Below are 72,089 nucleotides of genomic sequence, written 5' to 3'. Positions count from 1 at the left end.
AAATTACATTTTAAAATATGTTCACATAGAAAACACTTACAATATTACTATTTTTACTGCTTTTTAATCACAAACATCAATTACACACCCAATTGTATATCTGTTTTCTCTTTATATTCTCTAAAAATGCTTCCAGTAAAATCAAATTCACACCAAGAGCGACAGTATAAAGATAACTATGACGATAACTAACAGACAATATCACTCTGTTTTTTTCTAAGCGAGTACTGCAGTTATGTCAACTTTAAAGTTGGGTGGATTCTGATTGGCTGTCAATGTTTTTATTGTTCATCAGCTAGAAAAAAAAGTGATTCCAACAATATTGTTTCTCTGTGCCATTATTGTTATAGGTGTGGTGTGGACTCAGCTATTTTTACAATTTTAACAATTTTTAAAACTATATCTTTATCGTTATCCTTATAGTTTTCATACTTGGTGTAAACGGGCCTTAATTATGACATCCAAAATCATAAATAGGAAGTTCTCATTTGCACAAACGTATGGTTATTTGTATATATTCATTGTCACCATGACCAATTTTTCATTCAACAATTGTGTTTGAATACAGGTTGCCATATAAACAGTATTTTGGGGGTGTATCAGCAATGAGTAAACAGCAGTTTCAAAGGATTAATGGCTTTCCTAATAACTACTGGGGCTGGGGAGGAGAAGATGATGACATCTTTAACAGGTGAGGAAAATAACTGTTATTATTCATTACAAATTCTGTCCTATCATATATGAGATCATTTAGACAAACATGCAATGCTCTTGTTTTTTATAACCTATGATTTGCTTTCATTTCAATCATGACAACTCTCAAAATAGTTTTAGCACGTTATTGAATATGAAAATGTTAATGTTTTTGGACTTGGTGGAATAGAGTCAAGTCACCTTTATTTATACAGCACTTTATACAGCTTTACAGTGATAACAGGAAAATTCATTCATTTCGGCTGTACAATAACTTAAAATTAAAGTTTTATTGTTCAGCTGAAGTCAGTTCAGTGTTGATTCAGTTCCGTTATAAAAGATATTAAATGAGTTAATTTAATCTATAAAGCAGCTCTGCAGAAAACAGTGATGTCATCGTCCAGCTCAGTTCAGTTCTCATCCAATAGTGTCAGTGCCGTCAAATCAAGAATATTGTTGAACATTAACTGTCCCCAACTAAGCAAGCCAGAGGCGACACTAGCTCCATTTAATGGCACTTTTTGCTTCAATCTGAGTGAATAATTCAGATTGATGAATCCGAACGTAGAGTTTACATGAACGCTAAATAAAGTGATCGGGTTGATGTGCGTGTCTATATTTCACAAGCTTCTGATTGGATTTAAAGGGTACATAACACACACTGTTTCTGCCAGTCACATGTTAATCTTGAGTACCTATAGAGTACTATTGCATCCTTCATATCTCCGAAGAGTCTTTGGTTTTATCATATTTATAAAAGACATACGCTGTACCAATCCTTTCCGAAAACAGCCGAGCTCGTGCAGTGTGCAGAGCTAAAGAGACACGAGCACACACACAAAATACATCATGGCTTTATCCCTGGATAAGGTGGATAAGTTTCGACTCACTTTACATTTTTGTTGTTTACATTATATCACTTACGCACCAATTGCCAACAATACATTTGATGCAATTTCACTCACCCCTTGCGGTTTCGACTCGTGACTGAGAACAAACACACACACACTTGCAGAACTGCTGCTCCGGAAAAACAAACTGCATCCACTGTTTCCTTAACGCTGGGTTATTTGGGAAGCTGAACAAGGTTATCTTTCCCTCACAACTAAAAACACACTTCTTTAGTGACATTGTTGATTTTGTGTGGGCTAAAAACGAAATGACAGCGCTGGCAACGGCTTACGTAACTCGAACAAAGCTTGTTGATGATGGGCGTGCTCTTGCTCTCGCGCTGGTTGATGCACGCGCTCATCCGGAAGAAGCGCCCATACAAGGAATTCTGCCCTTAATGAAGTCATATAGGGCCATACTTGGAAAAAACCTCCCAAAACTTATTCGAATCCTGAAAGTGAATTTCAGAGTGACAGGACACTCATTTATGACACTTTATTCAACAGGAAGAACAACTCGTTCCACGCATCATACGTGACCTGAGTCACAGTGACCCAAATTTAAAAATGTCAAAGTACCAATGGAAAGAGGACCATAAGCTTTAAAATGGTACCCTAGTCAAAGTCATACCTTGAATGGTTTTAAAGATATACCCATTTGAATTATGGTCGTCCGGCCTCTTTTTCTAATTGAAAACCTGAGAAAAATTGCTTTTAAATGTTTTTTTGCCCGTTTTTTTGTTAATATCTTTCAAAATCCATTGCATTTAAAAGGGATAAACTATTTATTTTACAGCTTAATTTGACCAAAGACATTTGTATATATATAAATGCTATTAAACCAGGCTGAAGCTCAAATTATTTTAAAGTATTTTAAATAATATTTTAAAAGGCACTTTTACAAATATTTACTAACATCAGAAAGATTGAACAGAGGTGCTACATTTGTGTGTGTGTGTGAGAGAGAGACAGAGACAGACCGACCGACCGACCCCTAACTGATAAACACTTATTATTAAACATGTTAGACGCGAATTGAATTCCGTAATTTTGCATGGCCCAAACAGACGTTTAGTAAACAAAGCTAAACAGTATTGCACAATCTTTCTGAGGAGATCTGCTAGCTTGTTTACACAGAGCGCTGCTAGTCTGAAACGGGGCTTCCCATTGACAAACGTTCAGCGTTTGTGTCACTGTTTGTGTATGTTTCTAAGCTTTTTGATTGGTTCTATACAACTGTTGTTGTAACAGCTTAGGACCCAGGACCAGTTGTGAAAAATGAAGACCAAGAGTCAGGAGTTAAATTAATTAAAGAAACATTTACTGAAGAATAGTTTGCAGTTTCATCAGCAGAAGCCAGCTTCAAGTCTCACAAGAAGTTCGTAGGCCGCGCTCCCTCTACCAGTCTCTCTGCCTCCGCCTATCGTACATACAATTTCTGAACAGTTATACTGTTTTCAAGGTCTAACCACGTCATTACTGCAAGTTGAATTGGCTCAGAGAAAATGCACAGTCACGGTAAATTTCCACACAAGGAAAGACAGCAGAGCATATAACTAAACTAGGTAGACTAGTTGTCGCCCCATCACTAGAATTAGATCATTGTTGACCTCGGAGGTTGCAGAAAGGCGCAGAAAATGTCCATCTTCAATATTGGGCCTGCACAGATCATGCAACGCACACACACAAAAGCTCCCTAGAATCACAGCTCTCCCAAGGTTGGAGAGTCTTAACTACATATCAACAAAACACTTCACCAAAACATTCTGATAGTATGTGCTTCTCTCTCAGTGAGAGGTACAGACAGACCAATTCTTTAGTGTTTTAGTAAAAGGAAATATAAAATTAAATAAAAATAAAATGAAAGACAAATCCATATTTTATCTCTGGAAGCCGGGCTAAATGAGCAATCCCTGTTACTGCATTCCTGTCGAGTTGGAGGCGTGTGATGCCTCCAAAATCCAAACACACGACAACATGTTCTGAAATCAAGTGTTTCACACACCACCAGGACAGACCCTCAGTCACCACTCAGAGACCAAATACAAACTTTAGAAAATATAAAGGGAGAAACAATCATGGGTCCTATTGACTAATCAAAATCATAACTGGAAAGAATCATTAAAGTCATAATAATTATATAGGAGGATGAATATTGATTGAGGCTTTGATTATGAATTTAAGTAGGATATATATGTATATAGATTTAGATTTATTTATTTAGATTTATTTATTCTTTATTGTCCTCAGTAGAGGAAATTCATTTCCACAGACTGTACCAGAAACAACATTCAACACGTATAACATCAACATACCTACAGAATACACAGAACACATATTTTGGTCACATAAGTAAACAAACAAAGATAGCATCAGCAGCAAAGACTGTATAAACCTGAAATTATACATTATTTAAATTCAGTGCTCTTATAGCTGAGAGTACAAAACTCTTTCCTAGGCGTGATTTCTTATGAGGCAGCTGTCTGTATCTGCGGCCAGAGGGAAGAAGAGTGAAACATGAGTTGAGAGGGTGACTAGGATTTAGTATAATAGTATTTGCTCTACGAAGGATAGCAGTGTCAATAAGAGCTGACAAATTGGGAGTTGGGAGACAAATTATTTTTGAAGAGGTGATGGTAATTTTAAGTAACTTGTTTCTGTTGGTCAAAGAGAGCATGGTGAAATAACAAGTGGCACAGTAAAGAAGGATAGATTCAATGATACTATGATAAAGACGAAGCAAAAAGTGTGGTTTAACTGATAAAGTCCTAAGTTTACGTATGACAAAGAGTCTTTGTTGGCAGCGTCTATGAATGTCCATGATGTGTTGATCAAAGCTTAGTTTATTGTCCATGGTAATGCCAAGGTACTTAAAGCTGTCCACAATTTCTACCGCCTGGCCATTGATGGTAATAGGGCAGTGAGAGGTAGAACGTTTTTGACGTGTATCAATAATGAGTTCCTTAGTTTTAGCAACATTAAGGAGAAGATGGCTGTCCTCACACCATTTAATAAAGTGAGCAACAGATTGGTGGTATGATGTAACTGAATCGTTGCCAACTGAATATATACATAATTATATGGAAGCGGCGCTAGATTCCAGCATCTTTCACAACATTTAACTCCATATTCGGAGAGCAGAGATAGTGACATTTCAGGGGATACCTGGAGTATAGGGAAATCCTCCAAAGTGACGATAGGAGTTGAGAAAAGCAATGTTCATTTCCAGCGAATTTAGAAAAACTTTGTCAACTTTAATAGTCATTTAAATACCTTTACTCAATTATCTGGACTACGAAACTTTGGAGATTATTTTTGAATGTCTGTTCTTTGAAATTAGCTAAAAAAAAGAAAAATCTATTTTTTCATTGTTTTTCCACATTATCGGTCCGTATATCTTAAAATAGAACGTTGCGACTTCCGACTCATTTCGCCAGAACGTTGTCAACGTTCGTCACATACGTCAGTGCGCTATTTCTATGTCATTGCACATACGCAGCACTTCCCAGTTTCGGTTTTCAAATCGATCAAGTGTCGATCAAGTGTCCTCTCGATCGGATTACAAAAGGAATAAACCACCCCTTACAATCCGCATGAAGTTGTAATCAGATCTGGCCAATTCATTCCAATGGACGTGGTTACATGTGACTTTTTTACTCCGATTGTGCTACGAGTCAGATTACAATCGGATTATTTGGGTCCATGCAAATGCAGCGAGTGGCAAATATACTCCATCAGGTGACAGAATTGAGGGGGAAAAAAACCTTGGGAAAAACCAGGCTCAGTCGGGGGGCCAGTTCTCCTCTGGCCAACGAACAAGCATGCTGTCAAAGCAAGTATGGACTTGCTACTGCTAATCGATACACAGACAAGCTGCTGTGAGCATGTAAGATATGCTGCTACTGCATGGATACACATACATCCTATAGCAGATTTAGGTAGGTTGAGCTGGGGGAGGTGGAGGATTTCAGAGGAACTCTAAAGGCCAATTGACACTGCACAGACAAACGACAACAAACAAGTCTGTTGGCATTTGTTGAATAAGTGGTTGGATCGGCATCTGTTGCCGTTGGTCGGAGTTTTCCCAACTGAATATGTTCAATCTGCGTTTGTTGGGTCGTGGAAAGTCATTTGAAAGTGTGCGTCCAGTAAGTTTTGTGCTACTCGACCATTTCCGTGGGTGCTTGAGTTTGTCTGTGTCTGTTGGGGTAGTGTGAACAAATTTTTCATAAAATTTTAAATCCAACAGCCAACTTGTTTGTTGGTGTTTGTTTCCGTTTGTCTGGGCAGTGTCAATTGGCCTTAATAGCGCGCTGCAGGACTAGCCTACAGCAAACACTGGACCAGACTATTTAAATGTTGAGCAAGCAATCCCATTGGCTGCAGGATCAGCAGAGGCCAATCACATTGTGCCATGTGTTAATGATGTGATTGCTTGCAGATTGCATATAAATGAGTCTAGAGCTTCATGACCACTAGATATTTAATGATGGCTATTTTCTTTGAAGGCTGATGTTTAAAGGCATGAAAATATCAAGGCCGAGTGGAGACATCGGGAAATGCAGAATGATTCGTCATCGGGAAATGCAGAATGATTCGCTGGTTGATGCACGCGCTCATCCGGAAGAAGCGCCCATACAAGGAATTCTGCCCTTAATGAAGTCATATAGGGCCATACTTGGAAAAAACCTCCCAAAACTTATTCGAATCCTGAAAGTGAATTTCAGAGTGACAGGACACTCATTTATGACACTTTATTCAACAGGAAGAACAACTCGTTCCACGCATCATACGTGACCTGAGTCACAGTGACCCAAATTTAAAAATGTCAAAGTACCAATGGAAAGAGGACCATAAGCTTTAAAATGGTACCCTAGTCAAAGTCATACCTTGAATGGTTTTAAAGATATACCCATTTGAATTATGGTCGTCCGGCCTCTTTTTCTAATTGAAAACCTGAGAAAAATTGCTTTTAAATGTTTTTTTGCCCGTTTTTTTGTTAATATCTTTCAAAATCCATTGCATTTAAAAGGGATAAACTATTTATTTTACAGCTTAATTTGACCAAAGACATTTGTATATATATAAATGCTATTAAACCAGGCTGAAGCTCAAATTATTTTAAAGTATTTTAAATAATATTTTAAAAGGCACTTTTACAAATATTTACTAACATCAGAAAGATTGAACAGAGGTGCTACATTTGTGTGTGTGTGTGAGAGAGAGACAGAGACAGACCGACCGACCGACCCCTAACTGATAAACACTTATTATTAAACATGTTAGACGCGAATTTAATTCCGTAATTTTGCATGGCCCAAACAGACGTTTAGTAAACAAAGCTAAACAGTATTGCACAATCTTTCTGAGGAGATCTGCTAGCTTGTTTACACAGAGCGCTGCTAGTCTGAAACGGGGCTTCCCATTGACAAACGTTCAGCGTTTGTGTCACTGTTTGTGTATGTTTCTAAGCTTTTTGATTGGTTCTATACAACTGTTGTTGTAACAGCTTAGGACCCAGGACCAGTTGTGAAAAATGAAGACCAAGAGTCAGGAGTTAAATTAATTAAAGAAACATTTACTGAAGAATAGTTTGCAGTTTCATCAGCAGAAGCCAGCTTCAAGTCTCACAAGAAGTTCGTAGGCCGCGCTCCCTCTACCAGTCTCTCTGCCTCCGCCTATCGTACATACAATTTCTGAACAGTTATACTGTTTTCAAGGTCTAACCACGTCATTACTGCAAGTTGAATTATTCTGATTGGCTCAGAGAAAATGCACAGTCACGGTAAATTTCCACACAAGGAAAGACAGCAGAGCATATAACTAAACTAGGTAGACTAGTTGTCGCCCCATCACTAGAATTAGATCATTGTTGACCTCGGAGGTTGCAGAAAGGCGCAGAAAATGTCCATCTTCAATATTGGGCCTGCACAGATCATGCAACGCACACACACAAAAGATCCCTAGAATCACAGCTCTCCCAAGGTTGGAGAGTCTTAACTACATATCAACAAAACACTTCACCAAAACATTCTGATAGTATGTGCTTCTCTCTCAGTGAGAGGTACAGACAGGCCAATTCTTTAGTGTTTTAGTAAAAGGAAATATAAAATTAAATAAAAATAAAATGAAAGACAAATCCATATTTCATCTCTGGAAGCCGGGCTAAATGAGCAATCCCTGTTACTGCATTCCTGTCGAGTTGGAGGCGTGTGATGCCTCCAAAATCCAAACACACGACAACATGTTCTGAAATCAAGTGTTTCACACACCACCAGGACAGACCCTCAGTCACCACTCAGAGACCAAATACAAACTTTAGAAAATATAAAGGGAGAAACAATCATGGGTCCTATTGACTAATCAAAATCATAACTGGAAAGAATCATTAAAGTCATAATAATTATATAGGAGGATGAATATTGATTGAGGCTTTGATTATGAATTTAAGTAGGATATATATGTATATACATAATTATATGGAAGCGGCGCTAGATTCCAGCATCTTTCACAACATTTAACTCCATATTCGGAGAGCAGAGATAGTGACATTTCAGGGGATACCTGGAGTATAGGGAAATCCTCCAAAGTGACGATAGGAGTTGAGAAAAGCAATGTTCATTTCCAGCGAATTTAGAAAAACTTTGTCAACTTTAATAGTCATTTAAATACCTTTACTCAATTATCTGGACTACGAAACTTTGGAGATTATTTTTGAATGTCTGTTCTTTGAAATTAGCTAAAAAAAAGAAAAATCTATTTTTTCATTGTTTTTCCACATTATCGGTCCGTATATCTTAAAATAGAACGTTGCGACTTCCGACTCATTTCGCCAGAACGTTGTCAACGTTCGTCACATACGTCAGTGCGCTATTTCTATGTCATTGCACATACGCAGCACTTCCCAGTTTCGGTTTTCAAATCGATCAAGTGTCGATCAAGTGTCCTCTCGATCGGATTACAAAAGGAATAAACCACCCCTTACAATCCGCATGAAGTTGTAATCAGATCTGGCCAATTCATTCCAATGGACGTGGTTACATGTGACTTTTTTACTCCGATTGTGCTACGAGTCAGATTACAATCAGATTATTTGGGTCCATGCAAATGCAGCGAGTGGCAAATATACTCCATCAGGTGACAGAATTGAGGGGGAAAAAAACCTTGGGAAAAACCAGGCTCAGTCGGGGGGCCAGTTCTCCTCTGGCCAACGAACAAGCATGCTGTCAAAGCAAGTATGGACTTGCTACTGCTAATCGATACACAGACAAGCTGCTGTGAGCATGTAAGATATGCTGCTACTGCATGGATACACATACATCCTATAGCAGATTTAGGTAGGTTGAGCTGGGGGAGGTGGAGGATTTCAGAGGAACTCTAAAGGCCAATTGACACTGCACAGACAAACGACAACAAACAAGTCTGTTGGCATTTGTTGAATAAGTGGTTGGATCGGCATCTGTTGCCGTTGGTCGGAGTTTTCCCAACTGAATATGTTCAATCTGCGTTTGTTGGGTCGTGGAAAGTCATTTGAAAGTGTGCGTCCAGTAAGTTTTGTGCTACTCGACCATTTCCGTGGGTGCTTGAGTTTGTCTGTGTCTGTTGGGGTAGTGTGAACAAATTTTTCATAAAATTTTAAATCCAACAGCCAACTTGTTTGTTGGTGTTTGTTTCCGTTTGTCTGGGCAGTGTCAATTGGCCTTAATAGCGCGCTGCAGGACTAGCCTACAGCAAACACTGGACCAGACTATTTAAATGTTGAGCAAGCAATCCCATTGGCTGCAGGATCAGCAGAGGCCAATCACATTGTGCCATGTGTTAATGATGTGATTGCTTGCAGATTGCATATAAATGAGTCTAGAGCTTCATGACTACTAGATATTTAATGATGGCTATTTTCTTTGAAGGCTGATGTTTAAAGGCATGAAAATATCAAGGCCGAGTGGAGACATCGGGAAATGCAGAATGATTCGTCACTCGAGAGACAAGAAAAATGAGCCAAACCCACAGAGGTAATCTTCCGCACATACAGTACACACAGGGTGAATTCAGGTTGAATTGGACACTTTTTCCCAGTCATCTCAATGGCAAAAAGTGTCCCAATCAACCTGAATTCACCCTATATACACTCTTTAAAACAATGGTTCTTTAAATTGCATTGATGGTTCCGTGAAGAACCTTTAACATAAATGGAACGTTTCCAATGCACAAAAAGGTTATTTATGGTGGGAAAAAATATTATTTTGATTAGGGGTGGGAAGCACAAGGTACCTCACAATATGATACGATACACAATACATGGCTCACGATACGATAATATCACGATACAGCAATTCTGCTATAATCAATATATTGATGATACATCACGATATCTGTCTAACTAAGGAAACAAAATGCCCCTGAAAGGGTTAAGTGCAGGTTTTCCAGACTTTGGATTTAAACGTGGCTGGGGCGCCTCTTTCTTAGGATTTTTAGGCTAGTTAACTTATGTTCACGTTTCCCTCATTCATGTGTTGAGCGCTACCTTGAGGAGCCATGAAGTAGCAACTCTGGGAGCAGGGAAATATATTTAGAGTGCCTTATTTTATTAATTAAAATATTGATATTTGGCACCAGTGTTGTGATTCTCGTAACTCATGAAAAAGGACAACGATATATTTCCCTATCAGTATTTTGTCCCACCCCTGCGTTTGAGTATTAACATGTTCTTCATACTAATAAAACATTTGTTGAACTGTTTACTGAAAGGTTCTTTGGGGAACCCAAAATGGTTCTTCTATGGCATCTCTGTAGGCAACACTTATTTTTAAGATTGTAGACATGCATAAATACAAGACAGATTGAATGGTGTTCTAAAGCTGTATCTCTTTATTATAGATTTAAGAGAATTTCTCACACACGACAGACAATGAACACGGATGGCATCATATCAGTCAAATACGAAGTGATAAATACAGAGAAAGACCAACTCTACACCAAAATCAAAGTGGACATCGGCAAACCATGAAAAGAGCTCAGAAGAAACACTGCAATTCTTCAGGGATTTTAAGACTGCACAGCCATCTCCAAATCGTTTCAAACCTAGTGAACAACAAAGACAAAACAACACATTCTTCTAAGGAAAAGATGAATGGGTGTTCTTAGACTCACCTGTGTGCCTGCCTCATATGCATGCAAATCGTCTGTCTCAAACTTAAATGTAGCTCAACTTAAGTCTTGTAAATCTTCCATGCAAAGCAGCAGGTGAAGAATACGCCTCAGGGAACAACTGACTACTGTGAGTTTTTCAAAGACTTAACACAAACCTGCGCACTCCTTACAAAACCCTTTACAGAGCTTTTTATTTAAGACATAATTTGGTAGTAAATATGCATTGATCTTTCAAGTCTAACTTTACAATAGTGTCCATGCTACTATTTATTTGGCTATCACCAGACCAAGCTCAATCTTTTAAGATTGATCATTGGTCTGGGGAGTCTGCTCTGTATTTTCTACTGCACAAGAGGCGTGATCAATGGGCATAGTTCAAATGACCCTGTACGAAATTGGATAGTCCTTCAACCAATCAGACCAACGATCCATCGCTGCTCTATCTGTCATTATGTTAAACCCGTCAAGGTGGAGAAGCCGGTTTGTGATTGGTTCCCGCAAATTTGTTACAGAAGCAGGATAGAAATATGTACAGGTTTCCTGCCTGAGCTGCAGGGCGAAATCAAATTGCCGGCAGATAGACTGGGTAAACCCAGCCTGATGTTACTATGCTAAGTACTCAAACACTGAGTAATATTCATTAACAAAATGTATTCAATACACTGGTATTGTTTTGTTCCATTGTTTAACAATATTATATACATAACGGACGCTCTTGTTAAGTGTTATTTTTCCAATAGAACATAATTTTAATTGGTGGAGGTTGAGTGTTGTGTACTCCTTAGACAATGAAAAATATTTCACACTGGGCCAATGGGTCTTATTATTTGTAACTGATATAATTTTGGGGGGGAAATAGCTGTAGTTTAATAAATAAACAAATCATGAACAATGACAAATTTCAGGCTGTTTTCCTCTTTGCAACTATGAAAGGGAACTGAAAAGGGAAGCGCTACCATTGCTGATGGGAAAATATTAGTATAGTACACAGATATATACAGGCTGCACATCGCTGAAAATACTAAAAGCCCTCATACTGTACATTTGACCAAAAAGTGGAAATTGGTTATTTTTGCGTTTTTCTGAGCAATTTCATTCTTCCGGGTTGAAAAGCAACGTCACGGAATGTGAGGTAGAAGCGTGCCTTCAGAGTGTGTGACTTGCTGCGGGCACGATTCTACCTCAGCCTGCACTCTGCGTTTATTCATGAGAGTGAGCTCTTTTAACCCAATCACAGCACTGTACGCTCACCATGTGGATCAAATAGAATAGATCGTATACAGACTGGAGTGAGCGCGTTTCAAGTTTTTTTTATGGACATATTTCATACATTCTAGTGCTCTAAACATTGACCAGCACCGTGTATGCGCACACATTTAATCATGTCGTCTTCAAATGAAATATGTGTGCAAATAAGGACACTGATACAGCCGTACGTCTGATCATGAACGCAATGACACAATGGATTATTCTGATACACAGAAGACAATGACGTAGACAGAAAATTCAAAGAAGAATGGGCAAAAAAGTAACAATGCCTTTATTCTTTCTGTGTTAAACTGATGTGTGTCGTTTGTTCAGAGACTGTAGTGCTCTTTAATGTATTGAAAATATTATTAGAACTTTTAAATGTTCTTCCGTGTTTCTTTTATCTTCCCTGTTATAGGGTTAGATTTTTTAAATGCATCAAGGTACCCTCAACTCTCCGTGGTCATTTTTTTATATTCATGTGTCTGTATAATGAGTGTGTTGTAGTTTTATTGGTTGTTGTCTCCCCTCTTCCCCTTTCCACAGATTTACACGACTATTTTTAGAGCCTTTTTGCAACTACGAGGTGTGAACAACCAGGCTAAAACGGGGGGACATTTTAAGAAGTCTCTTATGCTCACAAAGGATGCATTTATTTGGTTAAAAACTGAAATATTGTGAAATATTATTACAATTTAAAAACAACTGTTTTCTATTTAAATATATTTAAAAAATTTAATTGATTCCTGTGATGTCAAAGCTGAATTTTCAGCATCATTACTCCAGTCTTCAGTGTCACATGATCCTTCAGAAAGATTTGCTGCTCAAGAAACATTTCCTATTATTATCAATGTTGAAATCAGCTCTGCTGCTTAATATTTTTGTGGACACTGATTTATTTTTATTTTTTTCAGGATACTTTGATGAATAGAACGTTTTTGTTTCTACAAAATCTTTTGTAACGTAAATGTTTTTACTGTCACTTTACAATTTTTAATGCATCCTTGCTGAATAAGAATCTACTACGAGTCATTAATAGTGCTTCTACTCTTTGCAAACATTAGAATGTTATTCTCAGAATCGTGAAAATTTAAAATAACCCCTTTTTGTCATTTTTCACTGCTTGTATAAACAGTTGCAATGCTGTTTCTTGTCTTGTACTGGTCTCTGTTAGAACCAGGGCAGTCATTGAACTTTCGGGCAGAGATGGGGATTCATTTGAGGAGTAGTTTATAATGCGTACATCTTATGAGATACTGGATTGCACAATCCAGAAAGAGTGCAATCTAAAAATATAAATAGAACAGTTTACTAGTTCACTCTGGTTGTAAAACTCCTCTACATCAAACTTGATCAAAGTGCATATATTGGTCTCTATGCCAAAGGTTTTTTTTATTGTTGCTTAATAGTGTTTACACGACAGTTTTCAACTAAAAACTGAGAACTTTTTTAATGCGTTTTTTGCTGTTCATTTACACGTCAACGTTTTGGGGGCCTGAAAATGTAAACATTTGAAAATGGGTTTCAAAGTACACGTTTTTGAAAATTATACCGTTATCGTTTCCGTGTAAACTACAAAAACGTGAATTTTTGAAAACGGTGATGTCCTGAACATGCAAATTACGTGTTCAGTCTATAGGCGCGTAGTGTTTCTTTACAAAGTAACATCGCCAGCTACCTGGCATGCAAAATACAGCATTTGTAGATGTTTTCATGGATCCATGTGGACGGGGATTGTTTTGATAATGTTGACGTCTGTACTCGAAAAAATTACTTTAAGGACTCAGTTTCATTGATCATTTACATTTTTTTTTAAAGACATTTTTAATTGTTCATCTTGGCCCCTATTTTTGCCAAAGAAGAACTGTTTCTTTTTTTAAAAAATGTGTATGTACATAAAAAAAGGCAGGAAAAAGGTCTGTGCTACCTTTATAGTCTTTATTCGAAAAGAGTTAAACCACTTTACAGTCTAAAAACATTAAATGATCAGATTACATGGCTCTGAAGGAAAGAAATTTCAGTTAGGCCTACATTTTGAAGTAACACCACAGACATAATATTGCATAAAAGGTTTGTGGAGTTACTATAGAGTCTGTGGTGGTACCAGGAAAGACAGTAACACCACAGACAAATTAGCCTAAATCCAGACTTTTCTAAAATGGAGGCTGCCATCATGATGATTTCAAGGTCAAGGGACATTTTGGAAATATTAATACAGTGAGGAAAAGAAGTATTCGAACACCCTGCTATTTTGCAAGTTCTCCCACTTACAAATCATGGAGGGGTCTGAAATTGTCATCGTAGGTGCATGTCCACTGTGAGAGACATAATCTAAAAAAAACAAAAAACAGAAATCACAATGTATGATTTTTTAACTATTTGTATGATACAGCTGCAAATAAGTATTTGAACACCTGAGAAAATCAATGTTAAAATTTGGTACAGTAGCCTTTGTTTGCAATTACAGAGGTCAAACGTTTCCTGTAGTTTTTTACCAGGTTTGCACACACTGCAGGAGGGATTTTGGCCCACTCCTCCACACAGATCTTCTCTAGATCAGTCAGGTTTCTGGCCTGTCGCTGAGAAACACAGAGTTTGAGCTCCCTCCAAAGATTCTCTATTGGTTTTATGTCTGGAGACTGGCTAGGCCACGCCAGAACCTTGAGATGCTTCTTACAGAGCCACTCCTTGGTTATCCTGGCTGTGTGCTTCGGGTCATTGTCATGTTGGAAGACCCAGCCTCGACCCATTTTTAATGCTCTAACTGAGGGAAGGAGGTTGTTCCCCAAAATCTCGCAATACATGGCCCCGGTGATCCTCTCCTTAATACAGTGCAGTAGCCCTGTCCCATGTGCTTCAAAGTAGGGATGGTGTTCTTGGGATGGTACTCATCATTATTCTTCCTCCAAACACGTTTAGTGGAATTATGACCATGGGATCTGACCACATGACTTTCTGCCATGACTCCTCTGGATCATCCAAATGGTCATTGGCAAACTTATGACGGGCCTGGACATGTGCTGGTTTAAGCAGGGGAACCTTCCGTGCCATGCATGATTTCAAACCATGACGTCTTAGTGTATTACCAACAGTAACCTTGGAAACGGTGGTCCCAGCTCTTTTCAGGTCATTGAGCAGCTCCTCCCGTGTAGTTCTGGGCTGATTTCTCACCTTTCTTAGGATCATTGAGACCCCCCGAGGTGAGATCTTGCATGGAGCCCCAGTCCGAGGGAGATTGACAGTCATGTTTAGCTGCTTCCATTTTCTAATGATTGCTCCAACAGTGGACCTTTTTTCACCAAGCTGCTTGGCAATTTCCCCGTAGCCCTTTCCAGCCTTGTGGAGGTGTACAATTTTGTCTCTAGTGTCTTTGGACAGCTCTTTGGTCTTGGCCATGTTAGTAGTTGGATTCTTACTGATTGTATGGGGTGGACAGGTGTCTTTATGCAGCTAACGACCTCAAACAGGTGCATCTAATTTAGGATAATAAATGGAGTGGAGGTGGACATTTTAAAGGCAGACTAACAGGTCTTTGAGGTTCAGAATTCTAGCTGATAGACAGGTGTTCAAATACTTATTTGCAGCTGTATCATACAAATAGATAGTTAAAAAATCATACATTGTGATTTCTGGATTTTTTTTTTTTGATTATGTCTCTCACAGTGGACATGCACCTACGATGACAATTTCAGACCCCTCCATGATTTCTAAGTGGGAGAACTTGCAAAATAGCAGGGTGTTCAAATACTTATTTTCCTCACTGTAAGTATGTATTTATAAAAATAAAAAAAATTTAAATATGTAAAATCTGCAAGTTATCCACATAACACCACAGACACTAATAAAGTGCGACACATGAAATTGTCCGAAATTTAGCCAATTTTAAGCAAATTAATAAGAAAGAATGTCCTCACCATGCACCTCTCAGATCAACCAGCATCTGCAATGACCTTTACACACAGGAAGTAGTCCAAATAGTTTTCCCCCTTTCTTAAAGGGGCAACATCCATTGATGTAACGTCTCGGTTACGTATGTAAACTTAGTTCGTAGAATAGGGAACGAGATGCTGCGTCACCGCTGTGGGAACGCCTCTGCGTGATTGTGTCCTGAAGCACGTGTATAACCAGTCCAATAGAGTGACAGAACGTCATAGGCGGGTGACGTCATAGACCTATAAAGCATCCGTGAACACAAACAGAAACTAGCTTCTAAAAAGCCTGAAGTAAGCGCTCACGGGCATGCAGGGAGTATGGCAGGGTGACGCAGTGTCTCGTTCCCTATTCAGGGAACTAAGGTTAAATACGTAACCGAGACGTTCCCTTTCAAGGAAACTTGCGCTGCTTCACCGCTGTGGGAACGACAATACCCACGACCCCATACGAGCCAGATGCCCATCCGTCATTGTCTCACAGAACAAGCACCCGTGTTCCTGGGGTGGAGTTGAGGTCAAGTTCGTAGAACCTCACAAACGTGTGCGGTGAGGACCACCCTGCCGCATCACAGACTTCTTGCAGGGATGCCCCTGATAACAAAGCTTTAGAAGCCGAAGGTGAAGGCCGACCGGCCGACTCATAAGCAAGTGAGATAGCCTCGACCACCCACTTGCTCATTTTCTGCTTGGATGCAGGGCCCCCTCTCGAGGGCGGCCCAAAACATATGAACAGCTGTTCTGTTTCCCCCCCCAGGGCAGCTCTGTGGACATAAGCATCTAGTGCCCGAACCGGGTAAAGCAGTTTGAGTGTTTTCTGGTCCGACGTCCGAGAGGGAGGAGGACAAAAGGCCTGCAGTATAACTGGTCCTACAACATTAGTAGGAACCTTAGGAATGTAACCCTGCCTAGGATATAAGAAAGCCTTTAAAGGGTAAGTTCACCCAAAAATGAAAATAATAAAATGTATTCCTCACCCTCATGCCGTTCCACACCCATAAGACCTCCGTTCATCTTCGGAACACAAATGAAGATATTTTTGTTGAAATCCGATGGCTCAGCGAGGCCTGCATAGGCATCAATGTAATTTATACTCTCAAGATCCATTAATGTACTAAAAACATATTTAAATCAGTCCATGTGAATACAGTGGTTCAATATTAATAGTATAAAGCGATGAGAATATTTTTTTGTGCGCCAAAAAAACTAAATAACGATTTATATAGAGATAACCGATTTCCGGCGGGGTTAGCGGATCGACCCTCACGAACCTGACCCCCTTGGTGTCAAGGATCTTTTCGACGCAAGAAATAACGACGGTCCTCAGATCTGTCTTACTCTTCGATGGCTGCGCCTGAGAGCGCCGTCCCACCCCTAATGTGGGGGGGTACGAGTGTTTTTTGTTGCGCTCGATGTGAGGAGCTCGTACTCGGCTTCTGCTGCTCCCGCCCAACAGCAGCAGGAGTCTGGGATTTGCGAGGGAGAAACTGTTGGAGCGCCGCCACTTGCTTCTTTGCCTCCTGAAAATCTGTCGGTGACAATAGTAGCAGCGTCACCGAACAGACCATCAGGAGACAATCCAACAGAAAGCTCTTTCTCTCTCCTTTATTTCTGTGAGATTTAGCCATAAATGCCTCTCAGTGGCCACCAGGGCTGCCATAGAACTTCCAACAGATCTGGCTGTCTCCTTGGTGGCATGGAGAGCTAAATCAGCTGATGATCGTAGCTCGCGAACAACATCAGCTCCGATCTCCTCACTTTCCCCCAGATATTTCAGCAGGTCAGCCTGGTGTGCAACAGTGATGCGCGGGTTGATCCAAAATGAGCGGGTGCCCGCGGCCACCCGCAGTTACCCGCGGTTACGAGTCATCCAAAAATATTTTTTATGATATTCGGGTCACGGTCGGTCGGATCGTCAATAAATCCTTATTTACCTTTTGAATGTTGAGCGTTATTAACTTTTGAATAAATGCTGACGCGGGACAAAATGCCCGATTTCCCAAAACGTTGAACTGAGCAATGCCATTGTACCATTTTAATAGGCTACTTTTAAACGCATTTAAAGTCAGTTTTATGGATTTTCTGAGAGGGGGCGGGATTTTTGTTGGGAAAGTCGGGGGAGAGACGCACACTTCGATTAGACTGGATAAACACATGCAGCATCTTAATTGTTAAGAAAATTAAACGAAATAAATGAATAAATCAAGCCTGTATTACATAACACTATAGGCTATATCATACAGCATTCAGAAAAATAACAGTTTGCGCTCCTAAGGGCTTTCACACTTTTCCAAATGTTTTCCAAATGTGGGCTGATGAATTCTTCAAGCCGGGTCGAAACATAAACATCGCGTTCATCAATAATATGCATCTGGAGCTGAAATGGAAAATGATGGGCCGCCGCAAGAACTTCCTGCTCTCGCTGCTGCACCTCTGAGCACCACGTCAGGGCCTGAAACATTTTCTCAATGGCCCAATGAGCTACGATGAGCATTTACTACATTTAAAAAATGCGGGTCAGGAAGCGGGTCGGGTACAATATTTTCTTCTTTTTTTTTTGCGGTCCGAGTTGCGGGCGGGTTAGTTGAAAACGTCGGTCGGGTGCGGGTTGTTTATACATTGACCCGCGCATCACTGGTGTGCAAGCATGCCGCAGCCTGACCCGCTGCAGAGTACGCTTTGCCCACCAGCTGATGTAGCTCTTAATGGCTTGGTGGGCAATGTCGGGGCTTTAATGGATGATGCTGAATCGTCTCCTCCACCCTCGGCATCGGACCATATCCATGTTTTTTCAGCCTTAATATATTACTATAATATATGTGGATGCTTATGGACTGAAAATTCTGGACGAAACTGGACGTTTCCACGACCTCGACACCTCGGTGTGGAGGTTGGGAAAGAACGGCAAGCCCCGATGTGGAGGTTGAGCAGAGTGCGCGGGTAGGAAACGCTCGTCTAATCTTTAGCTTTTAACAGACGGGTGTTCCTGACTTTCATGTTTCACCGCTCTGCTTAAAACCTCCACTAGCTCCTCACTGGCAGGTGAACGAAGTGGCGAGTCCTCAATTCCCCCTGCCTCGATACTGAAACTATCCAACTCCTCGGAGCTGGATAGCTGCCGTATCGATGCCTGAATGGAGGCACTAAATCTAACAGGTAAAGGCAGAGATAAGGCAGAGCCCGTCTCTAACCCCGCTGTTAGATCCATTTGCGAACCCCACGACTGCGATCGCCGCTCTGCCTCGGTAGCTGCCTGGGCATGCTGCACTCCCATACAAACAACACACATCGGATGTGTATCCCCACCCGTGATGTAGCGTAGGCAGGTATGAACACATTTATTGAAAAGTCTGTGGTTGTTCGCTCTCCATTTTAACTTAAATGTGTCAACAATCAGTAGAATGTTTTTTGTTTGTGGTGAAACTCCTTCAAACAACAGAGGAACAAAAAAAAAAAACAGAACTGACAGACAATGTTACACAGAGCGTGACTGAAGGCACAGAAGCTAGTTTCTGTTTGAGTTCACAGGTGCTTTATAGTTTCCGGGTCTATGACATTACCCGCCTATGACGTTCTGTCACTCGACTGGTTACACACGTGCTTCAAGACGCAATCACGCAGAGGCGTTCCCACAGCGGTGACGCACCACGAGTTCCCTTGAAAGGGAACACCACAGACATGAATTTGGGGGACACTACTTTTTTCTTAGATGTTATGTATTTTTTAAAACTATTTTTTACAATTGTACATGTTAAATAAAATCTATATTCATAATATAACCACTTTATTTGTGTTACAAAGTTGTATTGTTGCAATTACAATCCATGATACCTCTCTGAGGTATGGCGGGAACATGCATAATTTGTTACAATGCAATCTCTCAAACTCAATTAAATATGTATTTTAAAACAAAAATGTAACTGTTAATAGTGCACAAATTGTGTTTATCCTACACGATAACAAGCATGAAAATATTTTATAATTTATTGGTATTTTATTTCAACTGTTGTAAAGTAGAGGGACACCACTTGCCAGCACAAATGAAGAATGACCCGTTTAGCACGAGAATCCAACTCTTTAACAGTTAAATGTTAAGTCAGAATGCATTAAATAGCTTTTGACCCCCCCTTTAACTAAAAATAAAATCATAAAAATGTTTTTGTTACTTAAAACAAAATAAATGTTAACTGAAATAAAATATATATTAAAAAGGTAAACATTTCTCATTTGTGTTTAATTTATTTAGTAAATTACTAAAACTAATGTATAAAAATTAAGAAAATTAAGAAAAAAAGATATATGTATATATATATATATATGTGTATATGTAGAGAGAGAGAGAGAGAGAGAGAGAGAGAGAGAGAGAGAGAGAGAGAGAAATATATAGAGATATTTTAAAAGAAAAATACCTAACTAAAACAAATAAATTACAAAAATGTTTACTAAAATGAAAGTAAAAACATAAAATGTAAAAATCTAATGCAAAACATTAACATAAACTATAATAGTATATCTGAACACTGGTGTGGTGATATTAGAACATAACTTCTGAGGCCAGAGAGACTTTTCTGACATACAGGGTTGAAGAAAAAAATAAGAAATACAGATGTTCCATTTCAGATGCTTTATTTTAACCACAAATCTTGATGATCATGTGTGCTCTGCAGAAGTTCAACAGTTTCCATCTCTTGTGATTAAAATTTCTGATTTGGTTCTCCTGAAAAAGGACACAAAAATGTGATCATTTCCTAAACATTTCCTATATATATATTCTACTCTAATTGTTTGTGTGTATGTCTGTGTATGTGACCTACAGTCTTTCCACACACAGCAAGCACTCGTTGGCGTAGGTGTTTCCATCACTTCCGCACACAGGTGCAAGGTTCATAGGACACGCCAGGATCTCGGCCAGCTCAGCGCACGCGGGCTACAAAACACACACACCCACATGTGGCAGACTAATAAAACCTCTGCATTACAATAGTTTGAACCACTAAAAAATAAATGAACTAAAATAATCACTAGTTAATCAACAAACAAAAAAATCCTCCATACCTTTCGGGTTGAGCCATATGATCCTTCCGCCCCTGAAACAATTTTATTTTTAACATACTTCTTTGTAACAGAAGAGGTTACATCTTTTACATAATTTGTAGGGACTGCAGAACAACAATATAGTGCCGTTCACTCCTATTTTACACACCAAGAGCATTAGGTCTTTACAGACTGATTAATTACAACTGATGAATATGAATTAATTAACACTCATCATAAATTGAGGCTTTATGTGGTGACTGTACCTGAAGTGAGGAGCAGAAGCAAGCCAAACAGAAGCACTCCTATAGACATATTGACACAGAATGAGCCCTAGTAGTACTCACATGACTTTATATGATGGCAATGAAGTGTGGGAATTACAACACTTGAACAAACACGCACATTCCCATCCTCTCAAAACACTGGTAGAGATAAGAGCAGAGATGTAGGCTATAGTAACGAAGTAGAACTACTTCACTACTGTACTTAATGGCTGTATCTGTACTTTACTAGAGTATTATTTTTTTCTCCTACTTCCACTTTTACTTCAGTACATATTTTCGATGAGTTTAATACATTTACTCCGATATTTTTTTAATGTGCTGCATCGTAACTCGTTACAATTATACAAATTTTACGAATCATTCCATTCCAAACCCACATTACCGCGCGCGAGAGAGAGAGAGAGAGAGAGAGAGAGCGCGCGAGAGAGCCCCGCGAGCGCGCATTCACTGTCTTTAAAACAACACGAGCGTCTTGCGCTCAAATTGCTCTCTATTTGTTTACATAGTTAATGTGCACTGTGAAGTAACATATACAAACAATGAACAGCTGTATTTTTATTAACTAAGATTAACAAAGATTAATAAATACAGTAGCTTAACAAATGTATTGATTATGGTTAGTTCATGTTAGTTAGGCTATTAGTCTAATAAATTAACTAATGTAATGTTAACAAATCAAACCATATTGTAAAGTGTTACAAACAAATCATTTACTCAGAACACCTCTTGAAATGGGAATATAAGTGTGCTTACCCCATTTTTTTTTTAATAAGAGTGGCACTGGTTATAGTAAGATTTAATCTTACAGTATTTTCAGGTTATTTATATGACAATATGTAGAAAAATTACCTACCAACATTGTGATTGTCCTTTAGCTTAATCATTTGAAATAATAAAAACAATATGATGTTCAAACTTTTGACTACTTTCTTTAATAACTACATAACACAATACTTTTACTTTTACTTTCAGTACTTGAGTAGTTCATTTTAAAATAAACTACTTGCAATACTTAAGTACAAAAAATGTTGAATACTTTAGTACTTCTACTTAAGTGTGGTGCTTAAAGAGCACTTCAACTTCTACTCAAGTCACTTTTTTGATAAGGAACTTGTACTTTTACTCAAGTATGTGTCTCTAGTACTTTATACATCTCTGGATAAGAGTTAATGCTGGAACACGGTCTCTGCTCTGTAAACTGAATTTTAGAGAACTTCTTGTATGTCAACAGCGTCATGTGGATTCATCTATGACCTAATTTTATTTGTTATCATTTTTATTATGGTTAAAACTAAACGGTACAGTATGAACATGAGAACATGGTCCAGGGCAGGGCAGATTTCCAATAAATGTCCCTGTCATCCCTTTATATTTGTCATTTTTTGTTTATTAGTCTACTTCTTGACATTCTTGTAACATGATTGTTTTTCCTCAATACTTGTAAAGAGTCATGTGAGATATGATGTGAATTGAATTATTATTGTTTGTGGATTTTTTTTCTTTTTCTGTTTTGTGAGTTGCAATGGATATATATACGTCTGAAAGTTGAGTAAACAGGTATGTTGCATAACCTGCTTTCTAGAATAGTCCCCAACTGACGTTAAAACTGAGCATCAGGAAGGGGTTAGAAATGGCATTTACCGTCAAGTGACTTTAAACGTGGTATGTTTGTTGCCAGACAGGCTGGTCTTGGTAATCCAGAAACTGCTGATTTACTGGGAGTGAAAAAACACTTGTTACACCAAAAGTCTACAGATGAGCACCTGTCAGCTAAGAACAGAAAACTGAGTCAACAATTCGCACGGGCTCACCAAAGTTGGACAATAGATGATTGAAAAAACATTGCCTGGACTGAGGAGTCTGATATTTCCTTGGCACACATAGGTCCCTTAGTACTACCAATTAAGCTTTTATGTGTCTCAGCCGATCTGAGTCTTGTTCCTGACCATGTCCAGATTCGCATCATCAATGTGCAGCTGACAAATCTGCAGCAACTGCATGATTCTGTCATGTTAATATGACCAAAATCTGTAAGGAATGTTTCCAGCCCCTTGTTGAATCTATGCCACAAAGAATTAAAGCTACACTGTGTGATATTTTCCCCATCTAGCGGTGAAAAGGTATATGACCATCCAGTGAATATTAGTTTCTGTTCCTCTCAATTCCGGTTTCGTTTTAACTCCTACGGTGGCCGATTTAGTCCAAGATTAACATGGCTTCCAGTTCGACCTCGTCCACATTCGACACGGTGCCATCGAGTGTTAAAACGCGAAAGGCGAAGCTTTAATTTACGGGTATGTCCCTCTTTGGCTAATGTACTTTCAAGATGGAGGGGCAACATGGCGACCCGCATTCAAACCTCTCACCCGTATGTATTTTCAATGGCATATTATAAACTTACGAGAATACTTTATTACTTGAAAGAAGTAAATATACATTAATGAGCACATATATTTTTGAAATAACTAAGTGTTTTTAGCTAAGAATAAACTAAAAAAGTTACACAGTGTAGCTTTAAGGCAGTTCTGAAGGCAAAAGGGGGTTCAACCTGGTACGATTAAGGTGTACCTAAAAGGCCGTTGAGTGTGTGTGTTCATGTTTTTCTATCCCGGTGGGAACTTCAACTAGCCTGACGTCGTCATACTCAAGATTCTAGTCAGAATATGAGTCTGATACTGCTCCATTGGGCTGTGATTATGAGACGTGTTTCAACCGAACCAGGAAAGAAAATGCCTCTGCACTCAATTGGATAGACCAACAACCAATCAGAGCAACGGAGCGACGCATAGTTGTCAACAGAACTCAACTGCATGCACGCTGGAAGAAGTAGAAGAAGAAGATGAGTGTAAACAATCTTTGCCGGTGTTGTAAAAAATAATTTAAGGGTACACGGAGTACTTACCAACAGGATCATCATTTTTGAGAGAAATAGTAAAGGTGAATGAATATACGAACAAGTTCTCCGTTTAGGATTAGAACAAATTCAACCCAAGCGCTCTTTGGTGACGTCACTGTTGATCATCTGTCCATCATCGTATAAAGCCCGCCCTGACAATTTCATTGGTCCGAACAGCTCTGGTTCGGGCATAGTTGCTCCACAACGGATCAAGTCCAGACCGAATTTCCCGAACTCAAATGTTGTGGGCGGGGCTAAATTCGGCTGGCATCCAGGCTAAACTTCAACCTGAATGCACACTGACTCATGGGGACTTGTGTCACTGTGGGAACCTAAATTAAGATCCCCATGAGAAAAACAAGCTTTTAAATCCTGCAGAATGAGTTTTTTTATTTTTACATTTTCAAAAATATATATATTTTTAGGGATAGGGTTAGTGCAAGGGGATAGAATATACTGTATATATATATATATATATATATATATATATATATACACACACACACACACACACACACACACACATACATACTGTACTACATACACACATACAGCACTTTATTTGTTTTTTTTGTATTATTGTAATCATTTTAATAAAACATCTATTCTCATCTATTAAAATATTGGTTGATACAAGTGGTAATGGTGATTCAAGTTTATATTGAGTTTTAGCCCTCTATGGTACGGTGTTTCCTCCAGGCAACATAGTCTATTTTAGTTTATTTTATATCAAATTAAACACAAATTTATTGTTCAAACCTATCTCAAGGAAGAAGAACTCAAATACTAATCAATGAAAGTGCAAAAAAAAGATCACATGACCCACAGGGGTCCATATTTTCTCCAATGAAAAGTGCATTTTTCACTAATTTCTGTCCAGTTAATCACCCACAAAAAATATGAGTCACCTTCACCAGTAAGTAAAGAAGTATTTTCAAGAACTTTACATTATATATCATCAAATGTTTTAGAGGAAATAGCAAAAAACTGCGTGTTGTTTCAAGGCAACATTGTACCATAATGGAATCGCATAAGGCCATGGATACAAATATAGTATATTTGTAAGGAAAAGAGTAATAATTCTCTAAATATATTGGCATGATTTTGTAATTAACGTATAAGAATAGTAGTTCACATACTATAACTGCACATATTATGATCAGCACATTTTCTATAGCACTTAAAAAAGGTATAAAACACAACTGCCAGCTGGTGAGGGTGAGGTGTCATGTCATGTGATGAGGAAGATGAGGTCATAGTGACAATCCGGCAGGGAGAGAGTGAGGGTGGGATTGAAGATCTGATCAGCTGAATTTGAAATGTTACTTTTTATTAAATATGAAATTTGTAATACATTATAAACTGGATAAATGTGTTTGTTGTCTGGTTTAAAAAATTTGTTTTCAATAAATATATTTGTTTTTTCTACATGAAAATGTCAAATGGTTTCAGTTTGTCCGTTGTGGTACAATGTTGCCTTGAGGCAACAGACTTTAAAAATAATAATAATAATAATAAATTATGCAATTTTTATTGCTATTGTTATAGTGCGCTATTTTAAGCAGGAAAAACACCACAAATATTTTTTTCCTCATTGAAAGCATATAGGGTACCATAGAGGATTATAGACCTTTAAATTGTTCTTTTTTTTTAATTGTTAATCGGAAAAAGAAGATTGTCTCCATCTTCAGGCTGAAACAGGTCAGTGCAGGTGGATTTATTGAATTTACTTTGCACACAGTTCAGAGTTTGTAGGGCTGGTTTGACCTGTGACTAGGGAGTTTATAGTGCACTTAATGACCTCATAATGTAGTCTAACAATGTAATTTAAAGGTCCCTTGGTTTGAAATGGACAACTAGAAGGAAAACACATTCAGTTAAGTTCTTCAGAGGTTACCTAAAGGTTATCAAAATGATCATTAGGAGGTTAATGATTACAAGTATTAGCTATGTTTATAATAGGTGTGGTAAAACTTTGCTCCGCTGGCTTGAAGCTGTGGTTCAACAGTGGAAATCAGAACCAACGGACAGAGAAATGGCAATACAGCTGGAAACTGAACTGAGACCAAATGTTTCCTCAAGGCCTTTTCAATGTTGTACTTATAGTGACAGAAAACACAGATATTATAACAATATTACTACTATTAAATGAGAAATGCTTACTTTAGATCAACTGTGTTTGAATGAGTGCTTCAGTACTGTGATTCACAACCAGGGCCAAAAGGTGGTGATAAAGTACTATGCTATTGCAAATTCTATGAAGTACTACTGATATGAAGTATGAAGTAACTATTGATGTTTTGTTTTGTTTTTTTTTATATAGCAACGAATCTTATAATTATATATTTATATTTTATATATAAATCATATATATGTGCATTACCGGTCAAAAGTTTGAGAACGGTAAGATTTTTGTTTTTAAAGAAGTTTCTTCTGCTCACCAAGGCTGCATTTATGTTATTAAAAATACAAAATAAAAGCTGCAATATTGTGAAATATTATAAAAATGTAAAATAACAGTTTTCTATTTGAATATATTTTAAAATGTCATTTATTCCTGTGATGCAAAGCTGAATTTTAAGCATACTCCAGTGTCACATGATCCTTCAGAAATCATTTTAATATGATGATTTGCTGCTCAATAAACATTTATGATTATTATCAATGTTGAAAGAATTTTTTAGGATTCTTGGATAATAGAAAGTTCAAAAGAATATTTATCTGAAATAGAAAGCTTTTGTAACATAGTACTACTGTGCAACATTTTTGGGTCTGTAATCTTTTTTTGGGGGGGGGGGGGGGATAAAAAAATGAATACATTTATTCAACAAGGATGCATTAAACTTATCAAGTGATGCGAAAAGTAATGCTGAAAATTCAGCTTTGAATCACAGAAATAAATAGCATTTTAAAATATATTCAAATAGAAAAAAGTTATTTTAAATTGTAAAAAATATTTCACTTTGCTGTATTTTGGATCAAATACATGCAGCCGTGGTGAGCAGAAGAGACTTCTTTAAAAACATTTTAATATACAGCACTTAAAGAGGTTCCCCTATGGTTACGAGCCAAAGAACCACTTTTAGTGCTATATTGCACAATTTTATATATATGTAATGAGTGTATAATATATAAATTGATAACTGAATGTTTGTGTAAAACATCTTTAAGTGCTGAAAAATAGTTATTAGATTAACCTACTCCAGAATCCAGTTGAGGAGCCATAACTCCTAATCTGAGCTAATCTGATCACTTCCTGACAGTGGTTTGTAATCACAGCTGATTGAATCAAAAGCTCTTTCTGTCTTGCCTGCAGCAGTTTCAGTGTTTGTCCTGATGAGCACGAGACTCAACTACCATTCTTCAGCTTTAAATGCCGTATTACACTGTATAAGGAACTCCTCTTCTACAGTATAATATGACATAAAATGATATGTGACAGTTTTGCTGTGATCATCAGATAATACAGCTGTAATCTAGGTGAAAGGTACTGCAGTAAAATGAAAATGACTCTCTGACAGGTGCATATCACTGTGTATTAAATGGTTACACATATACAATCATGCATCAAAGATCATCAACCACGTCATCCACGTAATGGATCCTTTATCCAATTTCTTATTGGTTGGCTAAACACACGTCTCATATATCTTAAGTTCTTATATTTTAATGCTGATTTGAACCATTTATTATTATTATTATCAATGTTGAAAACAGTTGTGCATGCTTAATATTTTGGGGGAAACTGTGATATATTTTTTTAAGATTCTTTAATAAATAGACATTTCAAAAGAACAGCATTTATTTGAAATACAAGTCTTTTAGAACATTATAAATGACTTTACTTTCACTTTTGATACATTTAATGCTTTCTTGCTGAACAAAACTTAATTTCTCTTAAAAAAATTACTGATCTCATTTATTACTATTATGTGAATATTACTATTCACATTTATATATTCAGATTTTACATAAGAATCATTTGTATATATCACATAGCCTACTGTATATACATGTATATAGTTCATATACAGTATACATTTTAAATTATTCATTATGTTCAATTATGGTATTTAGAAATAAATTCAGATACATTTACCAATATCCATTCATCCATCCATCCATCATCCACCCATCCATCCATCTATCCACGCATGCATCCATCCACCTACACATTCATCCATCCATCCATCCATGCATCCACCCACCCATCCATCCATCCATCCATCCATCCACCCACCCATCCATGCATCCATAAATCCATCCATAAATCCATCCATTCCACCCACCCACCCATCCCTCCATCCAGCTGTCCATTAAAGTAGATAAGCTATTATTTTGTGAATAAACCTATCCATACGTCTATCTATCTATCTATCTATCTATCTATCTATCTATCTATCTATCTATCTATCTATCTATCTATCTATCTATCTATCTATCTATCTATCTATCTATCTATCTATCTATCTATCTATCATCAGTATTTGTAAAATATCAGTAATATTTTTTAATAGAAATTCAGTTTTATTCCGGAAGGAAGCATTAAATTGATCAAAAGTGAGAGTAAACTTGTTAAATGATGATTCTTCTTATAAGTTTGCATTAGTTCAGAGAAGACTGTTAATGTCTGGCTTCACTGCTGCTAAAAAAAACAAAAATGTTTTTTTACTGCAATGGACCTTTAAAAGATTCTGGCTGTTTTCTTTTCATAGTATTGTTTTCTTAGAATGCAGCACTGCAAGGATTAATGGGGATAGAATACATACTGTTACTTATTGGAGTAAAACAGCCCAAGCCTTAAAAAAATTGTTTTAAACTGAAGATGCACTATTTTATGTAATAATTTGCTGTCGTTGTTTATTTGTATGTTCATTTTACATTACCCTAAAATGTTTTTTTTACTGTATTTATGTCATTTTATCTTATCAGTATTTTTGCTGCTATTTTAGTTGTGTATTTTGTTGTTTCAAAAAAAAAAAATATGTGTGTATATATAGATAATATATATAATCACAAAAAAGTGAGAGTAAACTTATTTAGGCCTATTCAATCAAAAGAAAAAAATATGAAAATTCTTTGAATAAAAAAAAAAAGAAGAAATGTGAGAAATTTCAAATATCAGTGGTTTAGCTTAATCTTTGATTGTTATTATTATATATTTAAGAATGCTGTCTATGCAGTTAAAAAAAAAAAAAAAAAAACATCCCCAAAATGTCTGAAACCAACATGAATAGCCTACGTTTCAGTGTGGTTTAAAGTCGTAGGATATTAGGTTACTTGTTCGTTAATACCAATGTAATTTAATTACAATGTGGTTCATTAAAACAAAATACATGGCCTAATCCTGTCATGAGTGTTTGATCATTAGCCTATGAATGAGAAAGAAACTGTCCTTTCACAACACCTCATTCGCGTTCAATGGTCGCTGATTGATGCTCCCTACCGGAGGGATACGATCACACCCGACTCTATAAAAATCAAACCTCGTCTCTGAGGAGCGTTCATTCACCAAGTGTCAGTCAGCTCAGCCGGTTAATTATTAGCCGTTTATCTCGTACTTAGTACCGGAACGTGGAGTTTGGAGTCTGCCCCTCGAATCCAGATAAACACAGAGAGAGCTGAAGGAATCAGGCACCCATCCTTTCTCTGGCCCGCAGACCTCTAACGCGCACACCACACAGCGAGCCAACCATGCTGAGGCTTGCTGGACTCTTGCTATGTGTGACCTCCTTTTTAAGTACCTCATCTCTTGGTAAGCGATTTTTAAGTCTAAAGATAAAAAAAAAAATTACTTTAGGCTGCATGTTCCTATAGGTTTGCTTGTTGTTTACAGCAAGCCAAAGTTCTCATGTTTTCAAATTTAAGATTTAAATTAGGCTACCTTTAATATTACATCGATGTAAGGGTTTAACCAGTTCACTGAGGTCTCTGGGATATTAATTTTGAGTTGTGGTTAGTCACACCTTTCATTCATTCTGTGCCCAGATTCATCTGATCATTGCAAGTAGGCTAGACTCATCATTATCTGTATCATTACTGAAATAACTTTTTAGTGTGTGTGCGCGTGTTGTATTTTATTCTGTTGGCCTATATAAAAATACATACTTTTACTAAATAAATAAAAGCCACAATCTCTGTATCAGAATATGTGATGCAATCTGAATGTGACACGTCAGTGTTTTCAGGACAGGACTGAACTGTGCTGGCAGAGAGGACAATGGTCTCGTTTTTAGAGAGACTACTGTTTATCAATCACTTTAGTCGACAATCCTAAAACCACATATTCAAACAGAACATCAAATCACAATGTGTATTTTGACACGTTTTGATTTGGTCAGTGTTTTTGCCCCTAACATCACAAAGTACCTTGCTTTTGCACAAGCTTTACATTGAATACACGATTCTAACTCTAGTCCAAGACATTTAAGACAAAAAGAAATTAAATTGGATTACAAAAAAAAAAAAAAAAAGGTTATGTAAAGAATCCAAATATATGAGGATTACAGATAACTGAGGATTAATAGCTCATAGTACACTGTTATCTGAGACCCACCTACAATTACAGATAGGACTACATTCCTTTTCCTTCTGTTTTACCTTTATTTCTCTGAAAGGCTATATTGACTTCCTCTGGAGTGCCTCTGCAAAGCCTGTTGCTTTCTTTTTCTCTTGACCACATTACATAAGCATGTGGATGTAAACCCTGTGGAGTAAAACCTATGAATTAAATTCAGATTTCATAATAGTGTTTCCACCCCGTCCATTACTGGGTTTAAGGAGATGTTCAGTCCACTTCCTGCCTCTCTCCTTTCACATTCCTCCCTTGTTCTAGACTAGTCCAGCTGTGTCTTACATGCCACTGACCTAAAGTCGGCTGAAGCTCTAGAGTGTGCCACAGCATGACATTTTTGTGTTTTTTCAGGTGCGAGTGCTGGACCTCGGCTGGATAATGACAAACTCTACAGATACAGCTACAGCGCTGAGGTCGGGCTGAACAGGCCGTCAGGATCCACTAGGGGGAATGCTGGATTCAGGATTAGCAGTGATGTGGACATCAGCCTCGTCTGGAGGAACTCAGAGATCCAGGATGAACAGCTACTTCAAGTGCAGGTAAAAAAGGAGAAAAATACTTGATACGGTTTTATTGTATACCCTTGTGAAATTGAAGTGTGCTTAATTGTATGGCATGTGCACTTGTAGTGTACTTAAAATCTTAGGTATATATATATATATATATATATATATAAACTAAACTATAAACTATATAAACTAAATTTAAACTAGTTTGTTATTCAATATTCGTAATATTTTAAATGTACTCATTTGCTGCTTCGTCATTACTAATATTTTTAATGACGTACAAATTTCAATAGAAATGACTATTTTTAACCATTTTTCAAAGAAATTATAGTTATGAAATTACATATAAAGATACTTAAGTCCTACCTGAGCATGACAAGTAAGGACTCTTAAGTTAACCTTATTGCATTTAAAGGGATAGTTCACCCAAAAATGACAATTCTGTCATCATTTACTCACCCTCAACTTGTTCCAAATCCATATGAGTTTCTTTGTTCTGCTGAACATAAAAGAAGATATTTTGAAGAATGTTTGTAACCAAACAGAGAGATCAACCATTGACTACCATTGTAGGGAAGAAAATACTATGGTAGTAAATGGTTGCTCTATCTGTAATCATTCTTCAAAATATCTTCTTTTGTGTTCAGCAGAACAAAGAAACTCATATGGATTTGGAACAAGTCGAGGGTGAGTAAATGATGACAGAATTTTCGTTTTTTGGGGTGAACTATCCCTTTAATATAAATTTAAACTGTAATACGTTTTCTTATAATTGCAAATATCCTGCAATTAATGCTGCCTTCACATGCTATTAGAAATACTGTATCATAAATAACCTAGTATTATTTTATCCTAGTTAAAAAAAGCTAAAATTTGAATGCGATGAGCTCGTAATCACGGCTTCAGAAGTGGAAAGTATGACATTTTCCATAGCACGTGAAGGTGGAATTAATGCTTGAATGCTAAAGTGTACTTTTTTTATGCGTTTTGACAGTTCATTTACACAACAACTGTTTGGGGGCCTGCAAATGCTAAATTTTCAAAACAGGGTTCAAAGTACAAGTTTTTGAAAATTATACTGTTGCCGTCTCCATGTAAACTACAAAATAGAATTTCTGAAATACGTCATGCGTATTGCGTGTTCAGTCTGCGTTTTTATTTGGTTGGCGTGTAATGTTTATTCAACTAGTTGAAATAAAATTTGTTTTTTTTAAATATATATATGTTTTTTTTTACTTTATTTCAGGTAATGAAATTTGTTTATGGTTTTAGTTTTAGCTATCAGTAATAATATTGGTGCATATCACTTTCTTCGTTCTCAGATTTCAAATGTTCAAGTTGAAAGTGCTGGAAGGCGCTCCCGCAAAAACAACATCTTCCATGGCAGCTCAGCAGAAAGCATTCTGGGTAAAGTCAGGCTTGAGGCACTTCAGAGGCCCTTCTTGGTGCTGTGGAAGATGGGCAAGGTAATGAACACATTTCATTATGTCATAAAAATGTGTTTCATATCCATTTTAGTGTTGAACTTTTTCCATAGTGATGTGATTTTTTGGTGTGATTTTTCTTGCTTACTTAGATCAGAAGCCTGTATGCCCATAAGGCGGAGCCTGCTACCATCAAAAACTTGAAGAGGGGTGTGGCCAGTATGCTAATGATGCAGCTCAAGTCCGGGAAGATGATGGAGGTACAGTCTGACAATTACAATTATCCACTGAAGTGTGTACGTTTTTCTTTGCTAAAATGCTTTCTCCATAATCTGCAGGCTGATGCTTCAGGGAAATGTTTAGTTGAATACAAGGCTACCAAACATCAGGTGATCCGTACAAAACACTTGGATACCTGCAAAACGCAAGAGACAGGATTCACTACTCCCAGCCCAGTAAGACAAAAACTCATCTCACCTCATTTATACACCTTCCCGACACTTTTTATTCACCTTTCCTCTCTGCTCTTCTAGGTATTGGGCATCAGTGGGAAGTGTGCTTCTGAAACGGTAATCACTCTGGAGAACGGCATCATTAAATCTGCGGATGCTGAAGAAACGCACATTTTGTCCATCAATGCTCGTCATACAGCTGCAACTAAAATCCTGTCCAGGTACCAAAGAAATGAGAAAACATATCACGCATGATCAATATAATAAATGAATGGAATTAAAAGCACCTTCTCGTTTCCCTCAGGCAGTCATTGACGCTTAAAAAGATTGAGGTAGGGCCAGCAGAAGTGGCGGGTAAAGATGTTGCAGGTGTGGTGAAGTCTCTGGATGACAAATTCATGTCTGTTGGAGTCATCGTGGAAAAAGTTAAAGCCAAATGCAAGGGATGCCCCAATGTAAGCAACTATCTGTTTGTGTTTGTGCTTATAAATCGTCATCAGCTCTTCTGTTATTCCAAACCTGTTTGATTTTCTTGCACACTAAAAGTAGACGTTTTGCTGATGCAGATCTTTCCCAAAAACTTTCTTTTTGTGTTCAATAGAAGCAAAAAAAGTCATATTGAGTTTGGGCTGGGTAAATAATGACCATTTTCATTTTTGTTGAACTATTCCTGTATATGTTGTTCTGTATAGAAACAGACAGAAATCTGTTTTTGTGTTCATACTAATTGTGCATTGTATTGTTTTGGCGTGCAATAGCTGATGGACACATGGAAGGCGGTGAGGTCTCAGCTGGAGCCGAACTCACTTTCTAAAGCAGAAGCCCCAAGAAGCTTCCTCACGCTCTTACACAGCCTGCGCAAAGCCAGCAAGGCAGAGATCCTCACAGTACTGCGTAACTGCAGCAAGACTGCGCTGTAAGACCAAACGTCCTCTTTTTAATTTATAGCTACACTTTAGGCCCTGTCCCAAATGGCACACTTCATGTGTGTCCACTTACAATGACCGTCATCAAGTCCACAAAACTGTAGGGTGTCCATTTGTCGAGAGGCTGCTCACTGCAGAGCCATGGTTGGAGCTTGAAATCCAGCTCCCACTCTCTGGAAATCCAGCTCCCCCTTTCTGGATGTAATTTGGGCAAAATGGGTGGAGCTAGAAGGTCCGACCACACCCTAACCCTACCCATAACTCTATCCCTCCACCCATTAGATCCACAAAGGTGGAGCTGTATTAGGTCAAGCTCAACCCATGACGTCCAGGGGGGAGCTGGATGTCATTTTGCTCTGCAGTGAGCACCATTTGCCCTCAATGCACACTTTTGCAGGAATTGCATCAAGCAAAGTGTGGTTTAATAACGTTTTAAAAACATTAGCACAAAAACATTATTTATACATTGTTTATTGAATGATTTTTGTAAGAGTTTTTAGTTGGATGTTGGTCTAACGTTTTTTTAATGTTAGCTACTATTTGTTTCAGAATGTTTAATTGAACATTAAAGAGTACATTTCCCTTAATTACTGGACATTTTGAATGTTCAGAAAACGGAAATAAATAACCTCATAGGAACGTTGACAAAACGTTATTAGAACATATTTAGCTGGGTAAATGGCCATTCCTAATGATACCCGAGATGCCGAGTTATGATCAGCATATTAGAATGATTTCTGAGGGATCATGTGACACTGAAGACCTGAGTAATGCCATTTTTGTAGTCATTGTTTTTTTTTTACGTTTACATTGTTTCTCCTTTCTAGGCCTCATCTGGTGGATGCAGTCACGTCCGCTCAGACTCCATCTTCTCACTCAGCCATTCTGGAGTTCCTGGACTTCAGCAAGAAGGAAGGTTTAGTGCTACAGGAGCGCTTTCTGTATGCGTGTGGTTTTGCCTCCCATCCTACAGAGACCATGTTGCAGTCCCTGCTGGTAAGAGACCTGCATTATTGTTCTCATATCTGAATTTAGTGCCTCCCCACTTAGACTATCACCCTTACAAAGATTATTAGAGTATATATAAACACAAATATATATATATATATATATATATATATATATATATATATATATATATATATATATATATATATATATATATATATATATATATATATATATATATATATATATATATATATATATATATATATATTTATATATATATTTATATATATATTTATATATATATATATATATATATATATATATATATATATATATATATATTAGTGCTGGGCCGTTATCTGCATTAACGTGAGACTAATAAAATATTGTCGTTAATCTATTCTCAAAGTTGGGTTGGGAGCTGGGTCTATACGCAAGCTATGATGACTTTCACCTTGATATTTTAGCGTGGATGTATACCTAGCCGAATTGCATTGTAGGGGCGAGAGAACGAGGCTTCGAACCTGTGTTTATGCCTACTAGTGTTGACAAAAATATTGATCTTTCGCTATGTATCGATACTGAAATATCTGAAACGATACGATACTCATTTTCTACAGTATTGATATCAGCTGCGCTCTCCTCTCCTCTCCTCTCCGACCGACAGCGAGTTGACACGCACCCGCCTCCTCTCATTCAGTCCAGTTAACCCTCTGAACATTGCGAACAAGTGTTCTGCTGGATTTTTCCTCATGACAGCGTGTTAGTATTGGTGTGACCGGTCTGAATTTCGCGCGGGGTTGCACATAACGTTAATTCTACTAATTCCCGCAGATTTCGCGCTTGCATCTGAAGCGCACATCCCGTAATAAAGCCGCCTCTGACATACAAGTGCAAAAATGAGCTCCTTTTTCCAGCTTATTAATGGTCAAATACACTCAAAAATGTCTCAAGGCCCATCTTGGTAAGTAAACCCATCTATGGTTTTAACGTAAACACAGTAGTAACCAGCTCACAGGAACAGTCAGTGGGATCCATGCGTGCATCAGGTCTTAAAGGGACAGAAGTTATTTATTATTTAAACTACAAAAAGGACAAACGATCACTTACGAGCACACATATTCTGAATGCCTTCAGCAGAATTCAAATGAGCCATTTTAATCTAGAGTAATCTAGATTAATTCCAAGATTACAGTGAGATTAATCTAGATTAAAAAAAATTAATCTATGCCCACCACTTATATATATATAATATTATATCATATTTTTGCAGTTCCCCAATGGTGAGGCCAATGTTTTTCACAAATTATTCTATGAATTTTTTCATGAATTATTCTTTCTTTGATCCCTGTAGGATGTGTCTCAAGGAAAGATTGGCAGCTCAGACATTAAGGAGTCAGTTGTGATTATCATGGGAGCTCTGCTCAGGAAACTCTGTCTGAAAGGAGCATGTGAAGTACCGGTGAGTCCGCACACATTATCCATATTCACTTCTATTGGAGTATTTGATCGAAAGTCATATTTATAAGTTGCAATTTAATCAATTGTTCACATATGAAGTGAACAAAAAATATATGAATGTATTAAGCATCACACAGTATATTAAATAATTTGGTTATACTACAAACAACAATATGTAACCCTGGAGCACAAAACCAGTCATAAGTCGCACGGGTATATTTGTGGCAATAGCCAACAATACATTGTATGGGTCAAAATTATCCACTTTTCTTTTATGCCAAAAATCATTAGGATATTAAGTAAAGATCATCTTCCATTAAGATATTTGTAAATTTCCTACCGTAAATATATAAAAATGTGTTATTATTAGTAATATGCCTTGCTAAGGACTTCATTTGAACAACTTTAAAGGCGATTTTCTCAATATTTCCATTTTTTTGCACCCTCAGATTCCAGACTTTCAAATAGTTGCATGTCAGCCAAATATTGTCCTATCCTAACAAACCATACATCAATGGAAAGCTTATTTTTATTCAGCTTTCATATGATGTATGAATCTCAATTTCAAAAAATGTACTGGTTTTGTGGTCCAGGGTCACATATAGTATTCTCAGCAACATTTAATACACTTAACCGTTCTTGCATTGTAAACCACATCTTCTGAATCAGCATCTTAACCTTAAGTGTGTTTCTCATGTGTTTGATGTGCAGGCTGTGGTTAAGGTGAAAGAGCTGCTGTTGGCAGGGCCTGACAGCACTCAGGTGGAGTCTGAGGTTCAGATGTACCTGCTAGCATTGAAGAACGCTCTTTTGCCGGAGGGTGTTCCTCTTCTTGCCAAATATGCTGAGTCGGAGGTGGGAGCGTATAGCACCATTGCCATGACAGCACTGCAAAGATACAACCCTGAGCTTATCACACCAGAGGTACATCTTCAATCCTCCATCAGCCTATCTAGAGTGTCACAAATCTACTCTTCAAAACATTTAACCCTCGATTTCCCACAGGTGAAAAAGACAGTGAACCGCATATACCATCAGAACCAGCGTATTTATGAGAAGAACGTTCGTGCTGCAGCAGCTGATGTGATTATGAGCAGTAGTCCATCCTATATGGAAGTGAAGAACCTTCTGCTCTCCATCGGACACCTGCCGCATGAGATGAACAAATACATGCTGTCTAAAGTCCAGGACATATTGCGCTTCGAGATGCCATCCTGGTGGGTTTTACGTTTACTAATCACATTCTTCAAATCCTAAATGAACAAATATTTCATTCTTAATGATTGTCTATGGCGCTGTGTGGCACCTGTGTGATAAAAGTCATATGTCTGGCTTGCAGTGAAATGGTACGACAAGTGATGAAGGACATGGTTTCCCACAACTATGATAGATTCTCGAAGGCTGGGTCATCATCTGCTTTTTCAGGCTTCATGGCACGTAAGTGAGCTCATCTCAAATGCCCGCTCTTAACCTTTAAACTTATATCTATGACACTATTATTTTTTATATAATGATACCTGATACAAAGTCTGCATCACTCTCAGAAGCAAAGGTACTAAAACTGTCACTGAGGTGGTACCCTTTCAAAAAGGACATCTTTGTACTTTATTTATGGTGCATATTAGTAGTAAATATACATATTAACACCTGTACATATAAGTACTTAAATGGTAAAAATTAGTACCTTTTGAAAGGATACCGTCCCAGTGCCAACTTTTGTACCATTTTTTCCTGAGAGTGATGGAAGTATTGCAAATATACAATCTAAAAGATATTTCATTACATTGTTTCACACTATGATAAAAATGTTTTAGAAAAAATAACCTCAGTAAAAAAAAACATGTTGGTTGTTTTACAAGGCAGCAAAAATTGCCTGGTAGATTATAAAACAGTTGAAAAAATATGAATAAATAATGAATATATATATTAATATACACTACTGATAAAAAATGTGGGGTCAGTAAAATGATTTAATATTTTTGAAAGAAGTTTCTTATGCTCACAAAGGCTGCATTTATTTGTTCAAAAATACAGAAAAAAAATATTGTTAAATATTATTACAATTTTAAATAACTATTTTATATTTTAATATAATTTATTCCTGTGGTGGAAAATCTGAATTTTCAGCATCATTACTCCAGTCTTTGGTGTTCCATGATCCTTCAGAAATCATTGTATTTTGCTGATTTGCTGCTCAAGAAACATTACTTATTGTTATCAATGTTGAGCTGCTCAATATTTTTGTGGGAACTGTGATGTATTATTGTTAAAGATTCATTGATTAATTGAAAGTTCAAAAGTTTTATTTAATTTATAACATTATAAATATCTTGACAGTCACTTTTGATCAATTGAATGCATCTTTGCTGAATAAAAGTAAAAATTATTAATTTATTTTAAAATTAAAATCGTACTGACCCCAACCTTTTGAATGTTAGTGTATATACTGTATATCAGAGACTGTAGAGCACCCAGCTAGTGCAACCTAGCACATTTTTTTTTTGAAGAAAAATAAATTATAAACATCTTTTTTGTGTCTTGTAGCAGTGTCTATAATATATAGCTTTTCTTTCAACAGGAACTACTGATGTCACTTGCACCTACAATTTGGACATCCTGTACTCTGGCTCAGGCGTATTGAGGAGAAGCAACATGAACATTTATGGTCAGACTAACAGTGCCCTCCTCCATGGCCTTCAGGTACTGTCATCATCACCACAACACAGTGTTGTACAGCATATGTCATTAACATAGCATTGTGTGCGCTGATATTCATTGCCTGCATTCTGTTTTCAGGTGACAATTGAAGCACAGGGTCTAGAGTCTCTAATTGCAGCCACGCCGGATGAAGGAGAAGAAGACCTGGAGTCTTTTGCTGGCATGTCTGCTCTGCTGTTCGATGTTCAGCTCCGCCCAGTGACCTTCTTCAAGGGCTACAGTGACCTGATGTCCAAGATGTTCTCTATGTCTGGAGATCCGATCAATGTGGTGAAGGGCCTTATTCTGCTGACAGACCACTCGCAGGTACGACATTCACAGAAGAGACGCTTGACTCATCACACACCGTAGTAGATCCGACACATGCAGCAGATGTCCTGATATCAATTAGCATTGCCCGACAGCCTGGGGGCAGTGTGAGACATTTGTGGGCCAGATTACAGATCCAGTGCTGCATTCTGAAAGTGAATGATGGGAATGATTTGAAACACCTCATTTCAAACATGGCTTATGATTTCTGAAGGATCATATGACACTGAGGACTGGAGTAATGGCTGATTAAAATTCAGCTTTGCATCAGATAAATAAATTATATTTTAAAGTATATTAAAATAGAAAAGCATTATTTTAAATTGTAATGATATTTCACAATATTACTAATATATTATATAATATATAAAATAAAATAAAATAAGAGACTTCTTTAAAAAACATTTAAAAGAAAGGTAATGTTTCCCAACTATATAGGACCAAACCAGTATTAAATATATATATATACAGTGTTGGGGGTAACGCATTACAAATAACCTGAGTTACCTAATCACATTACTTTTTCAAGTAACTATTTAAGTAACGCAAGTTACTTTATTTTCCCATTAATTGACTGAAAGCTCTCTTGTCCCAATGTTGAGGGAAATTGTAGTGCAGAGGCGGTGTGTGTAAACATGAGGGTTATTGTAGTTCTCGACTAAATGTGAGCAGGCATTTACTACAGGCATTATCTTACTTGTACACAAAAGCTTCAGTATTCCTCAAAATGAATAAACTCAGTCAAATGCAAAATTAGAATACTATGCAAACCTCCAGTAATTAAATATGTTAAATTAAAAAAAATATTTGTATGCATTTAATCTCACTTTATTGACCAATTTACTGCTGATCTTCGATGATTCAGTATCAAAAATGACTAGATTTTTTTTTTATTGGCGAATTAAGTGTTAAACTTTCTTCTCCTGCATCCTATTCTTTTGTTATCCAGAATAGCAGCTCAGCTGAAAGGTTTGTTTGAGCTGCGTCCTGTACTGTACACACGCGTGTATATTTGCATTTCCTTCAGCCTGAGGCTTTTTATTTACATTTTGGTGTGAAAGAGTCTTTACATTCTGCCAAAAATAGAACTTTTTTTGTTATAAAAAACTAAACAAAAAAGCAAACAAGCCCAGCTCAGGTGAGAAAAAGTAATGCAACGCATTACTTTTCTTAAAAAGTTCCAATTAGTTACTTTTTAAGGGAGTAACACAATATTGTGCATTACTTCTAAAAGTAACTTTCCCCAACATTGTGCATATATATATATATAATCTATATATATATATATATATATATATATATATATATATACATTGTTACAACATGTATTCCTATTTCACTTATTTCTGTGCCTTAATTTAATTATTATATTGATTAATATTACATTGTTAGCTAATCTGTGTGCTTTGTATATGTACATTTCTGAAATACATAACGTGGACAAATCACTTTAAAATGTAATGTAGACGCATACATTTTCTGTGAAGCTGCTTTGAAACTATATGTATTGTGAAAACCGCTTTACAAATAAATGTGAATTGAATATATATATATATATATATATATATATATATATATATATATATATATATATATATATATATATATATATATATATATAATTAATTCATATTTTATTTATATATATATATATATATATATATATATATATATATATATATATATATATATATATATATATATATATATATATATATATATATATATATATATATATAATTAATTCATATTTTATTTATATATATATTTCAAATAAATACTTTTTTCAAATTAATTCTTTTGAACTTTCTATCCATCAAGGAATACTGAAAAAATATGAACAGGATTTCCACAAAAATATTAGGCACTACAAATGTCTTCAACATTGACAATAATAAGAAATGCTTCTTTAGAATGATTTCTGAAGGATCATGTGACACTGAAGACACTGGAATAATGGCTCCTGAAAATTCAGCTTTGCCATTATAGGAATAAATTACATTTTTAAATATATATTCAAATAGTTTTTTAATTGAAATAATATTTTCACAATAGTACTGTTTTTACTGTAATTGTGTTCGAATAAATGCAGCCTTGGTAAGTCTTTCAAAATGATTTAAAAAATCTTTCTGACCCCAAACGTTGTGAACATTAGTGTATAATGTTAAAAAATCTTAACATTTAAAAGGTAAAATATAAATATATTTCTTTCTAATGAATAAAAATATGTTGCTAAAATGACATTTCCGGTCTTCTGTCTTTAAAGGTGATTCCTCTTCAGTCTGGTTTAAGAGCCAGTGCTGAGTTCCAAGGAGGTCTGGCCATCGATATCTCTGGAGGGATGGAGTTCAGCTTATGGTACAGAGAGTCTAAAACAAGCGTCAACAACAGGTGAATTTCTTCTTTTTAAACTACATTCAGATAAAGATCCGAGCTGCCAATTAAAACCCTAGCTTGCTTTTGGAAGCAAAATTGGTTTTGGTCTTAGTAAGCAAAGTAAGTAGGCCTAGTAGAAGCCATTGCCAGATGTGTTTCTTCACTGGGTTCTCCAAATGACAGTAAATATGATGCTGGTGCATCTTATTATAACATCATTAATCCTTCAGCGAGATTCGATGCTAATCCACATCTTTAGCCACAACTGCACCTGCTTGCTTACCGTTAGTTTGCGGAAGTAAGCAATGGCAACTTGGCTAAAATGAGACGGGCGATAAATGAGGGCAATGGAAAGATGCTGTGGTAGGAGTAAAAGATCAGGGGTTGAGGGTAAAATTAGGTTATGATATCGATTGTGAGAAACCAAATCCTCTCAGGGACAGATTCCAGATATTTCATCATCTTTACATTTGAACTGATTCCATGTTGTTGAAGACAAAATACTCCCAAGTTCTTACTGTGTGAGGAAATGTCTCTTTTTCTATCTTACATTTAGCGCTGTGGGTTTGCTGTTCTTTGTTTCATGATGGGTATTTCTGGGTGGCATCTGCTTTTCTACATCTGCCAGCCCTCAGGACAGGCAGGGGCAGGTGTATGGATCAGGGAGGCAAGCTTTACCTTCTCTGAAAACACACACACGCGCACACACACACACACACAAGTGGACAGACAAAGACTCACTGACAGACAGACAACCTAATACGTAATCACATGTGCGTGCGGGCACACAGAAGCAGGGAAACCGATAGAAAGATAGTTACACACACACACACAGACACACATAGTCAGACACAAGCGGGTTATGTTTAGAAACGAAATAAACCACAGCTCTCTCGGTGCACAAGATTAGCATGCCTCCACTCAGCCCACTCATCACGGGCAGCCATGTTGAACAGATCATTTAAGGTGGAGGTTGAAAGCATGGAGCCAGACAGTCTGATGTGATATGTGAGCCCAAACACCAAAACTGACTCAGCAGAGACTCTGAGGAAGAGACTGAGGCAATAAATCTCTGTCGCAAATTGTTCGCTGTGGCATGATGTAGGAAGAATGAGACATTAAACATGTGAAATCCTGACATAAAATACAGCTGAGATATAAAATCACGTCCACAGGTATTTTAAGGGAAACTCTATTGAGCCCTTTACATGGTAAAAAAAAAAGTTTTTTGTAATTATACTGTAACTGTAATAATTGTCAGTGTTGTTTTAGTATTATTTAAATATTATGTATTTATTTAAATACTATTTATTTATTTACTATTATTAAATACATTTATTCATATTTTGAATTAGCTTTTATTTATTTTCATTTTTTCATTTAAATTTTGGTTTACGTTTTATTCATTTAGTTTTTTGCTTTTGTCATTTTATTATTATTATTATTTGTATATATATATATATATATATATATATATATATATATATATGTATATAGCTTAAAATTTATATTTGGTTACATTTGTTTTTAGTTTTAGTTTTTTTTTAGGTTTTTAGGCTTATTTTTGTTTAAGTTTTTTTTATCTAATATTTATTTCAATCAATGAAAATCATTTATTTTAATAGTTCTAATTTTATTTTACAAATAACAACACTGAATCAAATTTATTCTTAATCTAAGCAACTTATAATATTATTTTAAATTGTTCATTATTGTTTCCTATCAGAAAAAATACATGCATCGCAAACAAACTGCTAGGAAGAGAGCGAATGGGACTAAACCAAAAAAGTATATTGAAATTCTAAAAAATAAAAATACAAATCTACAAAAAGAAATGAATAAAAATAGAAAATCTTTACAGACACATTACTGTCCCTGAAAAGCTTTTAGAATAGTGCAGTAAGTTAAAAAAAAGTAAATATTTCATCAGCATTGTAAGAATAATTTTTACTGTGTGGTTTCTTAAAGGGATAGTTCACCCTGAAATGAAAATAAAGCCATCTTTTACTCACCCTGCTGTTGTTCTAATGCCCTGTGTCCTTCTATCTTTTTCGTACCTCAAAAGCAGACATTAAAAAATTGTCCTGCACGCGTTCCTTCCTATAATGGCAGTGGATAGCGACCAGGCTAAAACATTACAAAAAATATACAAAAGTATCACGCAATGATACAGTGAGATGCGCGCCATATATGGAAAGTGTTCAGGAGACATACTATAAGGTTTTGCGAGAAAGAAACCGTATTATTCAGTTAAAATACTGAGCTCGGCCGTTACTCTGAGCGCGTTCCTGTGATGAGTGTGAGCCGTCAGCAGGTGCCAGCGCCGGCGCTCATGCTTACTATAACTCGCACTGTTGTCATGGTACCCAGGATAAGCACACACACACACCATTTTGAGAAATCGGGCTCAATAGAAACAAACACGACTCTCGTCTTTTCTATAAGGTATATGATAAGAAATAATAAAATAATACTAATAATAAAACCTCCTGAAGTGAATATTGTGTACCGTTGTCATGACAACACTGCATGAGGGGCAGCTGAGTCAGTTCTGACGGCTCACACGCACTCTCACAGGAGCGCGCTCAGAGTACTTTATGGCTCATTCACATAAGGATCTTAACTATACTGGTAGTGATATAGTTCTAAAAAAATAGTTAGAACATAAAATAGCTAAATATAAAAGAATGGCGTGCTTATCATAAACAGAGAGAGGTGTGGACGCTAATCATTCTTGGTGTGAACAGGCCATTAGACTTTTAGACAGGCCTTTAGAGTTTTTAGTGTTCTTGCTAATCTCATCCTTGACATTGTGTGCAGGGGAGCTCTAGTCGTCATCGGAAACGTGACAGTGGATATGGATTTTGCAAGCGCTGGAGTGGAAGTAGGTTTTGAGACAGAAGCTACCCTGGACTTCATCACCACTGTGCAGTTCTCCGAGTACCCCTTCCTCGTCTGCATGCAGATGGACAAAACCACTTTCCCCTTCAGGTATCTATCAATCAGATTCTAGTCATATAACATTTAAAAATGTGTTAAATGAACACAACTAACCTGTTTTGCTTCCGATGCGCTCTAGAGAGACGGTGTCCAAGCAGGAGAAGTTGCCCTCAGGACAGACATTCTCCTCAAAGAGGAGCAGAGATCAGCTGGTGCCGGGCTCAGAATTTCCTCTTCACCAGGAGAACTCTAACATGTGCAAAAAAGTCTTTGAGCAGGCCTGGTAGACCAGATGGGACGTCCGCACTGGATGCTTTAACTAGCAAATTGTAACAGGTTTTCACACAGACAGACAACCACTCTGTACAAGAATGTTTCGCGGTGACTGTATGTGCTAAAACCTTGCGTCAGTCAGGCATGTGGACACTTAAAAATAAAGGTTCCCAAAGGTGTTTTTTGCAGTGATGCCATAGAAGAACCATTTTGGGTTCCCCAAAGAACCCTACAGATCTTAAAAGAACAATTTCTTACTGTGAAGAGCATTTTAAAGGGTTGGGTCACCCAAAAATATAACTTAAGCCATTACTCACCCTCATGTCGTTCTAAACCCATAAGACTTTTGTTCATCTTTGGAACACAAATGAAGACTAAATTGATGAAATCTGAGAGCTTTTGGTCCCTCGGTTGACAGCCACGCAACTACTAGTTTGACGTTTCAAAAAGTTCATAAAGAGATCGATCAGCGAACATAAGCCCATGCTTGGCGCCCGAGAACAAATCTAATTGGTTCTCGCGGAAGCTCAAACGTGCTGCGTAACACGAGAAGGAACCTCATTGGATCTCGCACGTCAAGCCAAAGGGCTCAAGCTTCTGTTTACTTCGACTGATGTGTGTTGATGAATGTTTGCGTGAATAAAAGCCTAACTTCAATCTATTCATCATATAAAGCGAATTAATTCTTATGGATTAGTTTTACGATCTCTTTGGTAGTTGCGTAACTGTCAATGAAGGGAAAGAAAGCTCTCAGATTTCATCAAAAAGATCTTCATTTGTGTTCCGGAGATGAACGAAAAGGGTTTGGAATGACATGAGGGTAAGAAATTAAAGACAGAATTTTCATGTTTGGGTGAACTATCCCTTTAATGATCTAAATAAACGTTTTCCGCTATAAAGGACCTTTTGTGCAAAATGAAAAGGTTCCTTGGATATTATTTGAAGCATTGATGCCAGAACCTTTATTTTTAAGAGGGATAAAAGTCTTTAATAAGTCCAGCCCTGTTTTATACATTTAAGAATGATCAGCACAAATTCAATTGTTTTTTTGTCCATTTTTATAAATAAGATGAATGTATAAAAAAAATATTGTCAGGATAACCAATGGCACTCTCATCATGTGAAAGAATTATTCAACCCATAAAAGTGAAATATTTATAAATTGTAACATTATAGCATTATAACAGGACTGTGTATTTGAGGTGCTACTGTGTTATTTATTTAATCAGAGGGCTTTCTGACACACTCATCCCTCCACGGGCAGTTCATGCTGTCTGGTTTCCATGATTACACCAGATGTTTACATTCTTGAGAATATTTATGGCAGTCTTGTACATGGGAAGATAATCAACCATGAATAAAGTTTTTTGTCTTTTTTGGAGTTTCTTTGTCCTCTTTTTGGTGTAAATATCATTGAAAGTGTAACTTTTAATAATGAATATCCTTATCTGTTATATGTGTACGGTGTCAATCCTTTGTATGGGATAGTTTGCCTATACCGAGGCTTCATTAAGATAAAATGAGGATAAATGCAGACTAATTAACTTGATAGCTCTTTTTTTCAGCATATCATAATTCATTTTTTAAAGCATGGGTTTGAATAAATCTATGTACTGCACTATACAGTATAATAAACTTTGGGAATTGGTAGACAGATACCTGAGAAATAAAGTTCACATATCTTTTTTAATAGCACTGAGAACATTTAAAAAGTATCGAAGTAAAAATAAATATCTTGCCTAAAGCTGAAATGTTCTGAAACAGAAAGTTTACAGTATGGGACATAGGACTCGTCTCCTTTTCAAACAGAAAACAGGCCTCAGCTTAAAGGGATAGTTCACCCAAAAATGAAAATTATCCCATAATTTACTCACCATCAAGCCATCCTAGGTGTATATGACATTCTTCTTTCAGACGAATACAATTGGAGTTATATTAAAAAATGTCCTGGCTAATCATAATGCATTATAATGGCAGCCCAAAATTTGAAGTCCAAAAAAGAGCATCCATCAATTTTAAAAGTAATCCACACGGCTCTAGGGGGTTAATAGAGGCCTTCTGAAGCGAAGAAATTGGTTTTTTGTAAGAAAAATATCCATATTTAAAACTTTATAAAGTAGCCTAAAATATCTAGCTTTCGCCAGACCGATTTGACTTGAGGATGAGTAAATCATGGGGTAACTTTAATTTTTGGGTGAACTATCCCTTTAAGTATAACCAACTATCTCCCAATTTAAAAAAAAAAAAAACATGTGCAGGTGTTATAATAATGTATAATGTATATAATACTGTATAATGTTTAATAAATACATTTTCATAAGATTAGGCTACATCCCACTGAATGAGAGACTTGAGTGTGTTATTGTACAAAACCATGTAAATATGAAGATTTAGATGTACATTTTGGATGGATAAACGTTAAAATGGATCATTTTTAAGCATTTACACTTTTTAAAAAAAGGTTCCAAAATGGGGGTTTTGTAGTGATGCCATAGAAGAACCACTTTTGGTTCCACAAAGAACCTTTCAGTGAACAGTTCTTAAAAGAGACAATTTTTCTTAGTGTGAACAACATTTAAAAAACTTTAAAGAACGTTTTGTGCCATGGAAAAGTTCTTTATGGGATCGTAAATTCCAATAGGCCTAAATAACCTTTATTTTTTAAGAGTGTAGATGGCCAAAATACGAACCAATAAGGCCCATTCTATTTTTATCTGATTTTCAATTATAATTAAATGCAGATAGGCACAAGAAGAATAATAAACGCTTTTTACGAAAGCTCACTTCTTATGAACACAACTGTTGCAGGTCAAACGTTTTGAATAACACTTGGAGTTCCGCTTGGGGGCGGCTGGCAACTGAGAACCAACAACTGCGCTCTCGCGGACATTCCTATCGCGCGGCGAACAGCAGCTGAGCGCGCGTGTCTGTCACTGGCGCTGCTGTCATGGCGACCGCGTAAACAAACGCACAAACTGTCAGCTCGAGCTAATGCCTCTGGCGGGTGAAGTTTCAGGAGCTCACGGAAAACTTACCTAGCACGCTGGCATCGGGTCAAACGACCCTCTGCCAGCTGTGTAAATCAAGCGGGCCCCACAACAACTATCTGTTTCTGTTGAAGATTTAAGGCCTTTTGAGGTCAACGGCGCTACATGAGGGTGTGAGAAAGGGTAACTTACAGGATGTAGTACGTAAAATATGTGAGGGAGAATGATCACCATCATAAAATATGAAGAGCATTCTCTTGGGACTAATGCTAGAAATGAGCGCAGACAGCCTACTTTGTCATTTATACACATTAAAATGGAATAAAATACTGCGTATGACTCTCATATACAGTATAGCTTTCTTCACTGTAAGAAGTAGTAATTGTTACTTTAAATCAATTTCATAATTTTTTTTACATTAAAACCCACACAAAGCACATTTTTAAAGTTACTTTTTATACAATATATAGCCTAAAAGCACACAACTTTCATGTATTTCCCTTTAAAATTGTATTTGTTTTGAGTGCAAATGTGCAAACAAAACAATCCCTTACAAAAAATATTGCGGCAATATTGCAGTTTTACTTCAATGTACTGCATTTATATTGCATCTATACTTCCTTATACTGCAAATCTACAGTTGTACTTAATTGTAGCCTACTGCAGTTATACTACAGTTATTTTTTGTATGGGGAAATTATGAATTGCCATCCACACTTTAAATTATATGATCAATAAGTTTACAGCATGTTTTTACATTGAGGTTCAGCTATTTTTGTCGCTTTAATGTAATTAATGCCATCCAAGATGTTCATGTCTTTCTTTCTTCAGTGGAAAAGAAATTCATTTTTTTGAGGAAAACATTTCAGGATTTTTCTCCATATAATGGACTTCAATGGCAACCAACATGTTTAAGGTCCAAATCAATTAAGTTTAAAGGGCTCTGCATGATCCCTGATGAATAGGGTCTTATCTAACGAAACCATCAGTCATTTTCTAAAGAAAAAGAAAAATGTATATACTTTATAACCTAAATTGCTCTTCTTATGCTGCTCAGCGACACACCACGGATTGCGCAATCACGTCGGAAAGGTCGCGCTAGACGTATAGGCAGAAGCACCGCCCCCGTGTTTACAAAGCGCACATCCTTTAGCAAGAAAAGGTGAAACAATGATGTCAGACGATTTTGAAGTTGGAGATGGAGTTTTTTTTGTAAAGGGCGTTTTGTATTAGTCCTCGCACATTCGCTTGGTGCGGTATTTCCGCCTACGTCTACCGTGACCTTTCCGATGTAATTGCGCAATCCGTGGCACGTCGCAAATCAGCGCAAGATGAGCAATTAAGGTTAAAAAGTATATAAATCTTTATTTTTTATAGAAAATGGCAGATGGTTTCGCTAGACAAGACCCTATTCCTCAGCTGGGATCGCGCAGAGCCTCTGAAGCCCTTTGAATCTGCATTGATTTGCAGTGTTGGGGGTAACGCATTACAAGTAACTTGAGTTACGTAATAATATTACTTTTTCAAGTAACTAGTAAAGTAATGCATTACTTTTCAAATTTACAACAAAATATCTGAGTTACTTTTTGAAAAAAGTAACTCAAGTTACATTTTCACATTTATTTGACTGACAGCTCTCCTGTCCTCATGTTGAGAAAAATTGAGAGTAAGTGCAGAAGCGTTGTGTGTAAATGTGTTATTGTAGTTCTAGACTAAATGTGAGCATTTATTTATCTCACTTGCACAATAAAGATTATGTCCTCCTCAAAATTATTTAAAAAATCAGTCAAATGCAAAATCAGAATACTATGCAAACCTCAAATATATACATGTTAAATATAACAAATATTTTTATACATTTAATCTACCTTTATTGACCAATGTCTTGCTACTTACCTTCGATGATTCAGTTAAACCATGAGCAAATATTACTAGATTTTTTGTTTTTATTGGTAAAACTTTTTCGCTCCTGCGTTCTACTCTTCCATTATCCAGAATGGCAGCACATTTTTACCTCAGCCTGAGGCGTATTAGTTCAATTTTGGTATGAAGAGGTCTTTACATTTTCACAAAAATATAACTTTTTTTGCTATTAAAAAACAAAACAAAAAAACAAGCCCTGCCCAGGTGAGAAAAAGTAACGCAAAAGTAACGTAACGCATTACTTTTCTTAAAAAGTAACTCAATTAGTTACTTTTTAAGGGAGTAACGCAATATTGTAATGCATTACTTTTCAAAGTAACTTTCCCCAACACTGTTGATTTGGACCTTCAACCCATTGGTTGCAATTGAAGTACATTATGTGAAGAAAAATCCTGGAATGTTTTCCTCAAAAACGTTCTTTTCGACTGAAGAAAGAAAGACGCGAACATCTTGGATGAGATGGGGGTGAGTAAAATATCAGGAAAATTTCATTTTAAAGTGAAAAAATCCTTTAAACATTCAAGTTGATTGTCCTTAAAAATTTCTACTTCATTTTTGTTTACATTTTTTTTTCCTGGTTAAATACAGGTTATAATAATAATAATAACTCTCAACCTATAACAGAACAACCAAAGACTAGGTGATCTTTTTAACTGCCCTTACAAAAGGCAGCTGAGTGGGCTAATAGATTCCTCCAATGTTACTCGTGCACTATTAACATCACTGGAACTAGATGTATAAGTGATTTTAAATAGTGCAATGACGTACCTGTTCCACTAAATGAAGAGCCATTCAAATACCGAGTTTACTCAGAAAAACGTTCAAAATACATCCCAAGAATGTATCATAAATAAGTACCATAATGACTAAGTATCATATGTCAAGTACGTATTATAATTTATTAAGCAGGTTGTAGTGTCCTTATTTGTGTTCTGGTTTAATAATAGACTATGCATCTAATACTTCTCCATAATTTTATAAAGATAGATAAAAGGTTTTTAAGTGGTAGCAACTCTCATGATCAAGTTGGATTTTTTGATTATTATATGAAATTGAAACCAAGTGTTGGCATCATCTGACAAATATCACATTTATAATAAACATATTTAACACTGACACAAATAAAAATGCTCTCCTCTTCTAAAATTGGTACATAGATTGGCCTGCAGATCCATATACCTTTAATATATGATCAATGTAACAAAAAAGACAAAAAGAAAATGAACAGGGAGGACAGATGATGGAAAAGAAGGGTAAAACAGAACAAAAGCAAAAGGAGTAAATACTGTGGAGGCAAAATACCATGAGATAGCAACATGCCTGCACTGCAAACTGAGGTAATTGAGACAATAGTGAATTATTTCTTAAATGTACAAGTTTTCAGTTTGATTATAACAGCATTGTTATCATTATACATTGATACTATACAGAACTCCCCATTGCTATAACCATAATTCTTATTATAGTAAGAGGAAACAGACACACCGTTTGTTCCGTCTCTCTCACACACACACACACACACACTGACACACAACACGGACAGCACACACTACGTTTCTTTCTCGATCTCCGTTTCTCTCTTTCACACAAGCCATGCTTTACTCAATCAGAACGCGCTACTACCTACTACAAGTAGGTCAAAAGTAGTCCATAAAAATGTAAAAATACAAACATTTTATACAATAAAATGAAAGCTGAAAGAGCAACATCTTCTCTTAATTATGCGCGCTTCAAGAAGGCTGGATGAGCAAAAATGGTTGCCTCAAAAAGTCTACAGACTACATAAACAGCAAATGTTACACAAGTTTGTAAAACCGCTTCAAAATGTTTCATCCTTAGCTTTTGAACGCTGCAAAAGTCACAGATCAGGAGGCAACACCAGGAATTGATGAAGACGTGGGAAACTGTGAAACATATCTGAGGAATTTTTTTTTGATGAAGTGGGAGGAGGACAAACTCCGACACACAAAGACCATCCTGAGAAGGAAAAGGAGAGAATAGACTAATCAAAGAAACGATAAATATCAATGAATTATTATAAGAATCTAATAGTTAACAGGTGTTTCTTTAACTGTGCACACTTTCGGTCCACTTTTATTAAATAAAACATTTAATTTGTCTACTAACAATGTCCAACAGTGGACATACATTCTGAATTCATACATTTAGAAATGTTTTTTTTTTTTTTCCTGAACCAACAAAACGTAAATCTCAAATTTTCTTTTGTATTTAATAGCAGCTATACTTTTTATAGGTTCATTTATTAGCTAGATTTTTTTCTGTATCCTAGACAGTTACATAATACAGTCAAACCAAAAATTATTCAGACACCAGATATCATTTTTTACTACTGGGTGCAGGACACTAGTAAAGTGAGGATAGCAAAATAAAGTAAACTGTGACATTTTATACCCAAAAATTCTACCAGTACAATTTATACAAATTTGGGGCCAAAATTATTAAGACACTTTGACCTGACCATGTTTTGCAGTGTTTTGAAATCGGTTATCACTATAGAAGTCGTTATTTAGTTTTTTTTGGCGCACTAAAAATATTATCGTCGCTTTATAATATTAATATTGAACAACTGTACTCACATGAACTGATTAAAATATGTTTTTAGTACATTAATGGATCTTGAGAGTGTAAATTGCTTTGCTCCCTATGCAGGCCTCACTGAGCCTTCGGATTTCAACAAAAATATCTTCATTTGTGTTCCGAAGATGAACGGAGGTCTTACGGGTGTGGAACGGCATGAGAGTGAGGAATAAATTACATTATTTTCATTTTTGGGTGAACTAACCCTTTAAGACACTTTGACCTGACCATGTTTTGCTCAAGTGTTTTTTCTTTAATTGCTAATGTGAACTTTTACATCACAGACTGAACAAAATTAAGCATTGGTTGACCACAAATGGTATGATCAAATTGTGTACTTAAAGGGTTAGTTCACCCAAAAATTTAAATAATGTAATTTATTACTCACCCTCATGCTGCTCCACAACCGCCAGACCTCCGTTCATCTTCGGAACACAAATTAAAGGGCTAGTTCACCCAAAAATGAAAATTCTGTCATCATTTACTCACCCTCAAGTTGTTCCAAACCTGTATGAGTTTCTTTGTTCTGCTGAACACACAAGAAGATATTTTGAAGAATGTTGGGAACCAAGCAGAGAGAGCAACCATTGACTACCATAGTAGGGAAAAAAATACTATGGTAGTCAATGGTTGCTCTATCTGCTTGGTTCCCAACATTCTTCAAAATATCTTCTTTTGTATTCAGCAGAACAAAGAAACTCATACAGGTTTGGAACAACTTGAGGGTGAGTAAATGATGACAGAATTTTCATTTTTTGGTGAACTATCCCTTTAAGATATTTTTGTTGAAATCCGATGGCTCAGTGTGACCTGCATAGCCAGCAATGACATTTCCTCTCTCAAGATACATTAATGTAAAAAACCTATTTAAATCAGTTCATGCGAGTACAGTGGTTCAATATTAATATTATAAAGCGGCGAGAATATTTTTGGTGCGCCAAAAAAACTAAACTTATATAGTGATGGACGATTTCAAAACACTGCTTCATGAAGCTTCGGAGCGTATCGAATCAGCGAGTCGAATTATGATTCAGATCGCGTGTCAAACCTCCAAACTGCTGAAATCATGTGACTTTGGCGCTCCGAACTGCTGATTCGATACGCTCCGAAGCTTCATGCAGCAGTGTTTTGAAATCGGTTATTACTATATAAGTCGTTATTTCGTTTTTTTTGACGCACCAAAAATATTCTCGTCGCTTTATAATACTAATATTGAACCACTGTACTCACATGAACTGATTTAAATATGTTTTTAGTACATTAATGGATCTTGAGAGTGTAAATTGCTTTGCTCCCTATGCAGGCCTCACTGAGCCTTCGGATTTCAACAAAAATATCTTAATTTGTGTTCCGAAGATGAACGGAGGTCTTACGGGTGTGGAACGGCATGAGGGTGAGGAATAAATGACATTATTTTCATTTTTGGGTGAACTAACCCTTTAAATTTAACAGCTGATAGCTGATTGTAATCCATTACATACCTTTCTATCTAAATTATCTGACATTATCAAGATGAATTTGTTCTGACAGTGTTTGTCATATTTTATTACCATTTTCTAAACTATGGGAAATAAGCTGTGATAATGTGAGAAAATGTTGAAGGTGTCTGAATTTTTTTTGGTTTGACTGCATTTCCCCCTTTTTTGGGGGGTGGGTTGGGTTGGAAATTACATGCAATTTTTAAAAATCCTTTCACAAATTATGTTTTTGATTATAAATCTTTATTTCACAATTTATATTATAATTATAGGTTTTTTTATTTTATCCAAAAAAATTAGATTCAGGTCTGCAGCACCAAGCATAGGCAAGGGAGGTAAAAAAAAAAAATTGCCCAGCGTGACATTATGGACGAGGTGAGATTGTACAAATGGACCAAATTAGATATAAAATGTGTTATAAAAAAAGGATACTGCATAGGCAGCTTTACCATTAATTAAAATGACCGTTAAAGCTGTTAAAGCAACCCCTTAGACACAAAGGTGTTCAAAATTGAAGAATCGCCCATGAAATTCTATCATCACATTTACTACTGTACATCATGCAGCGTAATGCAAATAGAATGCCACAAAACAGAAGAAGAGCATAATTCTGAATGAGCATACTAGATCCTAGTCAATGAACATAGGCCCTATTGCATTCATCGCTGCAGCCAGTAATGCAGCAAACTGTAGATTCTCTAAAGTTCACATACGAAGGTCCCTCTTACTCGGTCTCTCTCTCTATAAAAAGGTTTGACCCTGCTGCAGCTAGTTGGTCCTCTGATCGGCCCCAGCAGCTGTCATCCTACTGCCTCAGCACAACAAATACTTTACTCGCCTACTGACCTTTCCACACACACAGACATGCAGCTACACACGCTCCAGCTCACACTCACACATGCATACTGTCAAGTGCCAGCAATAGTTGCCAGTGTTTGGTATTTCTATGATTTTGTCGGTGTGCATCATAAGAAAAACTTCATGAAGACGAATGACGTCAACACTAACACATTGTCATTGGCAAAATCTTTGTGACATGCACTTTTTCACTGCATGTATGAGACCTAAATCAAGCGTATGTAAAAGTCATGGAACTGGCTTAAAGGGATAGTTCACCCAAAAATGAAAATGATCCCCTCAAGCCATCCTATGTGTATATGATATTCTTCTTTCAGATTAATACAATCAGAGTTATATGAAAAAATGTCCTGACTCTTCCAAGCTTTATAATGGCAGCCCAAAATTTGAAGACCAAAAAAGTGCACCCATCCATTTTAAGAGTAATCCACATGGCTCCAGGGGGTTAATAAAGGCCTTCTGAAGTGAATCAATGGGTTTGTGTAAGAAAAATATCCACATTTACACCTTTATAAAGTAAAATATTTAGCTTCCACCAGACTGCCTTCCATATTCAACTTATTTCCACCGGAGCCGTGTGGATTACTTTTATAATGGATGGGTGCACTTTTTTGGGCTTCAAATATTGGGCTGCCACAGCCATTATAAAGCTTGGAAGAGCCAGGACATTTTTTATAACTCCGATTGTATTCGTCTGAAAGAAGAAAGTAAATCATGCGGTAATTTTCATTTTTGGGTGAACTATTGTCAAGCTACTTTGATTCAAGTGGAAAAACCCAAATCGAATGTGTTACTGGTGATAATGCAAATGTAATAAATCTCACAGACATACTGAAACCATTAAAAACATAAAAACATAAATCTGGGGCGCCCTAAATAGTGATTGGATTTTCTGCTTTTATTGTTAATTTTATTTCTTATGCATCGGCTTTGATTATTTTATTTAAAGCTTATTATGTGTAAAGCTTTCTATGTAATTTGAATTATAATCACCATTGTGTATAAAATGTGCTATTTAAATAAATTGGTCTTGCCTTGCCTAACAAGTCTTAACTTTTAATTAATATTCATGCCTAAGGACATCCATTAAGTAAAATTCATTCACTTCTTTAAATTTTTCACACAATATTGCTGTACATATCTTTTTTTTATCTGTCCATATAGGCCTATACTGTACACACACACACACACACACACACACACACACACACACACACACACACACACACACACACACACACACACACACACACACACACACACACACACACACACACACACACACACACACACACACACACACACACACACACACACACACACACACACACACACACACACACACACACACACACACACACACACACACACACACACACACACACACACACTCAATAAAATGGGTCAAGCCCAAAATGGCTAAACACTAAGCTTTTAATCGTCTTACTGGTCAGGAAATTAGCTAAATTTTAAGAAAATGCACTACTTTATATGCACTAGTCAGAAAAACATTAAAGAGAGAATTAAATTTTCAGTAGAATATGGGAAGTTTGATTCAGAGTGGTTCTGCAGAGTTGTGTATGGAGTGATGAATCACGATGAAACACAAGTTCCATGGTGATGCTCCAGAGTGGTGTCTTCGAAAATCTGGTGAGAAATATAATAATAAATGCATCTCTACCACAGTGAAGTATGGCAGAAGAGGTGTCATAGTGTGGGGAGCCTTTTGAGCAGCTGGTATCGGTGACTACTTCACTGTGAAAAGTCATTTAACGCTTTGGAATACAGGGGAATATTGCAGAATAACTTGCTTCCCACTAATGAAAAGTTGTTCTCTAATGAGGAATGAGCAGATGTTATTTTTCAACAAGACAATGCTCCTGCCCAATCTCCAAAGACAAGTGGCTTGAGAACAAGCGCATGTTTGAAGCTATCAACACTGACTCCTCTTCCTGTAAAAAGCTGTCTGCAAATTTACCCACAAGGCTTAAACATTTAAAGAAAAGAAAGGGGAAGGCTATTTCATGCTAAGTTACTTTATTTACAGTATTTGTGACATTCTGGCTAATTTCCAGACCAGTGATTTGTGATTAAAATGGTTAACTTAAGACCATTAAAAGAATACTGAATAATTTGGCTAAATTTTTTTTGTGTGTGTATAATGTGCAAAAGTCTTAGGCATGGTAGTATTTTTTTAACCAAAAAATATAAAATAAAAATGGTTTTAAGCCAGTTATTTATACATTTTGCTGTAGTATGTCAGTAGGAAATATCAGTTTACATTTCCAAACATTCCATTTGCCATTAATTTAGGGTGACCAAACGTCCTGTTTTCCCAGGACATGTCCTGTTTTTAAGTCCTGTCCTGGTCCTAATATTACAATTTTCTATCCATACAGAGGGGGCATACTTTAAATGTATTGAATTTAATAAGTAATCTTTGAGTAAACTTCGAGTATCATTTGAGTATCTCATTGGCCGAGTGTCCTGGTTTTCGGTAATCAAAATATGGTCACCCTACATTAAATGTAATAATCCAGTGGGATTTTTGTATGCACAAGGAGTCTGAGCTGGTATGCTCCACACTAGGGTCGGGTACTGTTCACATTTTAATTGGTACCGGTACCTGAAATTCAGCACCAGTACCCAACGGTACCTTTTTTCGGTACTTTAGGGGCTGTTTACATCAATAACTGTATTACTGTGTTATTGACATTATGCCGGAGCTGTCTTGGTCGCTGTCTGCCATTGTCTGCGATGTTTGTATACTGTAATATTTACCAGTAAAGTGTAGGCTACTAGCTACTTAATTAATTTAATTCATAAAAACAACCATATAATTTTTTTTCTTTTTAATTTAATTTCTATTAAAAGATTTCCCACAAATTCTGTGTTGTGTATCTTCTGGTACTCGGTAGTACCGACGTAATTCAGTCGGTACCCTTAAAAGTACCAAGTTCGGTACCCAACCTTACTCCACACAGAGATCAGGGGCCGTATTCACAAAACATCTTAAGGCTAAAAGTAGCTCCTAACTTGCTGATTTAGGAAAAACGTTTTGCTCTTAGAGTATTTTACAAATCATTTTAGTGCTAAAACTAGCTCCTAAATCTGTGAAAAGTTAGGAGTAGTCAAGAGGACTCCTAGTCCTAAGTCACTAAGACCAAATCACAAACAATCCTAATGGCTGTTGCGGACCTTTCTCCCCTTTCTCTCTTCCACTTTACTTCTTGTCTACTCACTATCCTATCATAATAAAAAGGCAAAAATGCCAAAATTAATAAATATTATTTATTTATTTCATAAATAAATAAATAATGTCTGAATACCTGTGGCAGTTGTTTCACGAGTTCACACTTAGAAATGAGCCTATGAGAAAATAAGTCTATTTGCCCCATCTGAGGGGATCGAGGGCTCCTAGCTCGGAATTTAGCCCATTTACCCCGGCTGGGCTGAGAGTGAGGAGTCGGGGTGGCGGAGGGATGCAGAAAACTATCGAGGTCACTAGGCGAGTTGGCTGTGTGTACTGTATATATGCCTCCTCTCTAGCTGATTAGATAGTGCTCCTCCCAAACTTTGTTTATGAAACATTATTTGTTGCTTGAATTCTGCAATCTCTCGAGAGACGCTGACAATATGCTTAACATACTTGTTTAATTAGTGACACTGCCTACTTTTTGAAATCTTTATTTGAATATGGCAACATGATACCTCGTTCTACAATATTTCTATCACTGACAGAGACTCCTCCCCTATCAGCCAATCACTGTGTGTATAGTTAGACAGCATGATGATGATTTACTCACCCTCAAGTCATCCTCCACTCTAAAAAAATGGTGCTATATGGCACTAAAGGTGGTTCTTTGGCTTGTAATCATAGGGGAACCTCTTTACGTGCTGTATAGCACCATATCTTGGTGCTTCAGGTTTTTCATCGGTTCTTTGGCTGAGGTGCTATATAGCTATCATATACAGAGCATGTTAAGGTATGGTGCTATATAGCACCAAAGGTGGTTCCTGATTACGAGCCAAGAACCACTTTTAGTGCCATATAGCACCCTTTTTTTAGAGTGTAGGTGTATATGACATTGTTCTTCCAGATGAATACAATCAGAGTTTTTATTAAAAAATGTCCTGGCTAATCCAAGCTTTATAATGGCAGTGACTTGAAGTCCATCAAAGTGCATCTATCCATCATACAACTGCTCCACATGGCTCTGGATGGTTAATAAAGGCCTTCTGAAGCGAAGTGGCGTGTTTGTGTAAGAAAAATATCCATATTTAAAACTTTATAGACTAAAATAACTAGCTTCCGGCGGTCAGCGGTACGCAAGTCGACTTGCGCTAAAAGAGTAACCCCTGACCTGTGAACCCTTGATGCGTGCGCATTGACAAACGCAGAAGTGCAGAGGATAGAGCAAAACACCGGTCATGAATTAGAAGTCTAAAACGAGAATTTTAAAAGAGAAATGGCGGAGGATTTCGATATAGGAGAAGAGGGGCTTGAGTTTGTTGCCCAGCCCTATCCGCGAGAGGTGTCAAAGCTTGCGATGCTCTTGTACATCGCGTCAGGGGTTACTCTTTTAGCGTAAGTCGACTTGTGTACCGCTGACCGCCGGAAGCTAGTTATTTTAATCTATAAAGTTTTAAATATTGGATATTTTTCTTACACAAACGCATCGCTTCAGAAGGCCTTTATTAACCCCTGGAGCCGTGTGGAGTTATATGATGGATAGATACACTTTTATGGACTTCAAAAATGACCCAACAAGTCACTGCCATTATAAAGCTTGGAAGAGCCAGGACATTTTTAACATAACTCCATTGTATTCGTCTGAAAGAAGAATGTCCTATACACCTAGGATGACCTGAGGGTGAGTAAATCATGGGCTAATTTTCATCTTTGGGTGAACTAACCCTTTAAGACTTCTCTCTGTTCCTTAGTAAAAGTTGGTCTCAGCAGCTTTGTGAAAAGGTTTTAGGAGAAAACTCCTAACACTTTTACTGCTATTTAGGAGAACTCTTAGTTATTGACAAGATCAAATGTTTTGTGAACACGGCCCCTGATCTCACCATCATTGAGTCTGTCTGGGATTACATGAACAAACAGGAAAAAATGAGACTGACTAATAAATCCAGAAGAACTGTGGTATAGTCTCCAGGAGCTTGAAGAAACCGACCTGCAAATCTACCTGAAAAACTATGTGCAAGTGTACCAAGGGAAAAAACCTGTTTTAAACGCAAAGGGTGGTCACACCAAATGTTGATTTGATTTAGTTAATAGAAGTTAATTGATAATTAAAATCTATTTATGACATTATTTATGAAAGCATCCTCACAGGATTTTTACACAAGTGCCTAAGACTTTTCACAGCTTTGCAAGTAGGTTCTTTCCGCAGTTCTTCTGAATTTAGTCCGTCTCCGATTCTTCATGTAACAGACTCAATAATGGTGAGATCAGACCTCTGTGTGGAGCATACCGGCTGTTGTCAGACTCCTTGTGCATACAAAAATCCCACTGGATTATTACAATTAATGGCAAATGGGATGGTTGGAATGTAAACTGATATTTCCTACTGACATACTACAGCAAAAGATATAAGTAACTGGTTTGTCATGCCCTTTTTCTTACTGTTAAACAATTGCACTGGCCTAGGTTGGGATTTAATACAAATCCATTGTATTCAAAAAGACTTACACCACACTTGAAAATGAATGAATTTAAGTGTAACTAAATATAAAACTGCATTTTAGAATCACATTTATTTAACTGGTCCCAATGTGATTTTTAGTAAATTAAGTCAATTCCCATGTGTAGTTCATCACATTAACTATGGATACCTACTTACGTTTAACAATAGAAAGTGTCCAAATAATCTTTAACAGCAAATTCATGATTTTATCATTTAAAACTTATTTTTGTGAAACATTTAGCTACTTTTTGATTATTTCTATTTTAATTGATTATTTCGTCTTTTTAGAATTTTTGGTCAAATGTTTTGCTTAGAAAGCATCTGAAAAAACAATATTTATTTTAAATAAATGCTACTTTACTTGATATGTGTTGCATGACTTAAAGACATTCTTTTTTTTTCTCACTCACTCACACACACACACACACACACACACACACACACACATACACACACACACACACACACACACACACACACACACACACACACACACACACACACACACACACACACACACACACACACACACACACACACACACACACACACACACACACACACACACACACACAATGGTAAGATTAGACCTCTGTGTGGAGCATACCGGCTGTTGTGGGGACACTAAATATTCAACTATATTACTGATCAGCTCATTTCAATTATCATAAAGTCATAATTAAGAGATAAAAAGTTGAAAATATGATTTTAAATGTCCTCATTATTAGATAAAAAGTCAAAAATATGATTTTAAGTCATAATAGTGAGATAAAAAGTTGAATATACGACCTGCTAAGTCATAATTATAAGATAAAATGTTGAAAATATGATTTTAAAAGTCGTCATCATTAGATAAAAAGTCAAAAATATGACATGCCAAGTCATAATTATAAGATAAAATGTTGAAAATATGATTTTAAAAGTCGTCATCATTAGATACAAAGTCAAACATATGACATGCTAAGTCATTGTGAGATGAACAGTCAAAATTATGACTTAAAAATCTAAATTATGATTAAAAGTCCTAATTATGAGATAAAAAGAGAGACATTTAAGAGATGAAATCATGCTTATTTTTTAAAAATGCGCTTTTAATTTTTGATTCACACTTATAATAATAATAATAATAATATTGACATTATTGTTTTCATTTTGTGCGATATATTTATTTTGACATGCGTTTTTACATTTTGAAATCAGCTTGTACAACAGAAATGAATCAATCAAAACTTACTTTAGCTTTTCATCTAAAACAAAATTAATTTCCTACATAAGCTGCTTTGAAGCAATCTGTGTTGTGAAAAGCGCTTTAGAAATAAAGGTGACTTGCCTTGACTTGACACATGCACAGCTATGCAGTGGTTACTTACCTTCCGTTATCGATGCTCCACCACAAAGCTCATGGTTGTGCCGTCAAAGGAGGGAGGAGCAACAATGCGGGCACCTTGCTGTGATGTAATACTGATGACAGGTTTGGTGGTACTGCTGGTTGCTGCGGTGCCCGGCGGCATCAGATACATGCTGCCCGTCTCGACCGCATCCTCAGCCTCTGAGCAAGTGGATGAGCGGGACTGAGGGGCCGGGTGCGGGTGGGGCGGCAGCAGGGTCGAGGGGTAGACCAGGTAGGTGGGGGGATAGGCTGCCGCAGGACCGAGGGCGACCGGCGAGACTGACACAGGCACTGGGGTGAGTGATAAAGGAATGTCCAAGTACTGTCCACTCTCAGGATGGTAAAACCGCTGGGCGGCTGGCTGCATGGGCACAGGCGTGTCCACTAAGTAGTACTGGCCTGTGGTGGGGTCCAGCAGTAGCTTGCGCTGGATGTGAGGAGGTGAGAGGTCAGGGGGTGTGATGCAGAGTAGCTGGGGTTGAGCGGCAGGTACAGCTGGCAGGGGCACGGCGTGGTGATATATCATGGCCGTCGGACTTTCAGGGGACCAAGACTCCGTTACAACAGGTGAGCGTTGAAGGGGCTGATGGGAAGGTTTTGGGTGAGACTGGGTGGAGCCAAATGCGTGTGAGGGTTTTGAATCTGAAGCGTGAGCTTTAACAGGGATTGTTAGGTAATTGTCAGAGTCTGGCTGCTGCTGCTCTTTCTGGTGCTTTTCCTCACTTTTTGCTTTAGGAGGACAGATTTTCAGGGACAAAGGTGCTTTATGAGATTTAAATGTATAGTTTTTACTAGAAAACATTTGTTGGGCACTATCATTCACTGTGTTTACACGGCTAGGTGCTTTGAGGTTACTGCCTAGACTAAACACGCACTTGTCACTGAAAGGCTCTAACTTAGCCGTGTTTTCCTGACCGTGAGAAATTGTTGGCATACACACTTTATCCTCATCAACACCAGCACTCGAGGTTGCGGTCAACTTTTCATCGTGCAGCTGCGAGCTGGTGTCCGCTTTCCCAAATTCGCTCTCAAAGTCCGTTTTGGTTGTGACCCCTTGCTCCTCCCGTGTGATGAGCGACAGCACGTGGCTGTCTGTGATTGGTCGTGGCGCTTGCGTTTTGCGCTTCCATTCGTTCCTATCAAAAACATACAGTTGCTCCATAGTTTTCACAGCTGCCTTTAACTTTTCGAGCGCTATTTGATTCGAAACCTTTGACTCTGGTTTCTTCTCGCTGCTATCGGTTGCTTTTTCTGATTTTTGCTTTGCTGCTTTAGCGTCGATTTTTAAGCTGAACTCTGGCTGTTCAGTCAGAGGCTGCTTGGCGCATGGCACTCTGGGTGCGGCGCGCACCGTTTCACTTTTAGTAGCCCACTCGGAGGAGAGATTTAGGGATAATCTTGATGTTTCAGCCACACTCTCGCCCGTGTTAACAGGCTCGGAGGGTTTTGTGGCATTGTTTGTGTTCACAGACTGGCATTTTATTACCATCGGTGTAGGAAATGTTTTTTCGTCAGATCCCCTATTAACAGGTTTGCTCTCCTCTCGTAATGCCCCTGAGGAACCGCAAGCATTTTCTAGAGCTACAAACCGATATGAGCTTTTTACCAATTTGCGCACGTCCCTAACTTGATGAATGGGAGTCTGGAACTTACATTTACTATCTCTAATATCCCTCACCATAAAATGTGGTACTTTGTCCGATATGGTCAACAAATGGCTTTTAGATGATTCGCTGGTTGCCTTTTTAGTGCTGGCATTGTGATGGATATTAGGTGTTAACAAACTGGTGATATTGAACTGATCGCTTTTGTTTTCTTTGACACTTCGAAGGCGTATTTTGATTTTGGGCACTTTTTGACTCTGTGAGGTTTGGTCTGTGTCCGCAGAGCAAGGGAGCTGGCCAGAGCTCAGTTTTCCACACCCTCCCCCATCTGACTCTGCAAGATCTCCAGTCACTTTCAGGTTATGTAATGAAAGCCCTGCAGCTTCCTTTTCCTTAGGCATAAGCTGAGAGCTAGGGACATACAAGTGAGACATCTTAATCATCTTACTACTCTCGCCCTCAACACTTTCACTGCTTTCCATCACTGGTCTAATTGAGGTGTCTGGCAGCGTCTCCTCCTCCAGTCCGCACTGAGATTCTCCATCACCTTGTGCTTCCTGCTCTCCATCTTTCCAGGTTTTGAAAGCACTTTTTTGGCTGGGGGTCAAAGGAGTCTTTAGTGGTTCGCTTGGGTCTGACTTAGAGGTCATTTTTGGGTCCCAGGGTGACTCTGGGATTTCAGCAGCATGGGAACTCGGGTTCTCTTGTGGCTGGTTTGTTGCATCCCCGAGCTCCTCTTGAGAGTGTCCTGATGCGGTTTCCGAAGTCTGTCTTTGTAAGCCCATCGGAATCTCATTACAGTCTTTGGAGTGAGGGCACGCTGGTGACACAGGATAGGTATCGCTTATTTCACCTCTCTCCATTTTACGCTCCTGCTCTAACTGCATTTTCTTGGAAATTACATTTTTCAAAATACTAGAGGCGAAGATGGCTTTCTTGTGGGTATCGTCCAAGGTTTCACCGAGCGGACTTTCTGCTTCACATCCCGCTTTGGTTGGCGTGGATCCAGTAACATCAGCTGCGGAACGTGACATTATGGCATTCAGCGCGCGTTTCGCGCGCCTCTCGCGCGCAGGTATACCAGACCCGACATTACAGCTGAAGTTCAAGGTTTCAGTCAGTGTGATGGTTTCACCCGGTTTGCTTCGTATCTCTATTTTCTTAGACGCCTGCTGAGAGTTTAAGTTATTTTTCAGAGACACTATTTTAGTTTGAGGACTAGGCGTATTGGTGTGAACCACGTCTTTTGTGGTCGAACACTGGGCGCTTTTATTTGCCTCAAAAATAGGCGTAGAGTTCTTGTGCGCCTCACGTGTCAAATTGCCGTAATTCAAATCGACGAAAGCGGACCATTTATTAATACTCAGTCCGTGTTCCGACACCGAGGACTCACTCGAGCTGCTCAAATTTATGGCATCAAAGTAAGGACAAGCCAAACTCCGGAAGGAACGCGCTGTGAGATTACGCACCTCTTTGTCAGCGTCATCCAGCTCGCTGACGGAACTGGACGCGCCGCTGGAATATTCGTTGATGTCTTTCCCCCTCAGTTTGCTCGCGAGGTGTTGGCGACCCGGAGGTGGGATAAAGTAGCGGTCATACAGGGTCTCGCTTTTGGAGTCAGAGCTTCTGAATGAATAATGACTCCGCTCACCTGCACGCCTGCTGTGAAAGCGGACATTCCTCTGACCCAAAACACCGGCAGGGTCGTTGATCGCGCGCGAGGACGTTTTGATTGACAGGTGAATATGTCCCGGCGAATTTCCAAGCTGTCCGCCGCCTTCATCCGAGCTGGCACATTTATCGGATTCGCAAAGTTCACTTTCGGTGCTGAGCAGAGCACCTGTGGCGGAAAGCTTCGTCGCGCGTGAAGTGGGCGGCACTTTATTGCTCTTGGACTTGCTTTGGATTCTTCCGAGAGTCGTCTCGTCGCTGTCAAACGATGCGTAGTCAACAAACGAATATACCAGATTATCATCCTCGAAATCCCAGCAGGATCCGCGACCAATCTCGTAATCCACATCGTGATCCAACTCCGTCAGCTGAATCTCGTGCGTCGTTATATAGTGCGACTCTACGTCTGCTGCGACCGTGCTGTCCTTTGATTCGCAGCGGCTGTTCAAGTACATGTCGGTGTATTCCAACTCCTCAGTTTCATAAGACGCCGATTTTGAATTCTCTGGTTTTCCATCCGTCCCCGCGTCCACATAGTCATCTATCAGTGGAGCGCGCTCCCCATAAAGTCTCTCGGAATGGCACTTCCCCGCGTGACATTCTCTCGGTAAACTTTTGTCTGCTTTTCCATTCTCCTCTCGCTCCCCAGGACTCTTAATCCCGCCGATGGGAGCATCGCCTTTGCATTTAAATATTGCCAGCTGGTTCCCTTCACCTGTGAACGTGACTTTTACAGTCTTTGTGCTGTCCGACTTCATGTCCGGTGGATTGCCCAGGTCTACATAATTAGTTTCGCTGTGATCGCCACTGTCGCAGTGTTTTTTCGTGTCTGCCCGCGGCTTTTTTAACGGTCCGGTGTCCTCTCTGCTCGCGATGGCCGTTTGAAGTGTCTCCATCTGCTCTTAACGGCGTCCCGCACGGAGATCAGTGGTGTTGCTTCTGACACCGGACCGTAGTAAGGTTTGTGTGTGTGTGTGTGTGTGTGTGTGTTTGTGTGTGTGTGTGTGTGTGTGTGAGAGAGAGTGACTGAACTGGTCCTGTGCGCGAGGGGCAAGTGACAAGTAAGCGAGGGAGACACTGCGACGACGACCAGAGAGAGAGAGAGAGAGAGAGAGAGAGAGAGAGAGAGAGAGAGAGAGAGAGAGAGAGAGAGAGAGAGAGAGAGAGAGAGAGAGAGAGACAGACAGGTATGATCCCCTTACCGCTAATCACATATAGGAATGATAATGACGTAATTCTAAATGATGACTTCATAGCTGACATTTAAATGTGCCAGTGTCGTGTTAAGGGGAAAGTTGAGCTTTTTGGGGAATAACGTGTGAGCATTTTATATTTCAATAAAAATAAAATACATATTTCAACCTCTATATCCATAAACCAGACATAAAGACGGATTTATACATTTAATATATCATTACAGTTTTTTAAATAATAATTGAATTTAATAAATTATTAATTGAAAACAAATACAACAAATAATATTTTCATTTAAACTTACAAAAAATTGAAAAATATCCTTCAGTGGACTTAAACTAGACAGCTACATTATTACAATCTTCAGGACTGCGACGAAATATATAAAATGTTATGCCATTCGTTGGAAAAACCTTCTTTGATAGGATTTAATAGCAACCCTTCTAATTATTTACAAAATATGCGTTCCCATGCATGTTTAATAATACGTTTCGTACTATTAAGAAAGATTTTTATTTAAATGCAGGAACAATGACTACTAGTTCAGCCACTGACACATCTTACCATTTTGGGGGAAAACTATCGTGAAAATTCATAGCTAAACTTTAGCCGGTTTGATGCATTGGAAATTTTCTGGCAATATTTTTTTTTTCCAACAAATTTTGTTTCAAATATTTGTGTAGACAGGCAAAATCAGTTTGTAGCATCAAAACAATATTCATCATTTCTATGTCCGTGTGCATCTCTCAATCATAGGCAGCTGTATATGATGGGTCCTTAATAAATAATTCAGATGACAAAAAATTGTGGGCAGTTTCCTAGATCAAGGGGACGACACATCTTACCCGATTCTCCACTACTCCACACAGGTATTATTAGACATCATGTCATAGCCCTCAAAGCTTAGAGCAAAACACTATGCTCAGAAGAGCCACGGGTCTATTGTGGGCGCATAACCGCACTCATAACGAGAGTATAGAAACATTTGTTGTCAACTGAATGTTATCAATGTCCGCCTCTGGCCCACGACAGCTGCATGCCCGTATTAGAGCCAGTGCCTGCTGCCAACCGTACAGAACGCAAGTTGGCTCTGGGAAAGAGACATGAGAACCAGAACCCAACAAAGAAAGAGAGAAAAGAACAACTGCAGAGGTGTGAGGGATATGACAGTCTGAAATCATGGCATCCAATAAGAAAGAAGACTATACAGTTTTTACAATTAATCGAAGATGGTGACATCCAGTCTAATAGTATATTCGCCTAAATCTACATTTTTGTAAAATTTAAGGTAGCTCAAGTGAAATTCCATACTTTAATAGTGCACAAAGGAGTACTTTAGACTTTTGGAAATGTTCAATATCCTACCTTAAAATCTATCATGACTTTAAAAATTGACCTATACCCAGAGAAATATTCTGAAGTAAAAAATGTGACATAAATAAATAATGCCATTACTTTATTCAGGTACTTTCAAATAGTATGCCAATATTTAGAGATGCTAACATTTTGTCAAACAAATGAAAACATTTGATTTATCCTGCATATTTTCTGACTACTACGTAACACTTTACAGTAGCTATGGTTTAACAATTTGTTAACATTAATGAATGCTATAAACGAACAAAACTTTTATTTTAATTTACTGTTAAAATGTTTAATCATTAGCATTTGAAATGTTAAAAATGTACTAGTATGCATAGAATTCAACATTCCCAAAGATTAATAAATGCTATTGTTTATTCATATTTCATGTTAACTATTGCATTAACTAGTTGCCTAGAACCTTTTAAAGTGTTACCAACTACTCATCCGAGTGTACATTTATCAACTTGATTAATGAAAATTGTTATAAAGTGTTATGGTTAAGCGTTAAGTCTAACTTTTAATTCCATGAAATACCAAAGAATATATACAGTGGGGAGAACAAGTATTTGATACACTGGCGATTTTGCAGGTTTACCCACTTACAAAGCATGTAGAAGTCTGTAATTTTTATCATAGGTACACTTCAAATGTGAGAGACGGAACCTAAAAAATCCAGAAAATCACATTGTATGATTTTTAAATAATTAATTTGCATTTTATTGGATGACATAAGTATTTGATCACCTACCAACCAGTAAGAATTCCGGCTCTCACAGAACTTTTCTTTAAGAAGCCCTCCTGTTCTCCACTCATTACCTGTATTAACAGCACCCGTTTGAACTCGTTACCTGTATAAAAGACACCTGTCCACACACTCAATCAAACAGACTCCAACCTCTCCACAATGGCCAAGACCAGAGAGCTGTGTAAGGACAACAGGGATAAAATTGTAGACCCGCACAAGGCTGGGATGGGCTACAGGACAATAGGCAAGCAGCTTGGTGAGAAGGCAACAACTGTTGGCGCAATTATTAGAAACTGGAAGAAGTTCAAGATGACGGTCAATCTCCCTCGGTCTGGGGCACCATGCAAGATTTCACCTCGTGGGGCATCAATGATCATGAGAAAGGTGAGAGATCAGCCCAGAACTACACGGCAGGACCTGGTCAATGACCTGAAGAGAGCTGGGACCATAGTCTCAAAGAAAACCATTAGTAACACACTACGCTGTCATGGATTAAAATCCTGCAGAGCACGCAAGGTCCCCCTGCTCAAGCCAGCGCATGTCCAGGCCGATCTGAAGTTTGCCAATGACCATCTGGATGATCCAGAGGAGGAATGGGAGAAGGTCATGTGGACTGATGAGACAAAAATAGAGCTTTTTGGTCTAAACTCCACTCACCATTTTTAGAGGAAGAAAGATGAGTATAACTCCAAGAACACCATCCCAACTGTGAAGCATGGAGGTGGAAACATCATTCTTTGGGGATGCTTTTCTGCAAAGAGGACAGGACGACTGCACCGTATTGAGGGGAGGATGGATGGGGACATGTATCGTGGGATCTTAGCCAACAACCTCCTTCCCAGAGTAAGAGCATTGAGGATGGGTCGTGGCTGGGTCTTCCAGCATGACTACGACCCGAAGCACACAGCCAGGGCAACTAAGGAGTGGCTCCGTAAGAAGCATCTCAAGGTCCTGGAGTGGCCTAGCCAGTCTCCAGACCTAAACCCAATAGAAAATCTTTGGAGGGAGCTGAAAGTCCGTATTGCCCAGCCACAGCCCCGAAGGATCTAGAGAAGGTCTGTATGGAGCAGTGGGCCAAAATCCCTGCTGCAGTGTGTGCAAACCTGGTCAAGAACTACAGGAAACGTATGATCTCTGTAATTGCAAACAAAGGTTTCTGTACCAAATATTAAGTTCTGCTTTTCTGATGTATCAAATACTTACACTCACCTAAAGGATTATTAGGAACACCATACTAATACTATGTTTGTGGGATGCACATCCAGGGCACAAAGCTCCCGTTCCACCACATCTCAAAGATGCTCTATTTGGTTGAGATCTGGTGACTGTGGGGGCCATTTTAGAACTCATTGTCATGTTCAAGAAACCAATTTGAAATGATTGGAGCTTTGTGACATGGGGCATTATCCTACTGGAAGTAGCCATCAGAGGATGGGGACATGGTGCTCATAAAGGGATGGACATGGTCAGAAACAATACTCAGGTAGGCAGTGGCATTTAAACCATGCCCAATTGGCACTAAGGGGCCTAAAGTGTGCCAAGAAAACATCCCCCACACCATTACACCACCACCACCAGCCTGCACAGTGGAAACAAGGCATGATGGATCCATGTTCTCATTCTGTTTACGCCAAATTCTGACTCTACCATCTGAATGTCTCAACAGAAATCGAGACTCATCAGACCAGGCAACATTTTTCCAGTCTTCAACTGTCCAATTTTGGTGAGCTTGTGCAAATTCTAGCCTCTTTTTCCTATTTGTAGTGGAGATGAGTGGTACCCGGTGGGGTCTTCTGCTGTTGTAGCCCATCTGCCTCAAGGTTGTGCGTGTTGTGGCTTCACAAATTCTATCAGCTTGAATCAGCCGGCCCATTCTCCTCTGACCTCTAGCATCAACAAGGCATTTTCGCCCACAGGACTGCCGCATACTGGATGTTTTTCCCTTTTCACACCATTCTTTGTAAACCCTAGAAATGGTTGTGCGTGAAAATCCCAGTAACTGAGCAGATTGTGAAATACTCAGACCGGCCCGTCTGGCACCAACAACCATGCCACGCTCAAAATTGCTTAAATCACCTTTCTTTCCCATTCTGACATTCAGTTTGGAGTTCAGGAGATTGTCTTGACCAGGACCACACCCCTAAATGCATTGAAGCAACTGCCATGTGATTGGTTGATTAGATAATTGCATTAATGGGAAATTGAACAGGTGTTCCTAATAATCCTTTAGGTGAGTGTATGTCATGCAATAAAATTACAGACTTCTACATGCTTTGTAAGTGGGCAAACCTGCAAAATCGGCAGTGTATAAAATATATTTTCTCTCCCCACTGTAAACTTTCACAATAACTTTCACTACGGAGTGCACATTTAGTTTTAGCAGTAGTTGCAGAAGAAGAGATCAACACATTTTATGAGTAGAGAATTTTACTTAAAAATGTATCAAATTGAAAAAAGGTGCCAGGCTGCACATACTTCTCCCCGACTGTGGTTAATCTATCCCCCAGAGCCGTGGAGGAGCTGGGTACGGGGCTATTTAGGACACCTGCTAACAGTATGAGAAGTATTTGACATGGAGTAGATGGGCCTGCACACGTCTCATGTATTACTATCATTTGTCCGAAAGGTTAAAAGATGGATCCACTATGACAGCTGCATATATAACAGACTCCATGAAATGCTTCAGAGTGGTCGTTTTCACACCAGAACGCAAACTGCATACAAACTTGTCAGTGTCTGAATTTTTAACGACCTCCACAAAGCTGTTAAATTTAGGCAGCTATTTAAAATGTGGACGCCACACATGCAAGCACTTCGAGATCAGTTACTCACAGAGGGCCATATAAAACAGCAGGTGGCAAATCATGAGTGCCATTAATCAAGGCACAGGCATTAGCGTGGTATGTCCTTCTCATTCCCACTCTGCTGTGCTTTGCTGGTCTTTCGGCCTTACTTTGACCTCAAAGGTCAACAGGGGTTTTGGGACATCATCAGCGGCACGAAGACGCTAAGCAATCTATGTAATTTATATGTAGCAAAAGCAACAGCGTTACATGGCACAAAATAGATGTACCTTTAAAAATATTCTAGCTAATATTAAGCTATACAATATACATTATATTAAACGTTTTCGCCTGTAAATATCGACAAAACGACCTGTTATTACAGTACTTATGTGACTGCAGGTGGGCAATTTAGTGGGCAGCTCGTCTCATGTCCCTGTGTGCATTAGTTGAGTCAGTGTGAATGATGATAAAAGCGTGGAGGGTTTTGAATGTCAGAACTGCTATGCTGGGACTTCACAATTAGGTCATAAGAACGCACCAGGCATGAGAACAGAAATAAAAATGCCCCACTAAAGGAGCTTGAGGAATGAATTCATTACCCTTTTGTGACTTTAACACGGTTGAATAATTTTGCACCCATGGTATGTCAATAGTTCACACGTTTTGACACAACCTGACAAAATGAATATACAGGTCATTAAATCAATGGGAGGAAAATGTCTGAAGCAGTGAACATGTGCCTTATAAATTATGGTAA

General features: G+C 37.8%; 4 protein-coding genes across 5 annotated transcripts in view; 2 read left to right on the top strand and 2 right to left on the bottom strand.

Annotated features, from left to right (window-relative positions):
* b4galt1 (UDP-Gal:betaGlcNAc beta 1,4- galactosyltransferase, polypeptide 1) overlaps positions 1 to 11,629 on the top strand; it is a 25,507-nt gene extending 13,878 nt beyond the window's left edge. Inside the window, exons 4-6 of the mRNA XM_079811684.1 lie at positions 569 to 691; positions 9,491 to 9,595; positions 10,461 to 11,629. Of these exons, the coding sequence (XP_079667810.1) occupies positions 569 to 691; positions 9,491 to 9,595; positions 10,461 to 10,590 (358 nt within the window). The 3' untranslated portion in view covers positions 10,591 to 11,629. The remainder of the gene's footprint in view (positions 1 to 568; positions 692 to 9,490; positions 9,596 to 10,460) is intronic.
* An 8,917-nt stretch (positions 11,630 to 20,546) lies between these two features.
* On the bottom strand, positions 20,547 to 21,259 carry spink4 (serine peptidase inhibitor, Kazal type 4; the record flags this gene model as incomplete). Its single annotated transcript, XM_079811894.1, has 4 exons — positions 20,547 to 20,627; positions 20,725 to 20,837; positions 20,966 to 20,997; positions 21,211 to 21,259. 4 exons carry the CDS (start codon positions 21,257 to 21,259, stop codon positions 20,582 to 20,584), a joined length of 240 nt encoding a protein of 79 aa, XP_079668020.1. The 3' UTR covers positions 20,547 to 20,581.
* An 8,471-nt stretch (positions 21,260 to 29,730) lies between these two features.
* On the top strand, positions 29,731 to 46,422 carry mttp (microsomal triglyceride transfer protein). Its single transcript, XM_079811268.1, has 18 exons — positions 29,731 to 29,882; positions 31,053 to 31,240; positions 32,533 to 32,676; positions 32,787 to 32,894; positions 32,973 to 33,089; positions 33,168 to 33,307; positions 33,391 to 33,541; positions 33,845 to 34,002; positions 34,840 to 35,008; positions 36,318 to 36,425; positions 37,136 to 37,348; positions 37,430 to 37,641; positions 37,764 to 37,861; positions 39,003 to 39,124; positions 39,221 to 39,448; positions 41,718 to 41,842; positions 44,648 to 44,818; positions 44,907 to 46,422. The coding sequence occupies exons 1-18, from the start codon at positions 29,822 to 29,824 to the stop codon at positions 45,052 to 45,054; spliced, it is 2,661 nt and encodes an 886-aa protein (XP_079667394.1). The 5' UTR covers positions 29,731 to 29,821; the 3' UTR covers positions 45,055 to 46,422.
* A 4,403-nt stretch (positions 46,423 to 50,825) lies between these two features.
* Positions 50,826 to 66,240, bottom strand: LOC307124321 (uncharacterized protein C4orf54-like; the record flags this gene model as incomplete). 2 transcript variants are annotated; one of them, XM_079813413.1, is made up of 2 exons in its annotated part: positions 50,826 to 51,927; positions 61,948 to 66,240. In XM_079813413.1, the coding sequence occupies one exon, from the start codon at positions 66,136 to 66,138 to the stop codon at positions 61,954 to 61,956; it is 4,185 nt and encodes a 1,394-aa protein (XP_079669539.1). In that variant the 3' UTR covers positions 50,826 to 51,927; positions 61,948 to 61,953. The 2 variants fall into 2 exon arrangements, with proteins under 2 accessions (XP_079669539.1, XP_079669540.1); XM_079813414.1 differs by lacking the exon at positions 50,826 to 51,927 and adding an exon at positions 56,302 to 56,531 and having other exon boundaries at positions 61,948 to 66,138.
* Positions 66,241 to 72,089: the final 5,849 nt, after the last annotated feature.

Source organism: Gobio gobio, assembly GCF_949357685.1.
Source record: "Gobio gobio genome assembly, chromosome: 3".
NCBI classification, from domain to species: domain Eukaryota; kingdom Metazoa; phylum Chordata; class Actinopteri; order Cypriniformes; family Gobionidae; genus Gobio; species Gobio gobio.
This window is presented reverse-complemented; position numbering and strand designations above follow the sequence as displayed.

What these genes read in the sequence shown, in the direction of transcription:
- mttp (XM_079811268.1), top strand. Translation starts at nt 29,822, where the DNA reads ATGCTGAGGCTTGCTGGACTCTTGCTATGTGTGACCTCCTTTTTAAGT. An exon ending in GATTCACTACTCCCAGCCCA is followed by an intron (nt 33,090 to 33,167) that starts GTAAGACAAAAA and finishes CTGCTCTTCTAG; the next exon opens with GTATTGGGCATCAGTGGGAA. An exon ending in GCAACTAAAATCCTGTCCAG is followed by an intron (nt 33,308 to 33,390) that starts GTACCAAAGAAA and finishes CGTTTCCCTCAG; the next exon opens with GCAGTCATTGACGCTTAAAA.